Raw genomic sequence first — 72,089 nt, 5'->3', positions numbered from 1 at the left:
CTCAGCTTGAGACTGTGTCCTCTTGTTGTGGTGCTGGTTGCCTGGGAAAAGAGACCAACCCCCACCTGGCTACAACCCCCCTTCAGGTAGTTGTAGACTACCCTTCAGGTAGTTGTAGGAACAGCTAAAGAAGGCCAGGAGCAGCAATGCTGACAGCTAAGAAACCTCTCCAAAGGCAGAAGATGGAGGCAGACAAGCCCCAGACACACAGCACCACTTCCACACCCCGTTCCTAATGAGAGTTAACTTGCTGTGGCATTGCAGCGCTTCTCAGCTTTTGACCCATCAGTCAGGGCCCACTTTCTGCACCATTTCACTGATTCCCAATGCAGTTTTGCAAGCTCACTCCCTGGGAAATCTTTCTGTTTTCACAGGTTGAGTTAACTACAGAGGGACAGAGATGAGATTAAAATTCCCACGAAGCAAATGTTTTTGAAAGATACAGCTGTTCAGAAGAACAACCCATTGTGCAGCTTCTTATCAAGCTATTACAAGAAGTAGGTCACTGCAGCTCCAACTATTCAAATGTCACTCCTTACCTCCAAGAATCAATCACTGCTAGGTCTGGGCTAATAAAAGGCAACTCTCCAGCAAAGGGCAAAAAACCAGAGAGAAGCAATTTCCTAAAACATCAGTGGCTCCTCATGAAAGCAGTCCTGACTTTGCAGTATCTCCTGACAGATAATTGTTATAAGAAGTAGAAAGAATGTCACTGGGAGTGTATCTTTCTTCAAATAACAGTTCTGAGTTTCTCATACAATATTTTTTTTGATGTTTAGAGAGTTTGTTGCCTTGAGTCAGATATCCCTAAGATACTTTCCTTTTTGCTTCTACAATACCCTCACTATTACTCCTAAGCATGGATTAAGTTCGTGCTCTCATACTGATGCTTTTTTTCCCTCCAACACTTCGCTTACCACCATCTTACAAAGCAACCAACATTCCTGTCTACTCCTGTGTGGAGAGAGAGGTTACTCCCTGATTTGCAAAGGACAACTGACTATTGCAGACTGGTTTGGGTTGGAAGGCACCTGAAACCTTTTCTACTTCCAACCTCCTACTATGGGCAGGAACACCTCCTGCTAGACCAGGATATTAACAGGGCTCTGCACTGTACTCTTTCACAGAATCACAGAATCACCAAGGTTGGAAGAGACCTCAAAGATCATCAAGTCCAACCTGTCACCACAGACCTCATGACTAAACCATGGCACCAAGTGCCACATCCAATGCCCTCTTAAACACCTCTAGGGACAGTGACTCCATGACCTCCCCGGGCATCACATTCCAATGGCTAACAACTCTCTTAGGGAAGAACTTTCTCCTCACCTCCAGCCTAAACTTCTCCTGGCACAGCTTGAGACTGTGTCCTCTTGTTCTGGTGCTGGTTGCCTTGGAGAGGAGACCAACCCCCAGCTGGCTACAACCTCCCTTCAGGTAGTTGTAGAGAGCAAGAAGGTCTCCCCTGAGCCTCCTCTTCTCCAGGCTAAACAATCCCAGCTCCCTTATTTGAGGGGCAACAAAGCTGGTGAAGGATCTGGTGTAAAGATCTTACAAGAAGTGTCTGAGGAAACTGGAATTGCTTAATCTGGAGAAAAAGAGGTTGAGGGAAGACCTCAAAGAAGTTTGGAGTGAGGTGGGAGTCAGTCTCTTCTCCCTAGTATCAGGTGATAGAATAAGAAGAAACTGTGCCAAGGGAGGGGTAGATTGGATATCAGGAAGCATTTCTTTCCTGCAAGAATGGCCAGGAATGGGAACAGGCTGCCCAGAGAGGTGGTGGAGATGCCATTCCTGGAGGTGTTCAAGAAACATGTGGCCATGTCACTTTGGGACATGGTTTAATGGTCATAGTGGTGTTTTGGTTGGACTCAATGATCACAAAATGACAGAATCACTAAGGTTGGAAGAGACCTCAAAGATCATCAAGTCCAACCTGTCACCACAGACCTCATGACTAAACCATGGCACCAAGTGCCATGTCCAATCCCCTCTTTGCTTCCTGCTGTTATCAGAGGACACCAATAACATGAGAAAAATGCTGAGTGCAATGAGCTCCTGTGTGTGTTACCCTCTGCCATTCTAGGGCAGACTAACAGAAGTCATGCAACCAGAGATCATTATCCAAAGTCCACAAGGCTACCTCTTCATATTAGAAGCAGCTCAGGGTTTAGGAGTTCCTTGCTCTTTGCAGTCCAATGATGAGCCTAGTGAGCTTCTTTGTCACAACCATATCTGGTATCATAGAAGAAATTGCTGTGAGTTGACTCTTTGTCAGGGAGCCTGTGGTAACACTTTACCAGCTGAAAATCCATTGCCATTCTGCTGGAAGGATCTCCTTACTCCTGGAGGTGCTCCACAACACACTACAGACTTGCAGGTTAGAGAGGCTAAACACATTTATTTCTTCATTTCAGGGCCAATTAGAGTAAGAGGGGAGAACAAGAAAGGTGCAGGAATGTTCTTCCTGATTTTTCATGTCAGCAATACTTGGCAGTGAATCATCTCCCACTCTGATCAAAGATAAGAAATGGGTGATTCCCATATCCTCTAACATGACTATATGTAGCCCTTCCTACACTGCCTGTCTGCATGGCAGGGGTGAATAGCTACACATAACATCAGTGCTCCCAGTACCTGCTCCTGCTGCCTTTCAGCCACTAAACCAAAATCATAATGAGAAATAGAATAGAATAGAATAGAATAGAATAGAATAGAATAGAATAGAATAGAATAGAATAGGAATAGACCAGGTTAGAAGAGACCTTCAAGATCATCGTGTCCAACCTATCATCCAACACCACCCAACCAAATAAACCATGCAACCAAGCACCCTATCAAGTCTCCTCCTGAACACCTCCAGTGATGGTGACTCCACCACCTCCCCGGGCAGCCCATTCCAATGGGCAATCACTCTCTCTGTGTAAAACTTCCTCCTAACCTCCAGCCTAAATCTCCTCTGGTGCAGCCTGAGACTGTGTCCTCTTGTTCTGGTGCTGGTTGCCTGGGAGAAGAGACCAACCTCTGCCTGTCTACAACCTCCCATCAGGTAGTTGTAGAGAGCAATAAGGTCACCCCTGAGTCTCCTCCTCTCCAGTCTGAGCAACCCCAGCTCCCTCAGTCTCTCCTCATAGGGCTTGTGTTCCAAGCCCCTCATCAACTTTGTTGCCCTTCTCTGGACACGCTCCAGCAAGTCAACATCCTTCCTAAACTGAGGGGCCCAGAACTGGACACAGCAGTTATGTTTCACTAGAAAAACTGAAATGTGTATGTTACCAGAAGAAAGCCTGACCAGCCAACTCTCTCAACTGCAGAAAAGATGATGAGGGGTAACAGACAAATGGGAACACAGGAAGTTCCAGATCAACATGTGGGAAAATGCTTTGCTGTGAGGGTGCCCAGAGAGGTTGTGAATTTTTCATCTCTGGAGACTTTCCAAACCCACCTGGCAATGACATGCCCTAAGTGCTTTGGCAAAGTGGTTGGACTGTATGACCTCTGGACATCCCTTCCTTTCCCTACCATTATAGGACTCTGTTTCAGCCCAGCTGGAAGGATGCACAGAATTTTTTGTTGGGTTGGTTGGTTGGGTTTTAAATAAAAGCATACCCAAAGGACACTTGGCTGATCCTGGATTTCATTTCTACATCTTAACAAACACTTAGTCAAGGACACCTTGCAAAAATCAACAGAGGAAATAACAAATCAGAATGCTGTTGATTCTTTTTTCTCCATAGTTACCTTTCCTACTGCCCTTAGCAACTTCTAAAGCAGAGGGGGAGGGAAAAAAACCCAACAGAAGAACAACCACAATAAACACCAATGAGTTATAGCAGAAGTTAGAGTGAAGAACTCCACTCTGGCAATGCTGAGGATGGTGTTGAAAGGTAAACACTTGAGAAAGAAAAAGGTTTCAGAGAGCTTCTGAGTTAAAAAACACCCTGAAAGTTCAAAAGGAAAGTAACCACACATGGAGCAAAACAAGAGAGGGAAAGGAGGCATACAGCTCACACCATAAAATTCACATCTCTCTAAAGTACACCCATTTCAGTGTTCAATTCACATCTCTCTAAAATACACCCATTTCAATGTTCCTTTCAGCAATTCAAAAGGAAACTGCCTGTGAGGCAGCTCTGAGAAGCTGGACTGGTTTTACCAAGTTGAATCAATATCTATACATGTCATTAAATATTCTGGTGTACATTATCACAGAATCACAGAATGATTTGGGTTAGAAGGGACCTTATATATCATCTAGTTCCACCCCATCACCACATGTACAGTAACACCTTCCACTAGACCAGGTCATATTGAGCCTGGTCTTGAACTCTTCCATGGAGGGGGCATCCACAACCTCCCTGTTCCAGTGTTTCACCACCTTCAGTGTAAAGAATTTCTCCCCAGTCTGACTCTACCCTCTTCCAGCTTCAATACATTCCATCTCATCCTATCACCACAAGCCCTCATAAAAAGTCCCTTCCCAGCTTTCTCAGAGGCCCCTTCAGGTGCTGGAAGGCTGCTTCACTGCCTTGGAATCATAACAGAGCATTTCTCACAGGGGGAAGCTGTTTCCTTTCAACCCGACTGCAGCAAAGCTCAGCTGCTTTGTCTGCAGGCAGATAAAGACAAGTGATCTCTATACCCACCTTAAAAGAGATTATTGGCAGTCCCAACACACTTACACACAAATTAACCAGTCAATCATAGAAACAGCAGCAAGTAGGATCTAAGTCTCTCTGCAGGTTTTCTCCACTGCAAAAAATCATAATGGAATGACAACAGCAACCAGCCTGTGCACCACCAGAGCAAACCCTGCACAAATCATATGAACAAATAGCTAAGGAAGGCCATAAGTGGGATGCCTTCAAAGAACAGCAGTATCTTGCTTGATTTTATTAACCATAGAGGGCCTTCATATTTGGTTCACACCTACATAAATCAGAGTGTATCAGCGACAACTCCAGGCCAAAACAGAACAGACCATAAAAAACTACTGAAATACATACATTTCAGTTTCTAATTGAGGTCAGTGCAAAAATATTAGCAGAAGGCTTTGCTGTTACTTAACACTTCTTGCTTCCTCATTGCCAGTCTTGCTTCTCTTCAGCATGACAGCAGCTGACCATGCTTAATATGTTGAGTGTCAAGATTTACTGGCTTAAGACTTACCCAGAGGAACAGTGAGTTTGACATTTACTAAAATAAGAGCTTGTTTTCTAGACTTAGTCACTGTGTGCATTCATGTGCCTTCAGAAAAGGGCTTGGAAGTGCTGGTGAATGAGGATCATGACACGAGACGGCAATGAGTGCTGGCAGGTCAAAAAGCCAGACACGTTCTGGGCTGCATCAAGAGATGAGTAGCCAGCAGGTCAAGGGAAGTGATTCTCCTGCTCTACTCTGCTCTTGTGAGACCCCACCTGGAGTACTGCAACAAGCTCTGGAGCCCACAACACATGGACATGGACCTGTTGGACAGGGTCCAGAGGAGAGCCACAAAGATGACCAGAGGGCTGGAACACCTCTCCTACAAGGACAGCATCTTCTCCAGGCTAAGCAACCCCAGCTCCCTCAGCCTCTCCTCACAGGGCTGTGCTCTAAACCCCTCCCCAGCTTTGTTTCCCTTTCCTGGACACCTTCCAGCAACTCAACATCTTTCCTAAACTGAGGGGCCCAGAACTGGACACAGGACTCAAGGTGTGGCCTAACCAGTGCTGAGCACAGGGGCAGAATGACTTCCCTTTTAAAGACTAGAAGAGAGCTAATGAAGTAACAAATAACAGAAAAGTTATAAAAGCTTTTCAAAAGAGACATTTTGGCCAAGAGCCCCAATCCAATCCTGAAATCATTGGTACATCAAACAGCCAGTCCAGCTTCTGATGTCTGCGCAGAGCTATTGTCTACATTTAGCTCATATTCAGGGCTAAACTCAACAGTTGCTCTATCACCCAGTCACCTGGCCCCAGCCAGGAAGGCAGACAGGGAAAAAGAGATGATGCCAGTGGTTGGAAATGAAAACAGATTTAGCAAAACAGCAAAATGAATGGAAATATTAATGCTACTAGAAAGCTGTACTCAGCCCAGTGGTCACAGAAGATGGGAAAGCAATCTGCAGCAGAAGCCTGCCTGAGCAAATCCCTCCAGGCATATTGACCCCTGAGAGGAGGAAGAACACCTACCTCCAGTAAACTTCCCCCTTTACAACGAGCATGATGTTTATGGGATGGGACATACATGCTTAGCCAGCTCAGGCCAGCTGCCCTGGCTTTTACCTCACCCAGCTTGAGCTCCTGGCTGACTGGAGACTGCTAGCAGCCTGCATATCATGGATGGGCTATGATTCTATCCCAGCAAAATCAGGACAGCTGCTCTATGCTGCAGAAGAGAAGGCTCCGAGGTGACCCAATTGTGGCCTTCCAGTATCTGAAGGGGACCTACAGGAAGGCTGGGGAGGGACTTCTCAGGATCTCAGGTAGTGATAGGACTAGGGGGAATGGAATGAAGCTGGAGGTGGGGAGATTCAGGCTAGATGTGAGGAGGAGGTTCTTCACCAGGAGAGTGGTGAAACCCTGGAATGGGTTGTCCAGGGAGGTGGTTGAGGCCCCGTCCCTGGAGGTGTTTAGGACCAAGCTGGACGAGGCTCTGGCCAGGCTGATCTAGTGTGGGGTGTCCCTGCCCATGGCAGGGGGGTTGGAACTAGATGATCCTTGTGGTCCCTTCCAGCCCTGAATGATACTATGATACTATGCTGTTTTTTCCACCTCCATCGTCTCCCTGAAGACTATGAGAAAGCTCCAAGTGGCATTGAAATAAACCCTGGGAATAACCCGGGGAGGAACCAATTTGCCCCACTTGGAATGTTTCCTAAATCATAACAATACTCCTGCCTATGTCTCCTCCAGGTGAAGAGATGGGCTTAACAGGGTAAGGTGTGTTTGTAGAGCCTAAGAGATAAAGAGAAAGAAATATTGCCTGGGGAACAAAGTGTGAAATGTGGTTTGATTCCAAGCTCCATTCCTCAAATATCAGCTGAATTTACCCAAAGCATTGGTGTGCACAGCTCCAATTGGACATGCCATTTACCTCTTCCTAAAACAAGAACCCAGGAAGTGTTGTCACCTCTTCATAGGTGTATTAAATTTGAGTGGATTTACACCTTACTTTGAAGTCTTGCTCAGTTTCTTTCCTGCCTGGGTCACAGACCTGAGGACATTTCAGTGCTCTGTACTTACCTACAGAACTATGACTTCTGTGCAAAAAAAATTACATTTAAATACATATAATGGGCACTCCTAATAGGAGAGATTTTATTAGCAGAGAAACTATTCTTCTAGTAATTCACTTAACACCTGTGAGACCTCCATTATGGGTCTGGCCACGGTTCCTTCATCCCAAGGACAAAGTGTCTTCTTAATTCACTGTTGCGTTTAAATCTCGGTTTCTCGGGTGCCAGGAATGCCTGCCCATTGCATGTAATTTATGGGTTCAATCCATCCCCCCTTCCCTCTCACCTCCAAAAAGGACGGTGTAACCTTCATGCACATTCACCCAGCTTTTACCTAACTTGTTTCTACACCAGTTATGACCTCTCTGCGTCCCTAAATACCTCTATACTTCTTGCAAACAAACTAGAATGTTACTGGTCAATCAACGCTGTCAGTCGTCTCCCTGCAAGAAATACTTGGCCAGCCTAGCTCAAGTTTTCACTTCCCAAGTAAAAGTCACTCAGAATGAATTTCCATGTCACCAGAACAAGAGGACCCAGTCTCAAGCTGCACCAAGGGAGGTTTAGGCTGGAGGTTAGGAAGAAGTTCTTCACAGGAAGAGAGATTGGCCATTGGAATGTGCTGCCCAGGGGGGTGGTGGAGTCAGCATCACTGGAGGTGTTTAGGAAGAGACTGGATGGGGTGCTTGGTGCCATGGTTTAGTTGATTAGATGGTGTTGGATGATAGGTTGGACTTGATGATCTCAAAGGTCTTTTCCAACCTGGTCAATTCAATTCAATTCAATTCAATTCAATTCAATTCAATTCAATTCAATTCAATTCAATTCAATTCACCTCTATTCACCTCTATTCACCTTCTACTCTACTCTATTCTATTCTATTCTATTCTATTCTATTCTATTCTATTCTATTCTATTCTATTCTATTCTATCTGCAAATGAATAAGCCTGGATTTCAACGTAATTTTCACTTGTGAATCTGCATGGTGTTTTATCAAGGAGGAACAGGTACTGATCTAATTTAGAATAATAGAAAGGCTTGAGATGAAAGGGACCTCAGAGGTTATCTAGTTCCAACAATGCTGCCATGGGCAAGGACATCTCCCATTAGAACAGGTTGCTCAAAGCCTCATCCAGCCTGGTCTGAAACACTTCCACACCAGAGGCATGCACAACTACTCTGGGAAACCTGTTTGAGTGTTTCTGTTCCTGTCTCACCACCTTCATAGTAAGGAACTTCTTCCTAATGGCCAATCTAAATCTACCCTGCTCTAACTTCAAACCATTGCCCCTTGTCCTATCACCACAGGCCCTTATCAAAAGTCCCTCTTCAGAGCTCCTGTAGCCTCCTTCAGGTACTAGAAGACTGATGTAAGGCACCCCAGAGCTTTCTCTTCTCCAGGCTGAACATATACAACTCCCTCTGCCTGTTCTCATAGGAGAGCTGCTCCAAGCCTTCTGATCAACTTTGTTGACTTCCTCTGGCCCCTCTCCAACAGATCCAGTCTTTCAGCTCCAGTGCCTACAGTGTCTTACCTTAATGAAGGATGAAGAGAAATATTCAATGTGTAGCTTGCTCAGTAATGACTCCTGCAGATTAATGCAGTAACTCTGTCCATTGGCTTAACTGTTCTAAAATCACCCTTTGGTACCGAATTATTTTCACTCAGGAAAAGTTGCACAAAGAATATCTTTATCTGGTTCTTCACAAAAACAACCCATAGAATTGTATCAGCTGGAAAGGATCTCTAAGATCATAGAGTCCAACTGTCAACCCAGCACCACCATGGCCATTAAACCATGTCCCAAAGTACCATGCCTACACATGTTTTAACACCTGGAAGGATGGAGACTCCATCACCTCCCTGGGCAGCCTGTTCCAATGCCTGACCACCCTTTCAGTAAATAATTTTTTTCCCTAATATCCAACTTAAACCTCCCCTGGCACAACTTCAGGCCATAAGTTTAACTATTGTAAGAAAAAACCACACTGCATATTACACTGTTGGGTAATAACTGCAGTTCTTGTAAACTTGTAGAAACAAATCTAAATACATAGTTCTTCTTTTTGGAAAACTCTCCAGGGTAGCACATTGGATGTGGCAATAGGAGTAATTAGAGACTCAAAAACATTGTCAGCATGGAGAACGAATGTGTTGCATGATCAGGCAGAGAAAAACTTAAAAGGATAACAATTCCCTTCAAATTTCCTACCTGAAGGGAGGTTGTAGCCAGGAGGGTGTTGGTCTCTTCTCCCAGGCAACCAGCACCAGAACAAGAGGACACAGTCTCAAGCTGTGCCAGGGGAGGTTTAGGCTCAAGCTGAAGAGAAAGTTCTTCCCAGAGAGAGTTGTTAGCCATTGGAATGTGCTGCCCAGGGAGGTGGTGTAGTCACCATCCCTGGAGGTGTTCAAGAGGGGATTGGACGTGACACTTGGTGCCATGGTCTGTGGTGGCAGGTTGGACTTGATGATCTTTGAGGTCTTTTCCGACCTTGTTGATTCTACGATTCTTAGAATCATAGAATCATAGAATCACCAAGGTTGGAAAAGACCTCAGAGATCATCAAGTCCAAACTGTCACCCATGACTGCTAGACCATGGCACCAAGTGCCATGTCCAATCCCCTCTCGAACACCTCCAGGCATGGTGACTCCACCACCTCCCTGGGCAGCACATTCCAATGGCTAACAACTCTCTCTGGGAAGAACTTTCTCCTCACCTCCAGCCTAAACTTCCCCTGGTGCAGCTTGAGACTGTGCACTCAAACCTCAAAAAGTTTGGTCACTATGTCTTTAATTACTGTAAATTTCTCTCTCTAAAGGCAATTAACTGTCTTTGCAGAAATACAGAGATTGAAATGGGACCATTTTAACTTTGGAACACCTTTTTTTTCTTCCCCCCCCCCCCCCCCCCCCCCCCCCAGTGGTCTTAATCAAATTATGTGAGATTTGTGTTAGAAATGTTTCCCTTAGCCTGGCAGCCAAAAGCACACCAGTTTCTAATGGCTGGCAAGTGAAGCTGGGCACATCCACATTAGAAATAATCTGTTTTAAAGTACTGAAGGCAGCAATTAACTGTTGGAACAATTTACTGTGGATGGTAATGGCTATCTCCATCACTGGAAAATTTCAGTTTAAGCTGCTGGTTATGAAATAGTAATTACATTAATGGAATTTTTGTGGTAGCCTTTATGAGTAAATTAAAATAGATTATCTGAATTTATTTATTCCCCAGACTGGTCTATAAATCTCCAAAGCTTATTGGTCTCCCTTTAAAGGCCACTGAATCTATATTATACTAATTTATCTTGCATACTAGAAGTCCTTAACAAACTGACTGTATAAAGCACACAGTTACAGAATGGTAGGGGTTGGAAGGGACCTCTGGTGATCACTGAGTCCAGCCCTCTTGTCAAAGCAAGATCACCTAGGGCAGGCCACAGAGGAACACAGAGGTTTGGAAAGTCTCCAGAGGAGACCTCACAAGCATTCTGGGCAGCCTGTTCCAGGGCTCTGGTACTCTTACAGCAAGGAAGTTTTTCCTCAGGCTGAGATGGAACTTCCTGTGTTCCAGTTTGTATCCTTTGCCCCTTGTCCTATCATAGGGCACCACTGAAAGGAGTCTGGTTACATCCTCCTGACACCTGACCTTTGAATATTACTAAGCATAGATGAGATGTCCCTCTCAGTCTGCTCTTCTCCAGGCTAAAAAGACCTGACTCTCAGTCTTTCTTCTTAAGAGAGATGTTCTAGTCCCCTGATCATCTTTGGAGCTCTTTGCTGTACCCTATCATAGTATCATTCAGGGTTGGAAGGGACCACAAGGATCATCTAGTTCCAACCCCCCTGCCATGGGCAGGGACACCCCACACTTGATCAGGCTGGACAGAGCCTCATCCAGCCTGGTCTTAAACACCTCCAGGGACGGGGCCTCGACCACCTCCCTGGACAACCCATTCCAGGGTTTCACCACTCTCATTGGGTAGAACCTCCTCCTCACATCTAGCCTGAATCTCCCCAGCAGTTCCCTGTTCTTCTTGAACTGGGAAACAAAGAACAGGACACAGTATTCCATCTGTGGCCTCACCAGATGTGGTAGCTTTAGACTGTACCTAGAAATTGTTTCCACAGATCCTGAGCAAAAGGTGGTAGAGTGTAAATAAATTACTATGGGATGTAAAAAGGAAACTAATGATAAGGTCCAAATGATCCCATTGGTCTGAAAACCAACATAAAGTTATTTGTGTAACTCCTTCTCCCTACTCAGTTGCTTCTCTCTAGCTGGTGCTTCTGCTAGCTTGCTGACCTTGGCTGCATCTCTTTGTTGTGGCTAAGTTGCTAATAGGCTACCCTCTGCTCTTCTCTCACTTTTATCTTGTGCACAGTGGGGAGAGGGAGCAGGGAGGGAGAAGCTGTTGGCAGCCCCCTGGTGATGTCCAGTATTTGTGTTGTTTATATATTGTAAATATATGTAAATATTGTATATTTTGTACATATATACACTTGAAGGTGTCCAGAGAAGGGCAATGAGGCTGGGCAGAGGCTTTGAGCACAGGCTTTTTGAGGAGAGGCTGAGGGAGCTGGGGTTATTTAGCCTGGAGAAGAGGAGGCTCAGGAGAGACCTTATTGTTGTCCACAACTACCTGAAGGGAGGTTGTAGCCAGGTGGGGGTTGGTCTCTTCTCCCAGGCAACCAGCACCAGAACAAGAGGACACAGTCTCAAGCTGAGCCAGGGGAAGTTTAGGCTGGAGGTGAGGAGAAAGTTCTCCACAGAGAGAGTTGTTAGCCATTGGAATGTGCTGCCCAGGGAGGTGGTGGAGTCACCATCCCAGGAGGTGTTCAAAAAGGGATTGGACATGGCACTTGAGGCCACAGTTTAGTTAGTCATGTGGTGTTGGATGATGGGTTAGACTTGATGATCTCTGAGGTCTTTTCCAACCTGATTGATTCTATGGTTCTATATTCATTGCATTCCATATTTCCAGTTTGTAGTTCACTTGCAAATACAGCTTCATTTGCTTCCAGCTGAGCTAGTCTGGCAATTTTATTGTGGGAAGGATGTTTTCAACCCATCACACCAGGACAGGGAAAAGCAGGAAGAGAACCTCCCTAGACCTGCTTGCCACAGCCTTCTTTAGGCAGTCCAGGATGCTGTTGGCATTCTTGCCAGCATATTGCTGGCTCATGGCCATACTGCTGTCCACCCTGACTCCCAATTTTCCTGTTTGTAAAATGAGGTCACTGAAAGCAGGTAAAAATGGTAACCTTTTGACAGGACGAGGCAAACAGCTCAGACAAAGCACCCATTCTGAAATGGTTCAAATGATTTTATTAAACAATCATGTTTTACATGTCATCAGACTGAACCCCTGAAGTGCAAAAATGTTTCTGAGGTATTATGACTGGAGGAAAACAGGCACAGTATTGGTTGTTAGGGATACCACATTACAGCACACTTTGGGAACAAGAGGCCTTTATACAGCATTTGCAGGATCAGAGAGAAGTGAGAACAAGTCTGCATTTGTCTTTATTCTTCAGAGCCACAAAAAAACCCAACCCTGTTGATCACCCAACTGCATCACATCAATGAAAACACAGACACTGTTAACACAGGATGATGATAAATATCAATGAGGTGTTTCTAGGCCAGCATGTACAGTGCACAAACAATGCAATTTAACTGCTGTATGTGTGACCAAATATCCCAACTGGCTATTGAGTCCAGCTTAATATACCTTGTGTCTCCGGTAGCCTCACTAGTACCAGCAATTGGGTTTATCCTACACAGCAATGCCACTGCCCTGTGCTCCTCTTGAGGGCACCTGGTAGGTCATTCATAGAATCATGGAATCACTCAGGGTTAGAAGGGACCACAAGGATCATCTAGTTCCAACACCCTCTGCCATAGGCAGGGACACCTCACACTAGATCAGGCTGGCCAGAGCCTCATCCAGCCTGGTCTTAAACACCTCCTTGCTCACATCCAGTTTGAATCTCCCCACCTCCAGCTTCATTCCATTCCCCCTAGTCCTATCACTACCTGACACCCTGAGCAGTCCCTCCCCAGCCTTCCTGCAGGTCCCCTTCAGATACTGAAAGGCCACAATGAGGTCACCTCAGAGCCTTCTCTTCTCCAGACTGAACAGCCCCAACTCTTTCAGTCTGTCCTCATAGGAGAGGTGCTCCAGCCCTCTGCTCATCCTTGTGGCCCTTCTCTGGACACATTCCAGCACACCTATATCCCTCTTGTAATAGGGGCTCCAGAACTGGAGGCAGTAGTCCAGGTGGGGTCTCACCAGAGCTGAGTAGAGGGGGAGAATCACCTCCCTTGACCTGCTGGCCACACTTTTCTTGCTGCAGCCCAGGATCTGATTGGCCTTCAGATGTGTCTGATGTTTATCATGTTTAGAGCCAACAGTATGGTCCTGTTTGTGGACTGCTATCCTTCTAGTTGCCCTCTTCCCCTCATCCATGTAGTGGAGAAATCTAATCCATGCAGCACATCTACTAAAGAGATAAGTATTGATTTGCAGCTCTTCATGTGGGGGAAGTGATCATGCCCCTGTAAAAGGCACTGGTGGGGCTGCACCTCGAGTACTGGGTTCAGTTTTGGGTCCCTCACTACAAGAAGGACATTGGAGTGTGTCCAGAGAAGGGCAACAAAGCTGGTGAAGGGTCTGGAGAACAGGTCTGGTGAGGAGCAGCTGAGGGAACTGGGGTTGTTTAGTCTAAAGAGGAGGCTGAGGGGAGACTTCATTGCTCTCTAGAGTAACTCCCTGAAAGAAGGTTGGAGTGATGTGGACTTCTCCCTAGTATCAGGTGATAGAATGAGAGGAAGTGGCCTGAAATTGTGCCAGGGGAGGTTTAGGTTGAAGATGAGGAAAAATCTCTTTCCTACAAGATTGGTCAGTCACTGGAATAGGTTAACCAGGTGGTGGAGTCATCATCCCTGGAGGTGTTCAAGAAACTCATAGGCATGGCACTTGGGGACATGGTTTAACAGCCATGCTGGTGTTAGGCTGGTGGTTGGACGTGATGATCTTAGAAGTCTTTTGCAACTGAAACAATTCTATGTAGCAAGGAAAGCCTTATCAGAGACCTGCAAAACTCACATGGTAAATCTGGCTCTTACAAATTAGGATATTAAGGACAGTTTGACTCAACTGCCAAATCATGCTACAAACACAGTTTTGTGAGGAAAATTTGGGCATTACTTCTTTGTATTATCTTGCCTGTTCAAGGAGTCAGTGGGGGAAAAGAACACTTATCCCCTTGGATCAGTTCCCAGGGTTGGAATTTGACTGAAGAATTTGCAGTTGTGGCAATTCTGTGCAGAATGAACTTCTTGCTGAATGTTAGACAGACTGAAAACTCTCACTGATTCTCAATTATTCTGCTGGAATGTCTTTTTTTTTCTTCCACCTCAAGAACTTCAGCTTTGCTCCCTGGGACCAACTGCAGTTTGCTCTAAACTCTGACTCAAAGACACTTTGGCAAATCGTGTCCTTCGCGTTATCTCACCAAAATGAGATGGAATATACAGCCAAGAAAGCATTTTGAAAGGAATAAGTGAAAGTCCTGTACTCTAAGGCTCTCTGGGGTTATTTGTGGTGAAGATAGATGAAACAAAGTTCCTCCTGAGACAATTCCTTTATCACATTTCTAAAAGGTACCATGACAAAACAGAAATGAGGCTTATCTTAGCAGGTGTTTATGAATGTCTGAACGTTCCTTAACGTGTCGGGCTGTGTGTAAGAATGGCCTACTTGGAGAGGTTCTTACCTTCAGCATCATAGAATCATAGAATCTTCAGCTTTGAGGCCTTATTGGGAAGCTGGAGACACAAGCTCTACTGTCAGCACACCCATGGGCTTAATGTCATAGAGTCTGATCACAAACACAATTGAGATTCCCATCATTTTCTAGGATTGTTACCAATATCACTGCTCTTCACCTACACAAAACATCTAGCAAACCTACAGATATAGAATAGCTGGAAGAGAAGCTGGATACAGCTGGAGGGTTGCCTTGGGTTTTTTTTTAATGGAACCATATCTCATGGGCAAGAAAGGCAACTCCAGAGGAAAAGTGCAAGTTAACCATCGCTTTCAGTTGAAAACTGGGTTTCGGATGCCACTCAGGACTGAGCTGTTGGGCCACTTCCTGTGCAGAAGAGTTAGAGACCACACAAAAAACAAAATGCTTGTGATTCCTAGGACAACGATGCCTGAAATGAGTGCACTGGTGACCGGGTTCAGCTGGAAAGGAGGTCCATTGGGGTGAGCTGCAAGGAGAAGAGAAATGCGCAGTTATGATCTGGCTCCAAGCCCTCAGTGGGGTCAAACCCTTCCTTCTTTCCATCACAACACCCTAGATACAGAATAAGTACATTGAAGAAGTGTGAGAGACCAAATCTTATCTCTCCTGATGTGACTCAACAAAGATAAAATCACCTTTGCAGCTGGCCTGACAACAATGGGCCACTGCCATTGACAAGATCATCCTCACCCATCAGCTACCCTGGAAAGGGAGGATGGTGAGACAATGGATTCACCACCTGGCCCCTGATGTGCATTGGGTGTGTGAGCAGGTAAATGGAGAAGGAGGAGGCAGAGGGCCCCCCTCCCTCCCCCCTCCTCCCCCAGCTCCTCCAGACCCCTGTCCAAACACAAAGGAATACACAGAAAGATTTCCTGGGGAACAATACCTGGACACTTGTCTAAGGACGATTTCCTGGGGGACAATACTTGGACACATATCTAAGGGCCAAAAACTGTATAAAAGACTTGAGCAACTACTGGCTTGGGAGAAGGAAAACACAGATGAAAAACACAGAAGGACAATGCCTCTCAGAAGGGAAACAGGAGAGAAGGAAAAACCCAGGGCAAGGCTGCTCTGGAGAAAAATGGAGAGAACACCAGGAGAGAAAAAAATGACAGAGACATCACCATGGAGCCTGGAAGAAGCAGACCGAGAGGAACCCTTTCTCAATGTGCTAAGTTCCACCTGCTGCAACCCATGGAGCTGAAGAGGCTGCCCAGAGGACAACATCTCTTCTACAGCCAGAGCTGCAGCAACCTTCCTCTACAGACCCAACATCTCCTGCAGCACCTTTCCTCCACAGACTCAAACTGTCTTGGGGGGTGAGGGGTGTGGTAAAATAATTCCTTTCCTCTTCTCTCTCTCTCTTCTCTTTCTCCCTCTCTATTTTCTCTCTCTCCTCTTCTGATCCATCCACTTCATTTGTGCAATAAATAGTCTAGCTGTTGATATATTGGCCTCGTTTGTGCCTTTAATGTCATAACATGGGAATATTCAAAAGAACTGAGGCTCTTTCCCTCTCTGGACCGAGACAAGAAGCTAAAACTGTGCTTTAGAATGAGCACATGTCTCCTTGGATAAAGCTTATCTGAGTGTGCTCTGAAAAGTTCTTTTAATATTCACCAAGCTGGGGGATAAAGACAGTAAGGATACTTCTGGGGCATAATCTCTCATTTGCTTCTCACCATCCTTGACCTGTGCTATGTAAGACAAGACTTAAATAAATATATAAATAAGCAAATAAGTAAAGAAATGCATAAATAAATAAACAAATAAAAATAAATTAAGTAAACAAATAAACAAACAAAAAAGAAGTCCAAAAACTACCAAGGCAGTGGTATGAGGATTTGTGGCCTAATCAAGTTGTTTTATGGCTCTATTCCCTGATACAATTTTTCATATCTCTGTATAAAGTGTAGATAAAATCCTTAGCAGGTGTCAGGCTCCAGATTTCTGAGCTACTCCAAGCTTGTCTTCACACCTTCACCTAGGGCAGGCCACACAGGAACATGTCCAGGAGGGTTTGAAGAGTCTCCAGAGAAGGAGACTCTACAACCTCTCTTGGCAGCCTGTTCCAGTGCTCTGGCACCCTCACAGGAAAGAGCTTTCTCCTCGTGCTGAGATGGAACTCTCTGTCTTCCAGTTTGTATTCACTGCCCCCAGTCCTATCGCAGGACACCACCAAAGTGAGACTAGCACCTTCTTCTTGGCACCCACCTCTCAGATATTTGTAGACATTAATAACAGTAACTTTCTATTAAATGAATTACATTTCAATTAAACTGAGTATTCCAGTTGCTTTGCATTGCTTTCTTGCTGGCATGTCAGCACTGACTGATTCAAATGACAAAGAAAGCACAAAGAAAAATTATATATATATATATATATATATAAATGATTCATCTCCTCAGTTCTTTCACTCATAAAGCCTTTTTTGATGTTTCTTGGGATCCTGATGAACTTACCAAGCTGTGAGTTGTTGGTTGGTGTCTCATCTGCAGAAAACAAAGAGAGAGATGCATTATATTTCACAAGTATCTCTTCCAACCTCCTTGCAACACAAAAGCCAGTAGGCCTAGCTTTATCTTTAAAACAGATCAGATACACTTGCAATGCTGTCCAGTAGCTTTTAGCATCTCTGGTAAAATTAGCAGCCCCAAAAAATTAAGTGCATGGCTTAGCTTCATTCATATAAAGCTACCTAGGATTTTGTGGCCAAAAATAAATAACCACAAAACCCAAACCCCACCACAATGCAGGGATGTCTCCTCTTCTATTCTATTCTATTCTATTCTATTCTATTCTATTCTATTCTATTCTATTCTATTCTATTCTATTCTATTCTATTCTATTCCATTCCATTCCATTCCATTCCATTCCATTCCAATCTATTCCATTCTATTCCATTCTATTCTATTCTATTCTATTCTATTCTATTCTATTCTATTCTATTCTATTCTATTCTATTCTATTCCATTCCATTCCATTCCAATCTATTCCATTCCATTCTATTCTATTCTATCCCATTCCATTCCATTCCATTCCATTCCATTCCATTCCATTCCATTCCATTCCATTCCATTCCATTCTAACTGAAAAGGTCTCCAGTTCTGTTCTGTCTTTCAATCGAAATCAGCCATAATATGTTATGCAAATCATTTCACTGTTAATTGTATTGCAAGGAGATCTATGCAGGGGGGAAAAAACATAACCTGAGTTTTTCAACTTCAAAAAAATACCTCAGTGACCAGACATGGCTACAAGAATCAAAAATGCCCTTTTCCCCATGCTTGTTTTTCTCTTCCCAGGTGCACAGCGGTATTGCACTCAGGGAAACACCTGCATTTTGTCCTCAGTTTTTTGCTTGTCCCTTTCAAAACTACATTTCTTGCCAATATTTTTGCTTCTTTTTTTCCTTTGGTGCAACTTGGAAGCACAGCTCACAGAGTCATTTGTTTTTGAGCAGCTGTCTTCTAAACCTAAGTGAGACATCTATCAAAAGCTTCACAGTTTCACCTTCACGAGCAGCTAGCTGCTTGTTTCTAAACACAGAGACTGAAACATTTTCTTCTGGGCATGGCTCCTGTAATTGCTTAGTTTGGATTAATAAACAAGAATAAAGTTCCTCTGAAAAGGATAAAATATCAGAATGATAGCATGCACTGGGTTGGAAGGGACCTCTAAATGTCATCTAGTCCAAACCTCCTGCAGTAGGCAGGGACATCCCCAGCTAGATCAGGCTGCTCAGAGCCCCATCAAGTTTAACCTTGAACGTCTCCAGGGATCTGACCTCCACAACTTCTCTGGGCAACCTGTTCCAGTGTCTTACCACCCTCCTAGTAAACAACTTCCTCCTGAGGTCCAATCTAAATCAGTACTGCTCTCAAATGCCTTAGTGTCAGACTGCTGAGATCCATTGCTTAACTGCAACTACATACAAGTGTCTGTTAACAGAATGTATTCAACTTTTCCACATATTTTTCTTTCTCTTATTTTGTCCACAGTAATCAGATATAGAATCAACCAGGTTGGAAAAGACCTCAGAGATCACCAAGTCCAACCTATTATCTAATACCTAACACCTCAAGACAACTGAACCATGTCTTCAAGTGCCACATCCAATCCTTTCTTCAACACCACCAGGTCATCATCATCCTCAAATTCTTGCTCAAGCTGCTATATGTGAGGAGGTTTAGGGAAAGGCTAAAGCCTATAGCACCAGAGATGCATCATGGAATGAATCAGGCTGGAAAGGACACTGCAAGGTCATCTTGTCCCAACTCCCTGCAGTCAGACATGACATCAACCAGAGCAGGCTGCCCCCATCAAATTTGACCTTGAATTTCTCCATCATCCAACACCATCTAATTAGCTAAACCATGGCACCAAACACCCCATAAAGTCTCCTCCTAAACACCTCCAGTGATGGCAACTCCACCACCTCCAATCAGACCACTGAGTTTGGGCTTTTATAATGGCCTTATATACGTGACAGCATCCCACAGTGATCTTGCTGGCGTAGAGAGGAAGGATGTGAGAGCCAGACATAAATATCAGCTCAAAATTTCTATCAAAAACTCCAACAGTAAGGAAAAAAGAAAGATACACATCAAACTCCTGGAGAATCCACCCTTTCTCTAAGTCACTGCAAAATCATGTTGTGCTGCCAAACATTTCCCTAGGCTTCTGAAATTCCTGAAGCCCACAGAAGAGGTTTGCTGCTTCCTACCGCTCCTGGTAATGATGGGGCCGGCAGAGATCACAGCGTTGCCAGAGGTGCTCTGAGGGCTCCAAGTTGTCCTCCCACCAACATCTCTTCTTTCTCTGTTACTGCAAATCTGCATGGTTAATAAAACAATCACAGCTGCAGAGTGGAATTAAATTATTGCTCTTCCATGCTTCCTGCTTTAATGCAAGCTATTTTATAAGCAATGCTACGACATAGATTTTATTTCTTAGCATACATTAAATTACTTTGCCATAAAACCAGTTGCAATATTCCCAAGAAGTGTCTCTTATAAATGCCTGGCTTCCTCTTGTATTTTGCCTCACTTCATTTACAGCACTGCGCTGCTGTTGTGTACAAGATCCGTCTTATAGGATATTAAATTTTCAGTAGTTAATTTCCCAAAGCTTTGTTTACAGACAGTTTTCCCCAAGAAATGCGTTTTGCTTGACTAGGGATAGACAACATGCTACAATCCCTTTTCTAGCAAGCTTTGTGAGCTAAAGTTTGCACAACTTCCAGAGAGTTCTACGGAGCTCTGACCCACATTCACGGAATCATAGAATCGTTTTGGTGAGAAAAGACCTCCAAGAGCACTGGGTCCAACCATCAGCCTAACACCACTGTGGCCATTCAACCCTGTGCCAAAGTGCCCTGTCCACATGCTTTGTAAAACAGTTTTCCTCACTCTTGTAATCCAGAGGTCATCTTTAACATAGATTCGTGGATTCATGGAATGGTTTGGGTTGGTAGGACCTCGAAAATCATCTAGTTCCAACTTCAGGAACAAAAGAGCAGTTTCCAAACTCTAAGGCAAGTGAATTCGCTATCAGAAATTCTTTCAGGTTTTCATTCTAAGCATTACAGCACTTAATATAACTTTTAAGTGATCCATTAATTAACATGGAATGGTTTGGGTTGAAAGGGACCCTAAAGATCAGCTAGTTCCAACTCCCCTCCCATAGGCAGGGACATCTTCCAATAGACCAGGTTGCACAAAGCCCTATCCAACCTGGCCTTGAACAGCTCCAGGGAGAGGGCACCCATAACCACCCTGGGCAACTTGTTTCAGTGTCTCACCAGTCTCACTGTAAAGAATTGTTCCTAACAACCAGTCTAAATCTCCCCTTTTCTAGCTTAAATCCACTCTCCCTCCTCCTTTGACTACAAGCTCTTGTAAAAAGTCCCTCCACAACATTCTTGCAGCCCACTTCAAGTAGTGGAAGGCTGCTATAAATTCTCCCTGGAGCCTTTTAAGCTGAACTGCCCCAATTCCCCGAGCCTGTCCACATAGGGGAGGTGCTCCAGCCCTCTGGTCATCTTTGTGGCTCTGCTCTGAACCTGCTATAACAGTTCAATGCCCTCCTTGTGTTGGGGACCCCAGAACTGGATGCAGTACTCTAGGTGGGGTCTCAAGAGAGCAGTGAATTCTATCCTAAGATACTCTAAGCAATTTTATTCTGAGGTTTTTCTATTCATCCACTGTGATCGTGGGTACCTTTTTTCTTAGCTGTTAGACTAAGAATATCCACTCTGACACACACAAAACATTCTTACTTTACAAGTCACCTTCATTCTGTGCCATCCAATCTTCCACAGTATTTGTCTGCAGAGTAACTCAAGTGTTGCCTATTTTAGATACAGACAGCAGCATCTTCTGTACGCTGAAACTTACTGGCACAAGAAAGGGACAGTCATCTGCCCTGCACAGCTTTGTCACACAGTGAAGGAAGACTGTAGACATCTTCTGGTTCTTGTGCTTCACAAAGCGAAACACCTCGAAGGAGAAACGGCCCATTTGGCTCTTGCCATTTTCAATGATAGTTGTCTGTGGGTCCTTGTCACAGCTGGTTTTGTGGAGAGAAGATTAAAAATAGGATGAGAAGCTGGATTAGCATTTTGAAGCTCCTAGCTGAGAATAAGATAACCTCAGCAGCAAGATCAGTGCTTCGGCTCCTCGGAATAGGACACAGTGCCTTCCTGTGTCACATGGGCAGCAACAACCTGTGTGCTGGGCTGCACAGGCATTCATAGGGCCCTACCTGACTCTATAGTAGAAGGCTTGACTTTGACAAGAGGTCAGATATTCAGATATGGCATTTACCTTTTTTGTTTACTCACATTTATCACAGTATCACTAAGGTTGGAAGAGACCTCAAAGATCATCAAGTCCAACCTGTCACCACAGACCTCAAGACTAGACCATGGCACCAAGTGCCACGTCCAATCCCCTCTTGAACACCTCCAGGGATGGTGACTCCACCACCTCCCTGGGCAGCACATTCCAATGACTAATGACTCTCTTGCTGAAGAACTTTCTCTTCACCTCAAGCCTAAATTTCCCCTGGCACAGCTTGAGACTGTGTTCCCTTGTTCTGGTGCTGGTTGCCTGAGAGAAGAGACCAACCCCTTCCTGGCTACAACCACCTTTCAGGCAGTTGTAGAGAGCATTTGTAATGGAGTCAACAATAATTCCTCATAGTTCAATGTGTGGTTCAAACTCTTTTCCAGGAGGTGGATCTTCTGTGGTCAGAGCCTGGATTCATAGAATGGCTTGAGTTGGAAGGGACCTTAAAGATCATCTAGTTCCAACCCCTCTGCCATGGGCAGGGACACCTTCCACTTGACCCATTTGCTGAAAGCCTCATCTAACTTGGTCTTCAACACTCCCAGAGAGGAGGCATCCACAAATTCTCTGGGCAACCTCTTCCGGTGTCTTACTGACCTCATAAGAATGAACTTCTTCCTGATGTGCAATCTAACTCTGCCCTGCTCCAATTTAAAAACCACTGCCCCTATAAAATCATTCGGTTTTGTTTTGCAAAATAACAGCTACAACCATGGTACCATTTCATTCCAGGGCCCAAAGAAACGAAGAGGCCTGAAGCAAAAAGTAATCAGGTCTGCTAACTGGTGTAGACAGGTAACTCCACGTGAGGACAGTATCTCTCCAGCAAGTGTCACAGGTAGGATTTAATCTGAGATACTGCCAAGATGTTTTTCAAAGTTCTAACTCAAATAAATGTTATGGCTGGGAGTAAAAGCAGCAGCATCTATTTGTCTGTCATCATTTGCTTAACTGCTTTCCTGAACTGGAGTCTACAATGTTTTATATCACTGTCATTCACCAGAAGAGTACCTTTGTTAAAATAAAGGCCAGCGTAGCCATTCAGTTAGTGTGTTTATGGTGTCTCTCCTAGAACCATTTCAAAGATATGCTTCTCTGCCTTCCTAATACTGATGCTTTTGCACTTGCTTCTGTGATTATGTTCACAAACAAGATAAGTCCTGACACATTATTTGTAAGCCTAGCCTTTGCTCCTCCCTGCTAATATCATCATAATTGTTATGGCTCAAAAAGACCTTTAACATCAGGTCCAACCATCAACCTAAGACAACCACAGCCATTAAACCAGGTCCTGAAGTGCTATGTCCACACATTGCTTGAATACCTCCAGGGATGGTGACTCTGACACCTCCCTGGGAAATCTGTTCCAATGCCTGACCACTCTTGCAAGAATTTTTCCTTACATCCAGTCTAAACCTTCCCTGCCACAATTTCATATAATTTCCTCTCTTCCTATCACCTGGTACCAGGGAGAAGAGACAGAACCCCACCTCACTTCAGTCTTCTTTCAGGGAGTTGTAGACCGCAATGGTATCTCCCCTCAGCCTCCTCTTCTCCAGACTAAACAACCCCAGTTCCCTCAGCTGCTCTTCATCAAATTGGTTCTCTAGATCCTTCACCAGCTTAGACATTCCAGACAGTTCAGAACACCACTGTTTTTTCAAAGGAAGGACCCACAGAACATTGGCTTTTCACAGGACCTACCTGAAAAAGAGATCGTATCGAAGTTCATCACTAGGATTACCAGATGGCGTGGTGTAACAGTAGTCCATCAAAACATTCCACCTGCACAGAGAGCAAAGTGATAGATGAGGGGAACTGGCAACATAATAATTGGGTTGGAGAATGAGTGAAACAAGATTAAAGGACAGTGCAAGCAAGCATGCAGACTAGTAATGCAGGCTGCAGGCTGTGACACTGAAGCTGTGCTACTGCATTTGACAGGCCACGTACAAGGTGTTCGGCATTCCCTGTGTATCATCTGTTTCTTCCCACCACTTAAACTCAACAGCACAACACAGCAGTCAACCATGCCAGTTCACCACCACACCAGCATGTGTTGAACACCTCCTCTCAAAAGTCACAGCCACATAGAACTAGAAATCAAATCCAGGCTACTTTGCAAAGCCCTGCAGTGTCTCACTTGATCTCACAGAGGCCCAGCCTTAAATAACAGAACTATAGGATGGAAAGCATAATGTGGGAAAACTTTTGCAATGAGGACAGGAGCAAGATATGTATTTGCCATCAAGGAATGGAATGGAATGGAATGGAATGGAATGGAATGGAATGGAATGGAATGGAATGGAATGGAATGGAATGGAAATTAATGGACTGGAATGGGATGGAATGGAATGGAAATTAATGGAATGGAATGGAATGGAATGGAATGGAATGGAATGGAATGGAATGGAATGGAATGGAATGGAAATTAATAGAATAGAATAGAATAGAATAGAATAGAATAGAATAGAATAGAATAGAATAGAATAGAGCAGAGCAGGTTGGAAGAGACCTTTGAGATCATCAAGTCCAACCTATCATCCAACACCATCTAATCAACTAAACCATGGCAACAAGGATCTGATACCCTTCAGCTAAGAGCAGTCATCATCAAACACCAACCATTATTTTGACAGACAAAATGTTTTGAAGAAAGAGAGCTGCTTCTAAACCAGGAGAAACTTGCAAAGCCAAGAGCTGAAGAGCAAGCAGGAAAAGAAAGAGCATCCATTAGAGTACCTGCCGTCAAGGTTGGTTGCTCTTACAGCGGCGTATATTTTGGTTTTCAAAGGTAAACCTGTACTTGGAATAAGGAGTTGCTGGCTGTAGGTTGAATCCTGCAAAAGAAACATTGCTTCAGTGTACCAGGAATGCCACCCATCTGCATCCACAGACTGAATGTCCATTCTTCTGGCCTTTCTGTGTAAGAGAGTAATTTACTTTGTCCTCCATAAGGGGAGAAGCAAAATGCAGTGCTGGGATATTTGCCTACAAGTTTGTCTTTAAAGATAATGACACTTGACTGGCCTTATCCTATGAAACTCTTTTGTGGATGCTGTTTTATAGAATCACAGAATTGTCTTGGCTGGAAAAGACCTCACCAAGTCCAACCATTGACCCAAAACTATGGCCACTAAACCATTTCCCAAAGTGCCATGGCCACATGCTTGTTAACACCTCTAGGGATGGTGACTCCACCACCTCCCTTTGCAGCCTGTTTCATTGCCTGACTACTCTTGCAGGAAATATTTTTTTCCTAATATTCAACCTAAACCTCCCTTGACACAATTTCAGGACATTTCCCCTCATTCTATCACCTGCATCATTCACTGATGCTTTACTAAGTCTCCTGGAGCCTACAGGCAAATGTAGCAGCTACTGTGCTTTTCCACAGGAGCGTGTTAACTGGGCTACCACAGCTCACCCTTTCCCAGGAAAGGTTGTTAAGGTTTGTGACAGTTTAGACTTAATTTAGTGGAGATAAAAATGCCACAAGGTTTTATACATTTTAAGCTGTAGTCTGGGAGAGCACATGTGAGGGTATGGACACAGTGGAGTGGTTATGTCCAGAGAAGTTGTGGATGCCTCATTCCTGGGAGTGTTAAAGACCAGGCTGGATGAGGCTTTGAGCGATCTAGTCTAGTGGGAGGTGACCCTGCCCATATGGCAGGGACGGTTGGAGCTAGATGGTCTTTAGGGTCCCCTCCAACTCAATCCATTCAGTCATCTTTAAGGTCCCTTCCAACTCAATCCATTCAGTCATCTTTAAGGTCCCTTCCAACTCAATCCAGTCATCTTTAAGGTCCCTTCCAACTCAAGCCACTCAGTCATCTTTAAGGTCCCTTCCAACTCAAGCCATTCAGTCATTTTTAAGGTCCCTTCCAACTCAAGCCATTTTGTCATCTTTAAGGTCCCCTCCAACTCAAGACATTCTGTCAGCTTTAAGGTCCCTTCCAACTCAAGCCATTCTGTCATCTTTAAGGTCCCTTCCAACTCAATCCAGTCATCTTTAAGGTCCCTTCCAACCCAATCCATTCAGTCATCTTTAAGGTCCCTTCCAACTCAATCCAGTCATCTTTAAGGTCCCTTCCAACTCAATTCATTCTGTCATCTTTAAGGTCCCTTCCAACTCAAGCCATTCTGTCATCTTTAAGGTCCCTTCCAACTCAATCCAGTCATCTTTAAGGTCCCTTCCAACTCAAGCCATTCAGTCATATTTAAGGTCCCTTCCAACTCAATCCAGTCATCTTTAAGGTCCCCTCCAACTCAATCCATTCAGTCATCTTTAAGGTCCCTTCCAACTCAAGACATTCTGCCAGCTTTAAGGTTCCTCCAACTCAAGCCATTCAGTCATCTTTAAGGTCCCCTCCAACTCAAGCCATTTTGTCATCTTTAAGGTCCTCTCCAACTCAAGCCATTCTGTCATCTTTAAGGTCCCTTCCAACTCAATCCATTCAGTCATCTTTAAGGTCCCTTCCAACTCAAGGCATTTTGTCATCTTTAAGGTCCCCTCCAACTCAAGCCATTTTGTCATCTTTAAGGTCCCTTCCAACTCAAGCCATTCTGTCATCTTTAAGGCCCCCTCCAACTCAAGCCATTCTACCATACATTGTGTAATACAAAGTGTAGTTTCTATCAAGGTTAGCTTGTTAAAGACTACAAGTAACAATTTTTTTCATTTAAATTCTAGTAGTTAAAGCTGCTTCAAGGAAGCTGCATATAACAAATTCCCCATATGCTATGACAGAGATGCACCTGGATTATTGGTTTCTGGTTCAAATGCTGAATCATTAATGTCCCTTTAGCCACAAAGCCATGACGCAGATCTGAGCGACAAATATTAATGCAGCACAGCAAAATGCACTTTGTGGTAGCATCACCTATGTCAAACAGGTTGTGAATCCAGAGAGCACAGTGATTCAGCATGCTGGGACCTCTTCTAAGAGGTCAAAAGAATCAATACATAAAAGAAATTCTCTGAAACAGAATTTTGACCAGGTAGAGTGGGGCAGGCAAAACCAAGAGTCACAGCTGACAGCAACAAGAATGATTGATCTCTTCTCCCACACAACCAGCACCAGAACAAGAGGACACAGTCTCAAGCTGCACCAGGGGAAGTTTAAGCTCAAGGTGAGGAGAAAGTTCTTCACAGAGAGAGTTGTTAGCCATTGGAATGTGCTGCCCAGGGAGGTGGTGGAGTCACCACCCCTGGAGGTGTTCAAGAGGGGATTGGATGTGGCACTTGGTGCCATGGTCTAGTAGTCCTGAGGTGTTGGGTGACAGGTTGGACTTGATGATCTTTGAGGTCTTTTCCAATTGATTCTATGATTTTATGATTCTAAGTCCAGCTGGAGAACTGTAACTAGGGTAGAAAGGTCTCTGGGCAACCTGATCTAATGGAGGGAGTCCCTGATCACTGCAAGGGGGTTGGACTAGATGACCTTTGGAGGCCCCTTCCAAATCAAACCACTTTATGATTCTATGTGGTATTTGAGGGAAAAATGTGCTCAGTACAAGCATCAATAGCATTGATACCTGTTTGCAACATTGGACCCTGACAGACAGCAAATGTAGTTGACAGTGCTTGTCCTGAACACTGAGAAATTTGGCTACCCTCCTTCTGCCCCATCTTTCTGGTCCCAGGTTTATATTAAGGAAATGAGAGGAGAGGATAGGATAGGATAGGATAGGATAGGATAGGATAGGATAGGATAGGATAGGATAGGATAGGATAGGATAGGATAGGATAGGATAGGATAGGATAGGATAGGATAGACCAGGTTGGAAGAGAACTTTGAGATCATCGTGTCCAAGCTATTATGCAACACCACCTAACCAACTAACCCATGGCACCAAGCACCCTATCAAGTCTCCTCCTAAACACCTCCAATGATGGTGACTCCACCGCCTCCCCAGGCAGCCCATTCCAATGGGCAATCACTCTCTCTGTGTAGAATATCTTCCTGACATCCAGCCTAAACCTCCCCTGGCACAGCTTGAGACTGTGTCCTCTCATTCTGGTGCTGGCTGCCGGGGAGAAGAGACCAACCTCCCTTCAGGTAGTTGTAGAGAGAGAAGCATAATCTTAATTTTAACAGATTAGAGGCTGTTATTTGGAGCTGTGCTCTGCCAAACAAACATGATTTTCTTTTTTTTCCCTTTCCTAAACCATGCTGTTGGAAAAATGTCCTGCTACAATATTTATAGCTCATTATGTTCAGAGCATAAAAGCACTGACTTTTAAATCAGATGCATGAATTATAACTCTGCATCGTGATGGCATGAATAATAATGCAAAGGGTGGGGGGGGGTGGGAAGAGGGGGGAAAAAAAGGATTCATAATTTACAATAATGATGCCTGATAGATTGAAAATCTGATTTTTAAATCAGGTATTTAAAATGTATGAAGAAAAGGTTTAATCAACATGAAAACATAATTTCCTGGATTAATGTTAAGTAGGGGTCTGTGCATTTGTCATGTTTTTACTGTCACCAGCCATATTTAGGTAATAAAAGGTTTTACAATAATGCACATTCCACTTAAATCACCTAAAACATATGGGAGAAGTGGTGGTTGAAAGCTGTGAAAATTATTTAACCCTTAAAAAATCTTGAAAGCCCCTAAAAGGAGGAACCGAGTACAGCGGGCTACAGATTTGGAACAAATCTTACATCCCTTGCTACAATTACAGTTGATCAAAAGACTCTGATGAGGCTTGAATGTAAAAATACACCAGAAAAAAGTGATAGTTTCATGCTGAGGGAACAGGTTTGGAATATTTTTATACGATTTTGCAGAGGACTAGCAGTGTTATGTACTTATACACACACATATCGTATCACAGCATCACAGTATCGCCACGGCTGGAAGAGACCTCGAGGATCATCGAGTCCAACCTGTCACCACAGACCCATGACTAGAGCATGGCACCAAGTGCCACATCCAATATATATCTATACACAGTATATATATATATATATAGATTAATATCATAGAATCATAGAATCAATAAGATTGGAAAAGACTTCAGAGATCATCAAGTCCAACCTGTCACCCAACACCTCATGACTAACTAAACCATGGCACCAAGTGCCACATCCAATCCCCTCTTGAACACCTCCAGGGGTGGTGACTCCACCACCTCCCTGGGCAGCACATTCCAATTGCTAACAACTCTCTTTCTGTGAAGAAATTTCTCCTCACCTCCAGCCTAAACATCCCCTGGAACAGCTTGAGACTGTGTCCTCTTGTTCTGGTGCTGGTTGCCTGGGAGATTAGACCAACCCCCACCTGGCTACAACCTCAGGTAATTGTAGAGAGCAATAAGGTCTTCCCTGAGCCTCCTCTTCTCCAGGCTAAACAATCCCAGCTCCCTCAGCCTCTCCTCATAGGGCTTGTGCTCAAGGCCTCTCCCCAGCCTCGTTGCCCTTCTCTGGACACATTCAAGAGTCTCAATGTCCTTCTTGCCCAGAACTGGACACACTACACACACACACATAAGTACAATAAAAGCAAGCACAAGCATGTACTCTGAAGTATGCTAATTCCTACTACAACTGATTTGTCACATGGCTTTACAACCTGAAAGCCAGAGCTGCAAATCAAGGAACTAGATAAGCACAGAACAAAAAGACTGTGTATCACAGAATCACAGAATCATAGAATGGTTTGGGCTGGAAGGGAGCTTAAAGATCATCTAGCTCCAACCCCACTGCCATTGGCAGGGACACCTCCCACTAGACCAGGCTGCTAAAGGCCCTGAGCAGCCTTGCCTTGAAAACCTCCAGGGAGGTGGCATCCATCATCTCCCTGGGCAACCTATTCTAGTGTCTCACCACCCTTGCTGTAAAGAATTTCTTCCTCATATCCAGTCTAAATCTACCCTCCTCAAGCTTCAATTCATCCTCCCTTGTCCTATCATTACGAGCACATGTAAAAAATCCCTCCCCAGCCTTCCTGTAGCCTCCTTCAGGTTCTGGAAGGCCACTATAAGCTCTCCCCAGAGCCTTCTCTTCTACAGTGTGAACAAATCCAACTTTTGCAGCCTGTCCCCATAGGGGAGGTGCTCCAGCCCTCCCAAGACCAGCCATACAAATACAAGACAACAGTTAACTGCAGACAAAAAAGACATGGGAATTCAGAAACAAAAATGCTCAGGTGAAAGGAGTCTCAGAGGTGTCTTCCAGCCTCAACAGTTCTACAATTCTATGAAAGGCCTGGTTAACAGAAGGAGTAGGAATGGAATTGTATAGGGGTTAACAAAGAATTGTATGAGGTTTAACAAGGAATTTCTTTAGGCTTTAACAAGGAATTGTAGGCTTTAACAAAGGCTAGTGCTCAGTGCTGCGTCTGAGTCACAACCACCACATGGAACACTGCAGGATTGGGGCAGAGTGCCTGGAAAGCTGCCCAGCAGAAAAAGGACCTGGAGCTGCTTGTTGATAGCCAGCTGAAGATGAGCCAACAGTGTACTCGGGTGGCCAAGAAGGCCACCAGCATCCTGGCCTGGATCAGAAATAGCGTGGCCAACAGGAGTAGGGAAGCAATTGTGTTGCTGTACTTGGCACTGGTGTGGCCACATCTCGAGCACTGTCTTCAGTTTTGGGCTCCTCACTATAAGCAGGATATTAAGGTGCTGGAGCATGTTCAGATAAGAGTGTGAAAACTGGTGAAGGGTCTGGAGAACAGGTCTTACGGGGAACAGCTAAGGTTGTGTAGTCTGGAGAAGAGGCTCAGAGGAGATCACATTGCTCTCTACAACTCCCTGGAAGAAGGATGGTGAGGTGAAAGTTGGACTCTTTTCCCTAGCACCAAGCAACAGAGAGGAAATGGCCTCAAATTGTGCCAGGGGAGGTTTAGGTTGGATATTAGGAAAAAACTATTTCCTGCAAGAGTGCTCAGGAATTGGAGCAGGCTGCCCAGGAAGGGTGGTGGAGTCACCATCCCTGGAGGTGTTCAAGAAATGTGTGGATCATAGAACCATAGAATCAACAAGGTTGGAAAAGACCTCAGAGATCATCAAGTCCAACCTGTCACCCAACACATCATGACTACTAAACCATGGCTTCAAGTGCCACATCCAATCCCCTCTTGAACACCTCCAGGGATGGTGACTCTACCACCTCCCTGGGCAGCACATTCCAATGGCTAACGACTCTTTCTGTGAAGTCCTCCTCACCTTGAGCCTAAACTTCCCCCGGCACTTCAAGACATGGTTGAATGGCCATGGGGGTGTTAGCTTTTTGGTTGGACTCTATGATCTTAGAGTTTTTTTCCAACAAAAAAAAAAACTTCATAATTCTGTGATTCTAATAGCAAATAACTCAGAGGAGTTTATACTTTGCTCTTCTAACGCAGCTTGTACTCACACACCGCAGAGATTAGTTGATTCCAGGTTATACTGGCGGGTTTTATACTCACGTTGTAAAGCAACAAATTCAAAGTGCTGATAAATGTCCCATTGTTCTCTCTTACAGAAATAGCAGCTGATGACCTACAACAGAACCAGAAACCAAAAATCATCATGAAGTAGAGGTAGCTTATTTTTGTGTTTACATACTTCAGTGCTCTTTATCATTAGGAAGAAAAAAAACACAACCCCACAACCTCAATGAGTCATAGCACATGGACTTAATTTATGCATCTGAGAGATAAACTTCAGGAAATGGAATTTATAGTGGAAACAGTGACAACCTTAACTATGCAGAAAGTAATGGATACTGTGGGGGGAAAAAAAAAACAAACAACCCACAAATCAGGAAAATAATTAGCAGAGAGGCAAAGTGACACACACACACACACAAAAAAAGAAGCAACCTCCTCTTGATGCAGAAGGTTTACTCATGGAAATATTTTCTTTTGCACTCTGCATTCACATGCTTGCAAACTATTCCATAAAGCACTTCCATTTTATTTCTGCTGACACTTTGTCGTCAGAGCACCTGAATTTTAAGGGAAGTTTTACATTATCTGAGGCTCTCTTCGAAAACTGTGCTCTCTCTCACACAATGATTCTACAAAATGTCTTTTCTATCACCTCTTTCCTTTTTTCATTTTCCAGTGGTTTTTTCCCTTCCTTGGACTCGTGCAGAGCTAAAAATTACAATGTTGAGAAAGCTGCCACAGCTGAACATGAGCCTGCAGTGTGCCCAGGCAGCCAAGTGAGCCAATGGCTTCATGGCCTGTATGAGGAACAGTGTGGCCAGCAGGAGCAGGGAGGTGATTAACCCCCTGTATGCTGCACTGGTTAGGTCACACCTTGAGTACTGTGTCCAGTTCTGGGCCCCTCAGTTTAGGAAGGAGGTTGACTTGCTGGAATGACTCCAGAAAAGGGCAACAAAGTTGGTGAGGGGTTTGGAACACAAGCCCTGTGAGGAGAGGCTGAGGGAGCTTGGGTTGCTTAGCCTGGAGAAGAGGAGACTCAGGGGTGACCTTATTGCTCTCTACAACTACCTGAAAGGAGGTTGTAGACAGGTGGAGGTTGGTCTCTTCTCCCAGGCAGCCAGGACCAGAACAAGAGGACACAGTCTCAGGCTGCACCAGGAGAGGTTTAGGCTGGATGTTAGGAAGGAGTTCTACACAGAGAGAGTGATTGCCCATTGGAATGGGCTGCCCGAGTAGGTGGTGGAGTCACCATCACTGGAGGTGTTCAGGAGGAGACTTAATGGGGTGCTTGGTGCCATGGGTTAGTTGATTAGGTGGGTTGGATTAGTTGATGGGTTGGATGTGATGATCTTGAAGGTCTCTTCCAACCTGGTCTGGTCTGGTCTGGTCTGGTCTGGTCTATTCTATTCAGGTGCCTATGCATAACTATATATACACACAGAGATATATATGGGCTTGCACAAAATGGGAATAAACATACAGAAATGAAAAGCACACTTACGAAGCAAGCTGTGTGTTGTTCACCAAGTACTCCAGTGGATAGCTACAGCTAAATTTGTACAGAAGCCCAGGCAAATAGCTGATAATTGTTGGAGGGTCTGGTGTGTCAATATATCCTGAGACATTACCTATCTGTACCACTGAGGTATTTCCATAAGCATTGATACCTCGAGCTGAGGATACCTGTGGAGGAAGATGGGAAATGACTGTTATCATAAAGTTAAATGTGGATCAAAAAGGAAATACCTAAGGGCATTGATGCTTTATCCCATAATTTACCCAGAGATATCTTCAGGAAACCCTTCAAAAATTAATTTAGTTTAATAACATGTTCCTTGTGTCCTTTTCTTCACCTCCCCAAAATCATAGGCACACAACTCACATGGGATATCCCTGTTCTTAAAACACGGAGAGTGTTGCTAGCCATTGGAATTAAATTGTCCTGTATCTATTCCTTGCCTAAAAACATAGCCTAGAACACTTACACACCTCTGTTTAGCTTCCTCACCACCCCATCTCCAAAAGAATCAAAAGTTGCATCTACAGACAGGCCTCAGTTGTACCCAAGTTCTGCCTGAACTGTTGTGTTTATTTTTACTGCAAATGAGTTTGAAGGTCTTTGCTGTGAAACACAGCCAAGAAATGCATAGGATTGTACTTCTCCAATGTGGGGAACAAGATAAGAAATGCTCCCTGCTCCTTTATCCTCTTTGTTTGTGGCCCAGCATGCATAAGGAGAGGGAGGATGAGTGGAATTTTTGGTTCTATTTTTATCTGCTGCTGCTTTGTCTTTGCATCCTGGGCAGCCTTATTGGGGCTTCACAGGGAGTTCTAACCATTTGGACTTACTGGGTTGTGGGCTTTTTTAAACATCATTTTAATGGTTTGACAATCAAATAGCAAGTTTACAATGTGGTAAACAGGAGATCCTGGGTGACAGCCGCCTAAACATGAGCCAGAATTGTGCCCAGGTGGCTAAGACCAATGGCATCCTGCCCTGCATCAAGAATAGTGTGGCCAGCAGGAGCAGGGAAGTCATTGTGCCCCTGTACTCTGCACTGGTTAGGCTGCACTGTGTCCAGTTCTGGGCCCCTCAGTTTAAGAAGGACATTGAGACACTTGAACATGTCCAGAGAAGGGCAACGAGGCTGGGGAGAGGCCTTGAGCACAGCCCTGTGAGGACAGGCTGATGGAGCTGGGGTTGTTTAGCCTGGAGAAAAGGAGGCTCAGGGGAGACCTTATTGCTCTCTACAACTACCTGCAGGGAGGTTGTAGCCAAGAGGGAGTTGGTCTCTTCTTTCAAGCAACCAGCACCAGAACAAGAGGACACAGTCTCAAGCTGTGCCAGGGAAAGTTTAGGCTGGAGGTGAGGAGAAAGTTCTTCCCAGAGAGAGTTGTTAGCCATTGGAATGTGCTGCCCAGGGAGGTGGTGGAGTCACCATCCCTGGAGGTGTTCAAGAGGGAATTGGACGTGGCACTTGGTGCCATGGTTTAGTCATGAGGTCTCTGGTGACAGGTTGGACTTGATGATCTTTGAGGTCTCTTCCAACCTTGGTGATTCTGTGATTCTGTGATGGAAGAGGAAGAAGTGACCTCCTGGCAAATTATCCTGACTGCAAGTCATGGAGATGCTACAGCTTTTCAGGGAGAAAAATAGGAAAAGAGAACCTCAGACTTGCTGAACTCTTTGGGGGTGGTTTGTTGTTGTTGTTGTTGGATTTTTAAAGGAAAGCTCAGCCTGAGGCAAAAAGGTCACAGAGCATATCAAATATTTCAGCCCAGTTCTGCAAAATTCTTAGCAACAAATCAAGGGGGCTATAAAAGCTGACAGGTATCATCAAGTGCAACTATGAATTCCAGGTAGAATATGAGCCTTCAAAGTAATAAATTTTTGGACTTGCAAGTTATTCATAGATCCTTGATACAATTCCTCACTGTTTGTACAGTGTGATATACACACAAACTGTACTGCTCTCCTCTCCCTGGGTTTAGAAGGCTTGAGACCTGAATTCCCACACTCCACCCATCCAGAGTGAGACAGCTTTACTGAGGAAAATGAAATTATACAGGCGCAAAACAGACTTGGCTGCCCAGCTCTCTGAGATCAGAAGTCAGCTCCTGGTACAGATTCTCATTCCAAAACCTTACCCTCAGCTGAATCTTAGATTTAGTCATTAGCTGAGCAAAGAGGTGCACTAAATAGTAGAAAGAAATTCTTTGTAGTGAGGGTGGTGAGACACTGGAACAGGCTGCCCAGGGAGGTTGTGGATGCCCCCTCCCTAGATGTGTTCGAGGCCAGGCTGGATGAGGCCTTGAGCTATCTGGCCATGTGGAAGGTGACCAATGCCAGGGGAGTTGGAACTAGGTGATATTCAAAGTCCCTTCCAACCTAAACCAATCTATGAAACATAAAATGGAGACACTGAAGTCACAACACCAGGCAAAAGAGTAAAACACCATAGCACAGAGTGGCCATGCTCTAAGAGATCAGAGCTGAACATACAAATCTGAACTTCAGTCTCACATTTTGACTTTTTAGTCATGAATTGACTGTAGGTTATACAAACATTTTCTTTTTTTCATGTCAAACGTTCAAAATTTGCTGGAAAACTTCATTCTGTTGCCAAGCAGTTTCGTACTGAGCTGAGATCTTGCAAGAAGGTGAAACCCCTCATGGCAGAGGTGATGACTGTGGGATGGGCCCTCTGGCCATACTGTCTCCTCTGTAATATTCACCCTGAAGTCGTTGCTTTATCACAGCACTTGCAAGATCAGTCAGCAAGTCTCATATCACAGAATTACAGGACCTGGAGGTGTTCAAGAGGCCTTCAGCACAGCCCTTTGAGGAGAGGCTGAGGGAGCTGGGGTTGCTTAGCCTGGAGAAGAGGAGGCTCAGGGGAGACCTTACTGCTCTCTACAACTACCAGAAGGGAGGTTGTAGCCAGGAGAGGGTTGGTTTCTTCTCTCAGGCAACCAGCACCAGAACAAGAGGACACAGTCTCAAGTTGTGCCAGGGGAAGTTTAGGCTGGAGGTGAGGAGAAAGCTCTTCCCAGAGAGAGTTGTTAGCCATTGGAATGTGCTGCCCAGGGAGGTGGTAGAGTCACCATCCCTGGAGGTGTTCAAGAGGGGACTGGACATGGCACTTGGTGCCATGGTTTAGTAGTCCTGAGGTGTTGGGTGACAGGTTGGATTTGATGATCTTTGAGGTCTTTTCCAACCTTATTAAAAAAATAAAAGAAAACAACACCAACAAAAACCCCCAACTCATATTACTACATTACCACTAAGGTGTTTCCACAGGATTCCAAAGTACTCAAATTGATGATGAAAATGACCACTGCTGGAAAGGTGTTGTTATTGATGAAGCCCCTGCAGTGGGCGTCCCCATGTTTCCCATTCAGCGCCAGGTCTGTCTCAGAGTAACCGGAGAAAAGGACTGTGCAAAAATTTATCTTCATGGTGATTGTCTGCACTCCACAGAAAACATTGATGTCTCGTTCAGCTGCAGGAAGAATGAAAGGGGGAAACATTGTAAGAAGCTGTGTTTTAACTAATCACCACACAATTATTGTAGCAGTTTGCCTGATGTGACTCCTGATCGAATCAATTTTTTAGACCCCAGTCATGGCAAAATATTGGAATATAAAGGTCAGAATTGCATTAGTTTGAAGAACAGATTTGACTCTACAGTTTGATGAGAAGAAGAAAGAGAACAGCAAAAAAAACACACCACCAAAATTAATATAAACTTTTTAAAACCCCACAGAATTTAATCCAGTAACATTCTGTAACTCAGTTCTGGGACCCTCGGTTTAGGAAACATGTTGAGTTGCTGGAACGGGTACAGAGAAGGGCAACAAAGCTGGGGAGGGGTTGGAGCACAGCCCTGTGAGGAGAGGCTGAGGGAGCTGGGGTTGATTAGCCTGGAGAAGGCTCAGGGGAGACCTTATTGCTCTCTACAACTACCTGAAGGAAGGTTGTAGCCAGGAGGGGGTTGGTCTCTTCTCCCAGGCAGACAACCAGCACCAGAAGAAGAGGACACAGTCTCAAGCTGCACCAGGGGAGGTTTAGGCTGGATGTTAGGAAGAATTTCTTCACAGAAAGAGAGATTGGCCATTGGAATAGGCTGCCCAGGGAGGTGGTGGAGTCACCATCACTGGAGGTGTTTAGGAGGAGACTGGATGGGGTGCTTGGTGCCATGGTTTAGTTGATTAGATGGTGTTGGGTGATAGGTTGGACTCGATGATCTCAAAGGTCTCTTCCAACCTGGTCTGGTCTGGTCTGGTCTATTCTACTCTATTCTATTCTATTCTATTCTACTCTATTCTATTCTATTCTATTCTATTCTAGTCTATTCTATTCCATTCCATTCCATTCCATTCCATTCCATTCCATTCCATTCCATTCCATTCCATTCCATTCCATTCCATTCTACTCTACTCTACTCTACTCTACTCTACTCTACTCTACTCTACTCTATGCTGTTCTACTCTACTCTATTCTACTCTATTCTATTCTACTCTATTCTATTAGACAACAAAGCTGATTTTTCTCCAATCCCTTAACAAATGATTTAGCAGCACATGGAGAGATCTTAGCACTGCAATATAGACAACAGCAAATGGTTAAATATTTGGACTCTGTTTAAACAGCCCCTTCCTGGAACAGAAAGTATTTTGAGAAACTGAAGTGATTTTGAGCAACTTAGGAGGATGAGCTTTGCCTTCCAGCCCAGTTTGGCAACTAAATTGGGTGAGTTTTTCTGGGGTCCACTTTGTACGAGACTGCAATCTCAGCCTGTGCGGACTTTGAAGTACAATCAACAGCATATCAGAGCAATTTTTCATTGTACCTTCAAAGTTGTGGGGGTTTCTAAGAACCATCAACTCCAGCTTTAATGAAAAATCAGTTGGCTCTTGAAAGACAATGATCAATACCACCAAGCGGCCTGCAATCTTTCATTCTCTACATTATGACAACACAAAAGACCCAGAGAACTGCAATTGTTGCAGCTGTTGGGTTTTGTTTGTTGTGGCTTATTTTTTCAACAGCTGGGGGGTGGGGGTGGGGGGAGAAAATATATTTTTTGTGTGAATTTAACCTTTTATTTGAAAGTTCTGCAGATTTTATGGGTAGGCATCGTGTTAGGACATGGGCACAAGCAAGTTTGGTTTTGCTTTAGAGATCTAACAGAAGTTTTCTCTAGGTTCTTCTCTGCTTTCTTTTTATGCCTGGTGGTTCACAATGCATCCTGTTAAACACAGGCATTACTCCCTTCTGTAATAACTCATTTATTACATCTGCTTTAAGATTAAGTGCTATTAAAAATGGCAGAACAACTCCACTCAATACTATACCATTAAGCCTGATGGAATGAATTGTTTCACTGCGTTGTCACAACAGAGGGGAAATGAAACCTCCATTACCATGGAACCAGCTCTTCCCCTTCCCGTGGTACGGGAGCACAAGCAGTTTAATTTTGACAGCTTTAATGGTGGCTTTAAAAACAAAACAATCAAGTGCAGGAAATAACAGGCTACACTCAGTCCTGAGCTAATGTAGTGATAAGCATTACTCACTGGGAGTAAATTTGGGTAGGAAGGCACTGGAGGCAAGGCGGGACTTGAAGTGATTTGGCATGAAATTGTATACACACATAATTCCACTAATATAAGGTAGAAAGACCAAGAGGCAGCATGCCTTGGTTTTCACTACATGATGATTGTTATGATCCATTTAATGGTTATAACTAAGGTAGACAGAATAGTACAAAAAAAAAACCAAATGGCAAAGTGTGCTTTTCCACTTCCTTGGACCAATGCACAGTCAGATGGTAAGAAATTACAGGATGCAACATAAAATTAACTGAGCTGCTTTCTAACTCACTTCAAGCCTTTTAAAGAGCAGGATATCACTTCACCTGTTAAGGTACCACAGCAAACTTTTCACTTGGCATCAAGAGAAATTCTTCCCCTCTGCTGTGCTCTCATGAGACCCCTTCCAAAGTACTGCATCCCACTTCTGGTGCCCCCACACAAAAAGGACATGGAAATGTTGGAGTGGTTCCAGAGGAGGCTATGAAGATGATCACAGAGCTGGATCACCTCCCCTGTGGGGACAGGCTGGATGAGCCAGCAATGTACACTTGCAGCCCGGAAAGCAGATCTTAGAGGCCTTTTCTAACTGAATCAACTCTGTGACAAAATCCATCCTACCAGAATAGGCATGCAAAGACACCTACAGTTCAAAACCAGCTTCTCTTGCACAAGCCTCCTTTCTGACAGGGAATTAAAATGCACAGTGTACATGGAAAAGCACTGTGTGTTTCTCATTTGAAGACAGATAGGGAATGGAATGGAATGGAATGGAATGGAATGGAATGGAATGGAATGGAATGGAATAGAATAGAATAGAATAGAATAGAATAGAATAGAATAGAATAGAATAGAATAGAATAGAATAGAATAGAATAGAATAGACAAGGTTGGAAAAGGCCTTTGAGATCATCGAGTCCAACCTATCACCCAACACCATCTAATCAACTAAACCATGGCACCAAGTGCCTCATCCAGTCTCTTCCTAAACACCCCCAGTGATGATGACTCCACCACCTCCCTGGGCAGCACATTCCAATGGCCAATCTCTCTTTCCATGAAGAACTTCTTCCTAATATCCAGCCTAAACCTCCTCTGGCACAGCTTAAGACTGTGTCCTCTTGTTCTGGTGTTGTTTGATATGTCTTCATGCTCCAAAAAGCCTTATTCTAAAAGCCCAGCTTTCTTGTAATGCAGAATTAAAGCCTTTTTCTGCTTCTTCTCTTCTCTCTGAAGGACAGCAGGACTTTGTTACCTCCCTTCTAGAACATGTCTGGATTTTGAGATATAAAATCACAGAATTTTCACCCTAACAAATATGGGGTATTTCCTTCATCCTTGCTGACTGTTGCATCCCTACACCATAAAACAAATCTGCAAACTGCAGGAACAGCAGTCCCACCTGATTATTTATCATCCTGTTTATGCAGAACCACCCCTGTGCAAAAAGTCATCTAAGCCATGAATGACAAAAACACAAACAAATGAAAAATGGATGAGCTCCAAAGATCCTTCAGGAAGGCTTAATTTCTCATCTTTGCTGAGGAGGACTTCTGTTCTACACAACATTTAAAGGGAAAAAAAGCAGACAACTTCCAAATCCAATGGCCTCTCTGGTATCTGCACCTCACAGACCTCTCAGCAAGAAAGTTCATGCTTGCCCCATGTCTGGAATTTCAGATGACAACAATCAATGAAGAGTCCTTGTGTGGAACAAATACCAAATGGGAAGAGAGTATGTACCAGTTTCTGTGAACAGTACTTCAGCCCAGAGAGGGGTTTATGTAAACTCTTCTCCTCTTCTACCTCTCTCACCCCTCCGCTTACACTTAAACTCTGGAGGCAGTAAGACCAGCACCTTCAAAGCCACAACATGAGTCAGGCACAGGGGAAACAAGGATAGGAACAGTGAGTCTCTTATCCCTGCAGATGCTCTCTCACATGTTTTCTGGGGTTCTTGAACCCACAGATCAGAGCTCCAGCTGCCTCACCCAGCTCTACTAGCCCCAGCCCATTACAGGGCAGTCCCCTGTGCTTTCTAAACATGGTACCTGTCAAATTTGGGGACATAATCATAGAACGCATCAGGTTGGAAGGGACACTCAAAGGTCATCTAGTCCAATACTCCTGAAGTGAACAGGGACATCTCCAACTAAATGAGGTTTCTCAGGGTCTCATCAAGCTTGATCTTCAGTGTCTCCAGGGATGGGGCCACAACCACCTCTTTGGGCAACCCATTCCAGTATTTATCCATTCTCATTGCAAATACCTTCCTCTGTCTGCCCAACTTAAATCTACCCTGATCTATTTCCAAACCATTGCCCCTCATGCTGTCACCACAAGCCCTTCTAAACAGTCCTTTCCCAGCCTTCCTGTAGGTCCCCTTCAGGTCACTATAATGTCTCCACAGAGCCTTCTCTCCTCCAGGCTGAACAGATGCAACTTCTTCAGCCTGTCTTCGTAGAAGAGGTGAACAAATGCAGGATAAAATGGTTTTCTGATTATTACCTCTATCTCAAGTGCATGACTGACAAGCAGCATTATTTTTCTCCCTAGCTCTCAAAAGCCACACTAAGACTGTTGATTAAATTCCAGCTTTTGAGTCTTTACTACCTCAGAATGCAGAGAGCAAAAAGCAGGACTCTAGTCTCAGCTCCTACATGCAGCACAAGGTGATCTCTGTACTTGTAACCTAAAGAGATTTTCTCCTAAGTCAGATATATATAGACTAGACTAGACTAGAATAAACCAGGTTGGAAGAGACCTTCAAGACCACTGCATCCAACCCATCATCCAACACCACCTAATCAACTAAACCATTCAACCAAGCACCCCATCAAGTCTCCTCCTAAACACCTCCAGTGATGGTGACTCCACCACCTCCCTGGGCAGCCCATTCCAATGGGCAATCACTCTCTCTGTGAAGAACTTCTTCCTAACATCCGGTCTGAACCTCCCCTGGTGCAGCCTGAGACTGTGTCCTCTTGTTCTGGTGCTGGTTGCCTGGGAGAAGAAACCAGCCCCAGCCTGTCTACAACCTCCCTTCAGGTAGTTGTAGAGAGCAATGAGGTCGCCCCTGAGTCTCCTCCTCTCCAGGCTAATCAACTCCAGCTCCCTCAGCCTCTCTTCATAGGGCTTGTGTTCCAAATCCCTCCCTGATATTTGGCAGGAATGGAATCTGATATGCTCCCCCTTTTTTTTTATGAGGCAGAACTGCAAGAGGCCCCTAAACATCCACAATAAGAGCTGGAGTCAATTCATGGGTATCACATTGCAAATATAAAACCTTGGCACAGGCCTCATGAAAAAAATAAATGACCAGAGGAAAAATTTTAAAAGCAGAGAAAGAAGCATCTAAATTTCCCTTCAGCAGTTGCAATCCTCTCAAGAAGCCTGAAACAGAAAAACAATTGCATGAAAAACTACAAAAGGTGGATCCGAGGCAGGTGGGCACAATTCACCCACACTGGTTTTAGGTCTGCCTGTAAAACCTTTACCTGAGAAAGGGAATATAGGAATAATTTGTGCAATACCCAGTTAAACAGTGACTTTGTCAGAGGTGGAGACAGCATAGTATAGTATCATAGTATCAGTCAGGGTTGGAAGGGACCACAGGGATCATCTAGTTCCAACCCCCCTGCCATGGGCAGGGACACCCCACACTAGATCAGTTCACAGTGTCACTAAGTTCACAATTCAGTTTACATTATCACTAAGGTTGGAAGAGACCTCAAGGATCATCGAGTCGAACCTGTCACCACAGACCTCATGACTAGACCATGGCACCAAGTGCCACGTCCAATCTTAAACACTTCCAGGGACGGTGACTCCACCACCTCCCTGGGCAGCACATTCCAATGACGAACAACTCGCTCGGTGAAGAACTTTCTCCTCACCTCAAGTCTAAACCTCCCCTGGTGCAGCTTGAGATTGTGTGCCCTTGTTCTGATGCTGGTTGCCTAGGAGAAGAGACCCAGACTGGCCAGAGCCTCATCCAGCCTGCTCTTAAATATCTGCAAGGATGAGGCCTCAACCACCTCCCTGGATAACCTATCATCCGACACCTCATGACCAACTAAACCATGGCTTCAAGTGCCATGTCCAATCCCCTCTTGAATCCCTCCAGGGATAGTTGAGGGGGTTCCCTGGAAAACCTATTCCAGGGCTTCACTACTCTCATGGTGAAGAACCTCCTCCTCACATCTAGCCTGAATCTCCCCACCTCCAGCTTCACTCCATTCCCCCTAGTCCTATCACTACCTGAGATCCTGAGAAGTCCTTCCCCAGCCTTCCTGCAGGCCCCCTTCAGATACTGGAAGGCCACAATTAGGTCACCTCGGAGCCTCCTCTTCTCCAGACTGAACAGCCCCAACTCTTTCAGCCTGTCAGGATGTTTGATCTTTGCATGCCTTATTGCTCTGCTTTTCATAGTCACATCAATTGAGTGGGGAAAAAAAATAAATAAAATAAAATTCAAGCCCACTGTTGTGTTTTGGATTTTTTTCTCCCTGTCAACAAAGCACCTAGCAGTGCGGTGGAAACACAGGAGACAATAAACAGGCTGTCAGCTTTCTGCTGACTTAAGTTTAATAAAAGAGAGGATCCTTCCAGAAAAAAAAATAAAATAATAATGAAAATCAAAACTATTATTATTATTTTTCAGAAAGCAACAACACTGAAAGATATTACAGCATAATACTACACAAAGAGTTCATCACTACACTGTTCAATTCAATTGCTACCTCAAACACCAGATGTATTCACAGCCTTTATTATTATGATTATTATTCTGTTCAAGAAACAGCTGAGGAAGGAAGGATAAGCAAGGCAGCAGAGACTAAAAGCATTTTTTAGCTGAATAAGCCCTGATGCACATGTCACTAAGACTGAAGTTTCATTTCTATTTCTCCTTGTATTAACAGCTCCAGAGATCTGGTTTCTTGAGCGTGTCCAGAGAAGGACAATGAGGCTGGGGAGAGGCCTCAAGCACAGCCCTGTGAGGAGAGGCTGAGGGAGTTGGGGTTGTTTAGCCTGGAGAAGAGGAGGTTCAGAGGAGACCTCATTGCTGTCTACAACTTCCTGAAGGGAGGTTGTAGCCAGGTGGGGGTTGGTCTCTTTTCCCAGGCAACCAGCACTGGAACAGGAAGACACAGTCTCAAGCTGTGCCAGGGGAAGTTTAGTCTCGAGGTGAGGAGAAAGTTCTTCACAGAGAGAGTTGTTAGCTGGCCATGGGAATGTGCTGCCCAGGGAGGTGGTGGAGTCACCATCCCTGGAGGTGTTCAAGAAGGGACTGGACTTGGCACTTGGTGCCATGGTTTAGTCATGAGGTCTGTGGTGACAGGTTAGACTTGATGATCTTTGAGGTCTCTTCCAACCTTGGTGATTCTGTGATTCTGTGATTCCCATTTTCTCACACAGGTATGGGTGTACATTGTATATGTGCCATTGATTCACCTAAGCCAAGCACTTAATGCTAAAGTCAGGCACTAAAATTTGTAGTCAACTTCATTTTATTCAAAAATAGATATTTAGTCATTTCACTGAAAGGACAGGAATTACCCAAATAAAATAGGAAAGAAAACCCAGAGAGTGGCTTCAGAATCTTAAATCATAGAGTGATAGAATACTTTGGATTGGAAGGGACCTTAAAGATCATCTGGTTTCAACTGCTCTGCAGTTGACAGGCAGGGACATCTTCCACTAGACCAGGTTTCTCAAGGCCCTGTCCAACCTTTTCTTGAACACCTCCAGAGAGAGGGGCATCCACAACCTCCCTGGGCAACCTGTTTCAGTGTCTTACCACCTTCACTGTCAAGAATTTCTTTCCAAAATCCATTCTAAACCTAGCCTGCTCAAGCTCAAATCAATTCCCTCTCATTCTGTCACTAGGAGTCCTTGTAAAAAGTCTCTCCCCCGATTTCCTTCAGCACCCTGCAGGTACTGCAAGGCTGCTATATGGTCTCCCTGGAGCTTTCTCTTCTCCAGGCTGAACAGACACTGCTCTTGCAGCCTGTCCCATAGGAAAAGTGCTTAGTTTCTATAGAGATCATTTACAATAACACGACCTCTGGTGAGTTCCTTGGACAAGACAGAACCCTATCAAAAGCAGGTCAAACCACACTGATGTGAGGGGATTTGTATTTGTTGCTACCAGACTGAACTTGACCCACTGTGCAATTAAGGAGAAAGTAAAGTGCAAGAGTGGAGGAGTTTCATTGTCACTGAGATAGTTAATACTCAATGTGGAGTTCTAACCCCCAGGCTTCAGGCACTTTTAAAGCTCTGTATTTAAAAACAAGCCCTGCTTTGAACCAAGACAATAAAGAAGCCATTAGAAAGAAGAAGAAAAAGAAAGGAAAAGGGGGGGAAAAAGTCTATTAAACACTTACCAGGAAACCTGCTATGGAGGTTAGCATCACAGTTGTAGCCATTGAACTGAGCAGTCACTGAGAACACTTTAATCGTCAGCAGGAGCAGTAACCATACCTGTTCCATTGCAAAACCTAGCAAAACATTAGGTGGTTATTACACACATCTGTTCATTGCATTAAAGATGCTCAGTGCAGACATTTAACCACTCAGGAGGTGATGGTCTCCAGCAAAGGAACCAGGGAGAAAGCTCAGAAGCTTATGGGAAAGAGGCCACAGGCAGCAGAGACCATTTCTCTACTTCTGAGTAATGTGTAATTTCTATTAACTTCTACAGCTTGCAACCATAACTTGTGGCAATGAAGAGATACTCAAGGAGAACACAAAATATGATAGATTAAGATTGCTTAATTAGTTAGACTCCACTGACTTTTTTTTTGACAATTCAGTGTAAAAAAACTTTGGGGGGAAAAAAAACCATCTCTGAATTTCATTTTAGCCGAGTCCTTGCAAAGCACACAGACAAGTGTCTTGCTAAACAATTCTCAGGGTCAAGGTCCTAGCATAAAAATCCATCCATATCTGTTTGCCAAAAAAAAATCTGTTCTTTGAAACATGCATCCAGCTGCCTTCAGCATATGTACAGAGTTGGCAGGGAGGCTTACATCTACTTGAAATGTATCTGACAACCAGATCACGGGATCGGAACACCTAGACTTCTACAGTAGTAAGTAATTATTCCTCTTGGGTGGAAAACTCCGAGGTGGATTACTGGTGGTATTTAGCACAACCCCAAAAAAAATTATCTGATTCACCTCTTGTAAAAAAAATATCCCAAAATATTGAGATGTCATGCTCCTTGAAAAGATCTCTGCTGATAAGGACCTCAAATCACAGAATAGGAGAAACATTTTCATTGGAAAAAGAGCTTTAAGGTCATTGAGTCCAACTGGTATCTAACTCTGAAAGTCTAGTGCAAAACCATGTGCCTCAGCACTGCATCTCTGAATCTTTTAAGCACTTCCAGGGATGGATATTCAGCTGCCTCCCTGAGGCATCCTGTTCCAGGGTTTGAGAAACCTTTCAGTGAAGAAGTTTCTTATAATGTCCCAGACCTTGCAGCCTGAAAACTATAAACGGAGAAAACAAGTAAGTATTTTGAATCATGGAATGGTTTGGGTCAAAGAGACCTTTCCAGGCCATGTAGTCCACTCCCCTGCAGTCAGCAGGGACACCCTCAGCTGAAGCAGGTTGTTCAGAGCCCCCAGCAACCTGACCTGGAATGGTTCCAGGGATACAGTCATGATCTACATGCACCTAGAGAGGAATTGAGCAATTCTAGATTTAGGAGGTTTGGGGTTTCTAAGACTATAGCTAGAGAGATGCTGACCACCTTTGTCCAGGTGGACATCAAAGAACATTTGCATATTCTATAGATGCAGTACACACCTAAATAGGGTGCTTGGTTGCATGGTTTAGGTGATTAGGTGGTGTTGGATGATAGGTTGGACACGATGATCTTGAAGGTCTCTTCCAACCTGGTCTGGTCTGGTCTGGTCTCTTCTGTTCTATTCTATTCTATTCTATGCTATTCTATGCTATTCTATGCTATTCTATGCTATTCTATGCTATTCTATGCAACCATACCTGCAATGGCAAGTGGTTGTCATGTACTGCTGAGAAGAGCTGGCAACAGCACATCAAGAGAATGTGTGAGACAAGCCCTCACTCTTAACTGAATCTCTCATGGCTACACAGCAGTCCAAGGTGAACTCTGCCCAAATTCATAGAATGGTTTGGGTTAGAAGGGAACTTAAAGATCATCTAATTCCAAGCCCCCTGACACGGGCGCTGACAACATTCACTAGACCATGTTACCCAAAGCCTCATCCAGCCTGTCCTTGAACAGTTCCAGGGAGGGGCTTGAGACTGTGTCCTCTTGTTCTGTTGCTGGTTGCCTGGGAGAAGAGACCAAGCCCTTCCTGGCTACAACCTCCCTTCAGGTAGTTGTAAACAGCAATAAGGTCTCCTCTGAGCCTCCTCTTCTATGAGAATGGGTTGTCCAGGGAGGTGGTCGAGGCCCCGTCCAGGGAGGTGTTTAAGCCCAGGCTGGATGAGGCTCTGGCCAGGCTGATCTAGTGTGGGGTGTCCCTGCCCATGGCAGGGGGGTTGGAACTAGATGATCCTTGTGGTCCCTTCCAACCCTGAATGATACTATGATACTATGACTTCACCACTTCCTTGGGCAGCACATTCCAATGGCCAATTACTTTTTCTGTGAAGAACTTTCTCCTCACCTCCAGCCTAAACTTTTATTTCAGGTGGCTACAAAACTCTAAATGAAAGCATTCCTTGACCCTCTACTCCTTTTCCATTAGATTCCTGTTGAGGCTGACCGCACTTGCAGCAAATGCTGATGAAAAATCGTGAGATCCTAAGAAAGAAAAGCAAATGTCTAGCCAGGTTCCTCTGAAACCTCTGCATTGTCATGATCTCATGCTCTCCATTATTCTCAAATGGAGAAGCAAGGAGGTGTTTTGCTTGTTTAGAATGAGAACTCATACTTTGTTTTGAAAGAAGTATTTATGCTCCTGGGGAAGACAGCCATCTCTCCACTGTGCTGGAGCTTTTCCTCTGCTTGTGCAACAGTTACATCAATAAAGTGGCTATTACCAGCCTGTTGTATGGGAGCTTGTTTCTGATGTCCATTATAGTGGCCTAAATCAGGGGCAGTTTACCAACATTTAAATCTGACTTCCATTTTCTAACCATTTTTTGCTATCAGAAAAACACAATTGGAAAGGGATTTAAGGACAGATGACATTGGCACAGTTGTAGCTGCTAAGAGTAAAAGCAGAATTTAGAATAAATCCTGAAATTTTAATTATTCAACTTAACTTCTGCTGCTGTGTTTCAGAGGAAGGTGAGGTGATTGTTCAGAGACAAAGCTGAATTAAGACATTAAGTATTTATAACCTCAGCCCTCTTTCTATATTCAGAATCAGGCAGATCTTAAGACAACCAATAATGCCCTACTTGCTTTCTGGCTATTGTCTCAGCTGCATTTGCATCAACATGCAGATCCACATCTCCAGCTGAGCTGACTACTGCTGATTTCAGTTAGGTTAGGAACAGGCCTTATTTTTCATTTCTCAAGGGAATTGCAGGTCTGGAAAGCACCTTGAGAGACCAACACAGCCTAGCAAGAATCAAAGCATCAATTCCTGATATATTAAAAAGAAGGCACTACGAAAGTCCTATCCAGTGCAACCTGTTCTAGGAGAACCTACTCAGGCAGGGGGGTGGGACTAGGTGATCTCCAGAATCAAACAATTATAGAGCTGTTGAGGTTGGAAGAAGCCTTTGAGATCATGAAGTCCAAATGCTTGCCTAGAGCTCACAATCCTGTCGCTACTGCTAAGCCACTACCACTAAACCATGTCCCTCAGCACCACATCCACACATCTTTTGAATACCTCCAGCCTCTTCAATGAATGATAACCCTTTCTGCCCATTTTTCCTAATATCCATCCCCCACCATTCTGTGGTTCTTTGGAGTCCACAAATTCAAGTGGGAGGTATTTATCCTTTTTTCTTCAGCCTTTTTTGAGCACTAAACCTTTGGTGCTCTCCCAACAAAGTGTTTCTTTGGTCTAGCAGCAAATGTATTGAACAGTTAGACATTGCAATAATCTCCCAGGAGAAACAGTGGATTCCCCTACACTGGACAGTTTGAAGACTCAGCTTGACAGGGTGCTAGGCCATCTAAACCAGCACCAGAACAAGAGGACAGAGTCTCAAACTGCACCAGGGGAAGTTTAGGCTGGAGGTGAGGAGAAAGTTCTTCACTGAGAGAGTTGTTAGCCATTGGAATGGGCTGCCCAGGGAGGTGGTGGAGTCACCATCCCTGGAGGTGTTCAAAAAGGGATTGGATGTGGCATTTGAAGCCATGGTTTAATAGTCATGAGGTCTATGGTGACAGGTTGGAGTTGATGACCTTTGAGGTCTTTTCCAACCTTGTTGATTCTAAGATTCTATGATGTCATTTCAACTCTGCCTAGAAAGGTTTGACCAGATGATCCTTGGGGTCCCAAGGATCCAACCTGGCATTCTGAAATTCTGTGTTATTTGGCTGTTATGGAAACTTTCATGATTCCAAAGATGCCAACACATTCTGCAAGGGAAATGTGATCCTTCCTCTGAAACTCTTAACTGACAATAGTTCTTTAGATCTCTACATTTTTTTCAGCTGAGCATCTTCAAGGATCTCTGTGTTTATGTGATTTACCAGGTTATGCTTATGGCAATCACAGTGTAGTGAAATGCTGAAATCACCTCAAAAATTCCTCTCAGTCACTGAAGCAATTCTACTTCTCTTCCAAACAAGGCCTGGTATTTCATATTTAGCATTAACCTTTCCCTTGCCTTGAGGGGGGAGGTAAAGACCCACGTGCAGGATTTCCAGTAATATGAAGTTTGCATGAAGACTATCTCAAATATTACTAGAACAGAAGACCTTTAAAGGCCAGGTATAGGCAAAGGATCAGTCTGGGATTTAAAGACCTACCAAACATAATTAATTTCAGGGACTGGTTCATGTAGATTTCTAAAACAATGAATTCAAATTTAAAAGTAGCCCAACATATCCAAGTCTCAGCACAATAAAATTCACCTTCCAGAATGCTGAAGCAGTCAGGGTTTGAATCTCTGCTGAATCGGAGCTGTCTGCATGTTCAGCACCCAACTTCAGGTCTGACTGTTGTGTGCTGCTTACCACTGAAGACTGCAGAGGTTAAGAGTTGCAACGTTCAGTCCTCAATTTAATCGCTGGTGACTCCACCACCTCCCTGGGCAGCCCATTCCAATGGCCAGTCACTCTTTCTGTGAAGAACAGCTTCCTAACATCCAGCCTAAACCTCCCCCGGTGCAACTTGAGACTGTGTCCTCTTGTTATGGTGCTGGGAGAAGAGACCAACCCCCACCTGGCTACAACCTCCCTTCAGGTAAGCTGGGGAGGTTGTAGATGGGCCCATGCCAACACCATGAAGTTCAACAAGGCCAAATGCAAGGTCCCCCACCTGGTACAGGGTAATCCCAAGCACAAACATAGGCTGGGAGACAGGTGGCTTGACAGCCATCCCAAAGAGAAGGGCTTTGGAGTGTCAGCTGATGAAAAACTCAACATGAGCTGGCAATGTGCACTTGCAGCCCAGAAGGCAACCATGTCCTGGGCTGCATCAGAAGAAGTGTGACCAGCAGGCCAAGGGAGGTGATTCTCCCTGCTCTACTCTGCTCTCATGAGATCACGGCTGGAGTGCTGCACCCAGTTCTGGGGACCCCATAGTAGGAGGGACATGGAACTGCTGGATGCAGGACAGAGGAGGTCCATGAAGATGATCAGAGGGCTGGAGTACCTTCCCTATATGAGGACAGGTTGTGAAAGTCAGGGCTGTTCAGCCTGTATAAGAGCAGGCCCTGGGGAGACCTTTTCATGGCCTTCCAGTACGTAAAGGGGGCCACAAGAAAGCTGGGGAGTGGCTTTTTGCAAGAGCTTTTAGTTCTAGGATGAGGGAGAATGGATTTAAGCTTGAGGAGGTGGAGATTAGGAAAATTAGGAGGAAATTGTTTACAGTGAGGGTGTTGGGACACTGTTTGTCTGGGTTGGTCATAGCTGCCCTTTTCCTGGAGGTATTCAGGGCCAGGTCTGATGAGGCCTTGAATAAGCTGGTCTAGTGGAAGGTGTTCCTGCTCATGGTGGGGGGCGTGGAACTAGATGATCTTCAAGGTCCTTTCCAACCCAAACCATTCTATCAATCTATGAATCTGCTGACAGAATAGTTCCTTACTGTTTTGGTGTACATCCATCTCACTGCCACACTTGCTTCTGCATCTGCACTCAAGTGGGGAATAACTGTGAAGGACATGACCTGTACCTCTCAAGTTCTTCAGTGGAACTTTCTCTTTCAGCTTGTACATTGCATTGACATTAATTTCACATTTTCACTACTGCCTCTCATTTCATCTTCACCCTGACTTTTCTGATGCAGATAAAATTCCTGGGACTGGGATCTTAACTGTGTTTGGAAGACAAGCCTACAAAACAGTGATAGCTGCTATTTATTTTTTATTTCAAAGGGATTATTACAGAAAAAAATGCTGCCTAAGATGTGAAGAACTTTAAGTCACATTTCAACTGTAAAATTTCCATCTGCTTGTGGATAATTCTTAGTGCTGAGGCTTTGAAACACAGCATTTATTTTCTCCCAGAGCTCTCTGATTTCAGACTCCATAGTGCCATTTCATGCATCTGGATGAGGGCATTGAGTCCCTCATCAGTAAATATGCAGATGACACCAAGCTGGGGGCAGGAGTTGATCTGCTGGAGGGTAGAGGGGCTTTGCAGAGGGACCTTCACAGGCTGGGCAGGTGGGCAGAATCCAAGGACATGAGATTTAACACATCCAAGTGCCAGGTTCTGCGCATTGGCCACAGCAACCCCATGCAGTGCTACAGGCTGGGGTCAGAGTGGCTGGAGAGCGGCCAGGCGGAGAGGGTCCCAGGGGTTACTGGTTGATAGTAGGCTGAACATGAGCCAAGAGCAACCAGCACCAGAACAAGAGGACACAGTCTCAAGTTGTGGCAGGGGAAGTTTAGGCTTGAGGTGAGGAGAAAGTTCTTCCCAGAAAGGGGAATTGGCCACTGGAATATGCTGCCCAGGGAGGTGGTGGAGTCCCCACCCCTGGAGGTGTTCAAGAGGGGATTGGCTGTGGCACTTGGTGCCCTGGTTTAGTTAGTGATGAGGTGTTGAATGACAGGTTGGACTTGATGATCTTTGAGGTCTTTTCCAACCTTGTTGATTCTACGATTCTCTGATTTTCCTTCATGCACTAGTGGTTTGGATTGGAAGGGACTCTAAAGATGAACTTGTTAAATATTAAATACTAATATAATGAAATACTAATATTCTTCATATACACCACCTTCCCTCACCCCATTCCATATTTAATTTTTACTGTGGTCGTGCTTAGTCCTGGAACACTTGCATTTTATCTGAAGTATTGCCAAAACACCTGGTCTGGTGTCCCACAAAGATTACTTCAATAGGACATACAGACCTTTCTTTATTCATTTTCACAGAATATATTGCCAATATTCTTCCAGGCATTAATTTCATCAAGCTAAGGAAATGCTAGCATTTTGCACATCGTGCCTAGCCTACAATGCAATGAAAGTACCTAAATATGTATCTAATAAACTAGAATTGTATAGCTGATACCTGAAAATACATTTCTGGCTCCATGGTTCACTGACACCTCAATAAAAGCACAAATGGGCTTAAAGTTCCAGGTCTAAAAATGCACAAAATTACATCCCCTGAGCCTCACAGGAAAGAAGTAGTTTTATTCTGTGCCTCCAACCTGCATGAATTAACCACTGTTTCCAGCGGGATATTCATGCAGATACGGAGTGCAGAACGATGTCAGCGAGAGCAGATTCGAGAGGGAAACAGGTCCAAGCTAAGTGGTTTATAGTCAAAACTTTGAATTAAAGAATTTTGGACAAATTCTCCTCTCACTTTCATACTTTTCACATTGTCTACTTCATCAGGAAAAAAAAAAAAGGAAAGAGAGAAAGAAAAAATGGCATCAACAAGAGACCTGAGAGAAAAGAAAGGAAATTCAGTGTAAGGTTTGGAGACTACTGCAGCGCTCTGAAAGATCGTTTGAGCCCAAATGTGGAAGTTCCTGACAAAAGAATAAGAACAAAACTAACAACAACAAAATTAAACAAAACTAACAACAAAATTAAACAAAACCCCACAAAACCAAAACCAAACACCCAAGCCCAAAACAAACAAAACAAACCCCCTACAACCCCCTTTTAATCATTAAAATCCATCAAATTTGGCTTTTTTTGCTTAGCTTAGCATCTCTTTGATCTCATGTGTTAGAAGGTGTATTCCAGAATAAGAGGACACGGTCTCAGGCTGCACTAAGGGAGGTTTAGGCTGGAGGTTAGGAGGAAGTTTTACACAGAGAGAGTGATTGTCCATTGGGATGGGCTGCCTGAGGGGGTGGTGGAGTCACCATCACTGGAGATGTTCAGGAGGAGAATTGATGGGGTGCTTGGTTGCATGGTTTAGTTGACTAGGTGGTGTTGGATGGTAGGTTGGACACGATGATCTTGAAGGTCTCTTCCAACCTGGTCTGGTCTATTCTATTCCATTCCATTCCATTCTATTCTATTCTATTCTATTCTATTCTATTCTATTCTATTCTAATTCTATTCTATTCTATTCTTTAGTGTGACTTGGGGTATCCAAAATGAAATGCCAAGAATATAAACCTACTGAAATCAGGTAGATTTCTTCTTGAAACCACTGCACATCTGACTCACAGCATAAAACTGACGTGAGTTGGTCTTGTAAGTGACAACTGTGGATTTATTAAGAAAATTAACTTTTACTAATAAAAATAACTTAAAAGTCACTGCACATTTGATTCACATTGCAAAACTACTGTGAGTCAGTTTTCCACTAAACAAAACTGATGTGAGTTGGTCTTGTAAGTAACAATTGTGGATTTATAAATATAAGTAATTGTAGGTTTCTGACTTCAGATCCAAACTGTTATAACTAAATATTATATTTTTAGGGGTTTTGTTTATTTAACAGTTAAAACTGCTCTATTAAAAAAAAATACAACCACAAAACCCCACAAACAAACAAAAAAGTACCATCAGGTACTATACATTACTTAGGTCCCTTCCAACCCAAACTATTCTATGATTCTGTGACCCAGAGGCACCTCTAGCGAACACTGCAACGGTGGTTTTAAAACGCTGAGCAAAGAACAGACTCATCTCTCTCTCTTGCAGCTGGTTCACATTGTGCTCCTCTTTCAGTGGAGGCATTGGAGTTTGATGATCACTGAGACTAAAGGAAGCCCAGGATTGTCTTGCACTAAACCGCAAAACCAACAGTTTCGTGCAGTCCCCTGTACAGGGAGCGCACAAAGAGTCCAGTTCCAGTCCCTAAATTCTGGAATGGAGAGGTTGTTCTGAGGCTGAAATAACATTCTCAACACACTCCCACTCAGTCTACAGATCTCTTTCTCAGACCACTGACCATTATGGAGATTCCACCAGCTAGCAAATTTACAGAAACTATCACTTGATATAGGCCACTGAAGACTCATCACATCGTAATGGCCTCCAGTAGCCTCTAACCATGTTCTGGATTCAAACACACTGAATCTAGTGATGAAATGCTCTTAAAACTATTGCCTGCCTCCAGAGGCCTGCAGTCACATGGGCAGATAAAGATCTAGATGAGTATCATTCTACTTAATTACTCTTTTTTACGCTTTTGAAGAGAGCAATATAAATATAAATCTTCAGTAAATAATGTTTGATGTCACCAGCAAGGAGATTATACAGCAGCCATCTGTTTGCAGCTTGAAACATCACCAGTAAAATAAGACTTCTCTGACAAAAATCAGCAACAGCTTATGCCACCATAATGACTTCAATTTCCTTACTTTTAGGAACAGAAATTAAGCAGTAAAGTTGTAGAATAATGCTGCAGCACAGCTCGGCCTGACGGAATCCTTCAAAGTTAAACGAGCTTGCAGGAAATGATGCTGCTAATATCTTGGTCTAAGAAAGGATGTAACATTCACAGATCTCATAAATGCTGTGAAATCAGAGGACATTTGCACTGTTCTTAAATTTATATTCTAAAAAGACCCCCCCCCAAAAAAAAAAAAAACCTAATCTATTGTGAAATAGAAAATATTAACTTATGGATATTCTCTTAAGTCACAGCCATTATGGAATTAAAGCAGGGTCTGAAGTGATTTTCAAGCCCATCTCTAAAGCAAGCTTAAGGTGTGCTGCTCAAGACCTATCTGAAAGAAGACCAAATATCATGGACTGGTAGGAAATCTTGTTTGCTCAAGATGGCCAACACGACAAAGCTTTCCCTCACAGGGCACAAAGCAATCATAGTAACTATGTCAATTTGGACTGTATCAGCTTAGCAGCTTAACCGAAGATTCGATTTCAAATCCCTGCAATTTTCATTCAAGAATATATTTCTGTTCTTATTACTTTAAAAATAACAAAGGTGGGGCAATTATCATGTCCAGGCACCTTTGTGACCAGAGACAAGGTGATTTCCAATCAGCTAGCCCATGTCATTCGATGGACGCGGAGCCAGAGGAGAAGCCTCGCTTATCACAACTTTCTTCCATCAATGCAAGGATTGTGGGAACGGCTTGACTGACACTACAAGCTGGCTATCATTGTCTCCTCCAAGTAATTGCATGGTTTCCCTCCTGAAAGCAACATGAGTGCGTTGGAGATCTGTTGATAGCCTCAACACCACAACGTTTCTGTAACCTTCCTGCCCTCTCATGAGCCTGGCCTGGGTTGCTATAGGTAAAAGCTAAGTTGGGGGTGGGGGGTGGGGAAATGCATTAATAATCACCTCTTCTCACAGATGGATCTTCATGCTTTCACTACCCATTCCTTGCAGCGCTCTTCCCTGACCAGCTCCCACTGAGACATCCCAGGGAAGTGAAATTTGTCCCACAGGTGAAAAAAAGTCAGAATTTTCCTTGAAAAAGCAGCAAACAATTTGCCATTCCCCACTATTTTAGTTAAGTCCTAGCTGGCTGACACGGTGGGCACTTACCCAAATCCCCTGTAGCTGTTGAGTCAGCTGTACTCCATCTATCCTGTGCTCCTGCATGTGATCAAGTGTTTGACTCCTCTGCCCTGCAGAACTTTTTCAGAAAACACTCTCAGCCTGTGGATGGGGGGGAAGAGAGACACTCATTATGAAAAAATTCTTTCTAAAATAGGTCGAGATTTGAGATGGGAAAATTTGACAGGTCTCAGAATACTTTACAAGTCTGTTCATCATCAGACTGAAACCTGAGCGTGATCTTTATGGTGGCTCTTTTCAGCTCTCTGCCCTTTTTTGTTGTTGTTGCTGTTGGTCTTTTTTTTTTTCTCCTCTGCAGCCTTTTGATCTGCTTCTCTCCACTTGTATGAAGATCTCCAGAGGGCCATGTGGGGCAAAACAATCAACCTGGAGAAATTACTCTGTCATCGGCTTGTTGAGGGAAAAACCTTGTCTGCGTAAAAAGAGGGGGCAGGAGGGAGGAGAGAAATGGAAACACTGAGATAGGATCAGTAACCAAACTGCAGGGTTATCAATGTCCCGTTGTGTGTTGTGAGAAGTGTCTGGTAGGGTTTGGGGTTGGGCTTTTTTTTTTTCCCAATTCTGGGCTAAATTCTTCGTGCTAAGCAGCACAAAGGCAAAGAGAGCAACATTTCACGCTGCGATGAAAACGTGATATAGGGGGTGTCATCCTGAATACAGGTGACAACAGATTGATAATTACCAACAGGACATCAATGCACACAAAGCCAAGCACACACAAAGGCAAAGATCAAGCTGCTAGAAACCAAACCTGCTTCGTAATATCTACTCCCCTAGCTCTGGGATTTGGAAGGGGGAGGGTGAGGGGGGAGGTGTTTAACTCTCTTTTGTCGCGTTGGTTTTTCCTCTTCCTCCTCTCACTCCCTCCTTTCAGTTTCTATTGCAGCCATCTCTGCCTGGAAGCTTTTGTTACACCTTTGCTCAGGGAAGGGTAGTTTAGAATCTTTGGCAGCACAGAGATAGCTTTGAGCTGCCTGGACTTGTTGGGGTTTAGGACAGGAAAGCCCTGCTTCTGCCATGACTTCACTTGGGCCAGCTTCTCTTCAACATCAAAATTGTTGAGGGGGGAATCTTATTAATGCTTACAAATATCTAAAGAGTGGGTGTCAGGAAGGTGGGGCCCCATTCTTCTCAGCAGTGCCCAGTGGCAGGACAAGAGGTAGTGGGCATAAATTTGAATATAGAAAATTCCATCTAAGCATGAGGAGGAATTTCTTTGTTTTCAAGATGGCAGAGCACTGCAACAGGCTGCCCAGAGAGCTGGTGGAATCTCCAACCCTGGAGACTTTCAAGGCCCACTTGGAATGTACCTGTGTAGTCTGCTTTAGCTGATTCTGCCTTGGCAGGGGGATTGGACTCTTATCTTCAGAAGCCCCTTCTAACCCCTACAATTCTGTGATTCTGTGAAAGTGCAGTTCTGCATGAAGTGAACATTCATGGTAGCACAGTCAGGCCCCCAAGAGCAGCCATGTCAGAAGCAGCAGTGATAAGATGCACTGACCATCCTCCTCTTCCTGATCTTACCATGTCAGGGCACTGACAAAAGAACAATTCCTCTTTTAACACTGAACCATCCCAGAGAAGCACAGGCTTTGGTGAAGGAGCTCCTAGAGGAACCACAGAAGGCTCACAGGTTTGTATGCCCCTTTCTTGCTCCCAGTTTCTCCAGAGGCAGAGATGCTCTTTGACATTTCCTGAGCTATCTTCTGCTAGTCTCCTCTACACATGGGAGATCAGTGGACTCATCACCCAGCAGCACTGTGCACAGCTCCAGAAGAGCTGAGGACCAGTTTCGAACCATTGCTCCTTGTCTTATCACTACAAGCCCTTGTGAACAGTCCCTCCCAAGCCTTCCTGTAGGTCACCTTCAGATCCTGAAGTGTAGTTATAGGAATCCTTGGAGACTTCTCTTCTGCAGGCCAAACAGCCTCAAGTCTCCCAGCCTGTCCTCATAGAAAAAGTGATCCAGCTCTCTGATCATCTTCATGGCCCTCCTCTGGACCTTATCACATGAAAAACATAATGCAGTCATGACTAGGGCAGCCCTGAACTAATAAAAAGATAAATTAAGAGATATGTAGCAATGGCACATTCCAGTCTTAACTTGATATTAAGTGTTTAGCCACCTTTGATACCTTATCACCCAAATCCACAATGAAATAACTCAGTGCCATAGCAGCTTCAAAAATAAAAGTATTTAAAGTACAGCCTCCCCTTGGGCAGATATCCAAAATGAGAATCTCAATTTGATTGTATTATTTAAGGCATTTATAATACCAAAAGTCAGCTCTTCTTGCCTTTTGGTCTTTAGGTGAGATTGTTAAAAGACATGAAATCAGCTTCACCAGCTTCATTGCTCTTCATGTACCCTATGAGAATTGTTGCTGACATACCCCTCACTCACCACGTGCTTCTTGGGCAAAGAGCAATTAGAGATGTTCCCAACCTCAAACAGCTTTCACAACCTGGGGGAACAGCAGTTCCCTCCTCAATCTACTACAATTCCATAGGCCAGGGGAGAAACAGCCCCAAGATGTTCTAACTGTGATTAGCAACTCTTATTTATGGAGAATTATCAATCAACCAATCTCTGTGCTTAGTAGAAAGGGGAACTGCACTGCTATCAATTGCTCACTTCCAGACCAAAATAGATCACAGAATCATCCAGCCTGGAAAGGACCTCCAAGATCATTAAGTCCAGCCCGCTCCACCAAGTCTGTCATTACACAAGCACCAGATATGTGTGGGTTTTGCACATGTCCAGGGATGGCTGTTCAACCACCTCCCAGGACAACCTGTTCCAGAGCTTGACAACCCTTTCCATGAAATATTCTTCCTAGTGTCCTAACCTCCCCTGGTGCAGCTTGAGGCCATTCCCTCTCATTCTATCATTTGTTACTTGTGAGAAGAGACCAGTGCCTACCTCTCTACAACCTCCTTTCAGGTAGCTGTAGAGAGCAATAAGGTTAACTTATCCTCCTTTTTTGTGGACCAAACAGCCCCAGTTTCCTCAGCCACTCCACAGAGGACTTGCTCCCCAGGCCCTTCACCAGCTTACTGGCCCTTCTCTGTACCTGCTCCAGTGCCTCAAGGTCCTTCCTATACTGCAATGCCCAAAACTGAGCACAGTTCTCAAAGTGTGGCCTCACCAATGCTGAGTACAGAGGGATAATTACCTCTGAATCTATGCACCACACTGGACATAGGAGTGATCTGAAGGACATAGGAGTGGTCTGAAGGACACACCACACAGACAAGGTTGTTTCAAATTCCCTCTCAGTAATAGAGAACTCAGTAATTGCACTGCTGCAGAATGTGCTATTTATCTACTCTTCACATTTCAACTAAAAAGAAATCCCCAATTTCATTAGCATGGAAAAAATAAACCCAACTATTTCACCATTCATTCTCAAAGGAGCATGCCCCCAGTTATTGATTCTCTAATCTCACACAGATTATTCATAAATAAATTATTTTCCCTCTGTATAACATTCAATAGCTCTCAGTATGCAAGCATTGCAAGCTCTCAGTATGATTTCAAACAGTTCTTCTGGCCAGAACAAATATAAGACCATACTGTTGTGAATAGATCATATAAGGAGCTTTCCAAATGCACCTCATTATTGCTGAAAGACCATCTTGCTCGTTTCCAAATCCAAAATGCATGTTTCCATCCCACAAATCCTACTCTGCCTGCCTCACTGCTTTGTACATTATTTGAGATCATGCAAGCTCATTCTTCCAAAACACTAATTTTAGAGGAGTTTTGGACACAGCCTGATGACAAGTTTTGGCAATTAGCATGTGAGAAGCTTTCTCTTGTACAGAAAGACATGATGCATAAAGCAAAACTATTTTTCCTCCCCTCTCCTCCAGGGTTTGGAAAGCCTCTGCTCCCCCACAATGTGCTGCTGATATCTAAAATACCTGTAAGGAGGCAGAGAGGATAGAAAATGGTAACAGAAGAGAAAAAATTCCAACAAAAAGGCATGCCCAAAGTGTGTTAACTAGTCCACATACAAGCCAATTTCTCTAATTTGCTGCTTTGCCCATGATATAACTACAGGATTTGCCAGACTTGCATTTCTCTAAATAAAAAGAAATGTTTTAAAAACCCACACAAAAGAGAGAGAGAGAGAAGATTATCATTTATTACTAACCAGAAATATATATATATATATCATAGTATCAGTCAGGGTGGGAAGGGACCACAAGGCTCATCTACTTCCAACCCCCCTGCCATGGGCAAGGACACCCCACACTAGATCAGGCTGGTCACAGCCTCATCCAGCCTGCTCTTAAACACCTCCAGGGACAGGTCCTCAACCACCTCCCTGGACAACCTGTTCCAGGGCTTCACCACTCTCATGGTGATGAACTTCCTCCTCACATCCAGCCTGAATCTCCCCACCTCCAGCTTCATTCCATTGCCCCTAGTCCTATCACTACCTGAGATCCTGAGCAGTCCCTCCCCAGCCTTCTTGTAGCCCCCTTCAGATACTGGAAGGCCACAATGAGGTCACCTCAGAGCCTTCTCTTCTCCAGACTGAACAGCCCCAACTCCTTCAGTCTGTCCTCACAGGAGAGGTGCTCCAGCCCTCTACTCATCCTCCTGGCCCTGCTCTGGACGCGTTCCATATGTATATAATCTTTCAGCTTGTGTCACTATTGTCATCTAGTACAGAGCTCTGGAGATATCCTAGAGTTTCTTTTACCAAATATAAGTCAATATCAGAACTTTAAAATCAGTTTGTAATTCCATAAAGCTCAGACAGATTGCCAGGCTTTGGGTTATTTTTTTAAAGCAGTAAGACAAAAATAAGGCTATTTCAAAACAAAATACTCTTCAATTTTATAAGTCATAAGAAATTCCCATGCTTAGTTCAGAAGTGAAATGCTTTTCTCTCTGCCTTTTTTTTGGGGGGGAATGAGTTCTGAAAGTGCATGGTGATTGCAGCAGGGTCAGGGAAATGAGTTCGGCAGCTAAATGTCCTTCTAAGGGAACAATTCAACTAAAGAACATTTCCATTCTTTAGGAACAGAGGAAGTTTTACAGATGATTAGGTAAGTAGTTTATCTACCCTTGTGCCTTGTCTGGAATATACTTCAGCACAAAATGTTTCCAAAGAGTTCAGGAATAAAGAATAGCTGAGTGCAAAAGCCCAACTGACAAAGTGCAAACAAGCAAACCTCTATGACAAAATGACCTGACAGAAGCTGGATTGTATTTGGGCTATATACAGGCTTTTATTTTGGAGGCACCTCATAGATTTCCTCTCTGGACATTATCATCATGTATATATAGCTATTATATCCCCTCTTATATACCTCTATATACCTGCCTCTTTTCCAGCCCAGCCTATGTTAGTACTTTCAGCTATTACAACAACATTTTGGAAGCCTCCAAACACTCCCTGCCCCTCCAGATGCCTTCCCACTTGCTTTGTTTCTCATACTCATATTTTCTTGCTTTTGAAGTAATTTCTCAGTATTCAGTGCACATTAAGCTCCTTAGGATACATAATTCATGCAACTACCCAGGCTTCTTTTCTGTGAGATCAGATTTAATTCAGAGCCCAGCTAATGTAGATTAACAGCTCCTATCGTTCTTACTATACCTACTCAATGTCTGCTGTAGCCACAAGGAAAGAAAGAAAGAAAAATATTAAAAAATCAATATGGCATGAAAAATTGCTCCCTACTTATAATCAAATAGACTCACACAAGCACATGGCTTCAAAATTGTCATGGCTATTTACATCATTGGCACCTTGAGAGAGCGTGCCCCAGTTTTAAACAACCGAACCGTATTCAGCCTCAGAACCCACCGGTTCACTTTCAGTCTCGCCAAAGCACCTGTCATTTAAATCTCTCTAATGCAAACTGTTAGCAGAAGGGGGAGCACAAGTGAGAGAAAACGATCATGAAATTATATTTGCACTAAAAGAACGTCACACAGAAGCCCCAAATCCAGTTTAGGCAGTTTTACCAAAGGCAAAACCATGACCTGAACAGATTGTAAATCATCTTAGCATCAGTTTCATCTGGGCACGGACCTGAGGAGCGGGATACATAAATCTCTGTTAGTCATACTAGCAACACAACAAAATACATCAAAGCACCAACATGTTTCAGTATTAGCAGAGGTAAACTTGAATAAGAAATGGCTGTGGTTAAAACAAAAATGTGGATTGGGTTTAAAAGCAAACCCCACACAACAAAGCAAACCCACACGCAAGGCTTCTTCAGCTTCTCTGGCTACACAGAAACCTGCCTGCTTTCTGGGGAAGAAAAAGGTATTCTCTCAGTGCATTAGAACAGCATTAAAAAAAACTCAGTTCATTTCTTGCTCTAAAATTCCTCCTGGTTTCAACATTTATGAAACAAAACATTGATTCTTTCTTTTTTTCACTTGAGACGTTCAAGGCCCCCGCTGGCAGAATCTCCGCTTAGGATCGCAGGTGAGCTTCGCCCATAAGTGTTCTGAACAAAAAGGGGTTCTGTGTTGCCTTTAACAGATCTCCTGTGAAAATAAAACTGGAATTAGGCTTCCTTTTGGATTGTAGAAAAGTATGTTTTCAGCCATATCTACAGAGAGTAAAGCTGCTGCCACTCGCCGCCGTGTCGTTAGTCGTAGGAAGTTACGCTGCTCGCATAAAAGATGTGAAGCTATTTTTAAGACCATCATTCGTAAATACACCTACATTTTATTAGCATTAGATGAATGCTATGAATCTAATCCTTCAGCCTATTAGATGAAGCCCCCACGCTTCCTATCTGAACCCATTCCCACCTCCTAACCAAACCCACGGTCCCTTTTGCTTTCCTTTAACAACTAGATTGCACTTAATTTTTCGGTGCTTTAAGCATTTCCCTTATACTGTGGCCTGCAGATTTTCAGATGAGAAAAAGAGGAGGGGTTTGACCTGAAAGGAACATTAATCTGGTCCTCTGGTGTTACAGCATAGCCTTTCCTTGTCTCCCTCTGCCATTAGCTTCTTCAGCTAAATGCAGATGTCACCAGCCTTTCTTTAGCAAAGGGAAATGAGTGTCCCATTAAGTACTTAGAGGAGTGGACAGATTCTCCTATTCAGCTGGTTCCCTACACACTTGCTGGTGCTGAACAGCAAATCTTGTATTTCTGAGAAAGGGCCATCACAGAGAGGTTATTTTCCTCTAAGTGGTTTCCTTATTTCACCTGTTCTCAAGTTTAGTGTTAAGTTGCTGAAAGATTACCTCATTCAGAAGATCAGGAGCCTGTTAGGCTCTAGAGTGTAGGGTGAGTGAGGCAATAATTATTTGTTTGAAAAATACAGGTAAGTTTAGCTTGTATTGCAAAGAAATATGCCTGAATTTGCCATTATTCCAGGGAAGTCTGAATTATTCCTGAAACCTTTCTTCCCTTTTCAGAGACTCAGGCCCTGCTCACAATGGTGAAAAAAAATGATGTGCAGAGGCTCCCAGCTGCTGCTCTCACTCCGTAAGAGTCTGAAGGGAACCGAAGCAAAGGGCTGACTGCCTGAGCAAGCACTGCTGCAGACACCTTGGGGCTTCTCCAAGGAGGAAAGTCAGCTCTGCCTAAGGTAGGATGAAGTTTAACATATTTTAATACACAAGTGAAGTTCCCCAAATCAACTGGGCTCTCCCCACTCCTTCCTTTGGTGCAGAGATGATTTTTTGTTTGGTTTGGAGCTTGTTTTACGTTGCCCTGGAAGCTTCCTTTGGGGATCTTTGTGGGGAGGAGTTGGGGATTTTTTTTTTAGAGGTGTTTTTCCTCAAGGAATAAAAGAAGTAAGGATGATTAGAACTACTGCCATAGAAGCAGAGCTTTCCATGTTTATTCAGGCCACAGACAGGTTTCTAAGACCACTTTCCGTGAGCTTTCTCTAGGTAAATGCAGCCACTGCCTTGGTGACCAGGACAGCTTCCTAGATTTTAATGTGAAATTAAAACTTCAAACCACCAAGAACTTAGCTGTCAGGGAACATTAATCAAGGAGAGAGAAGAAATGGCAGATATCATAAAGATTTTTTTCCATGGGAGAGCTTTGACACTTTCCTCCTACCTTGCACCTCCTATTGGAATATAAAACCAGCAAACTGCCCCTAGGAAGAAAAAAAACAACACACAACACGACCTCTATGAACTAGATTTCAGATTCATGTTCATTATTTTGCAGAAGGAATGTTCAGCAGGATCAATATGCCATCAAGACAAGAGAAGAGCATAAATTGTCCTGAGAGTTGGTCAGAATTCTCTTTACTGTCATCTGGGGAATTAAAAACCAGGCAGGAGGCATATTAAAGCTGTGCTTTTATAAGCTTAATCAGTAGGCTGGAAAATTAGTTTCAAACAGAGATAATGAGCTCCCAAATCATAATTTGCCAAGGTTGCATTGATTTTCACTGGTCTTCAGGTCTTTTATGAGCATCCACCATCAGACCACCTTTCTGCCCCAGGCCCCCATCACTAAGGAGAGGCATGTTGGCAGATCAGGCTTCACCTGTGGACTCACAGTCCCTGGAGGTAAACTTGTGGACAGGGCACTTCAGGACCTGGTTTAATGGTCATGATGGTGTTAGGTTGACAATTGGCTCAATGATTTTAGTGGTCTTTTCCAACTGAAATAATTCTATGAGTACAAGCAAGGAGGAGTTACCAGGCTAATGGCTGCATGAGGTAAAAAGGCCACGGATTTGGATCTGCTCAAGGTGGATATTTCATGGTCACTGAAGGAAAGCATTGTCATGTCTTGTTGAATAAACATTCTCCTTCCCCTCTTGTGCGTCTTCACAGAGACAGCAAAGGGCTCATCATAATAGTCACAACATTGGTCCTGCTGCCATCACTGTGGATTTACCAGCCCCACAGTCACTGTCCCCATTACCCTCCAGCCCAACAATTATTGGGGCATTTATTCAGTACATAAGAAAGCAGACTGAAGGTCCCTCCTCTGCTTATGGGAGCACATCTCCCCTTGCAGACAGCACCATTAAGTCAAAGGATGAAAGCTACTACTGGATTAGACAATAGTTTTTGTGTCCCCCCAACTCTTTGTTCACACAAAGACTCTTAAGTATCAGTTACAGCAGCTGAGAGAAAATTCAGTGTAGCATGTTTGAGATCAGGATTGAAAGCACTGTACTGAGATGCAGGATGAAGTTGGAAGCAAGCCTTCAGGCTAGAGGAGTATTAAACCTGAGTCTTCTACATCTAAGTCAAGCAGCTGGATCAACTAGCAGAGGATCTACTGAGGAAGCAGGCTTCAGACATAGCATCCCAGGTTTGTTACATATCACATGAGTGAAGGTATTAAAAAAACAAATACTTTGATTCAAGTTCACATTTGATTTCTGCTTTTATAATGCACAGAAGAGCCACAAATGCATCTACACCCTTGCTACAGGGAATCAGCCCTGGTTTCCTTTCCTCTCTCCCAGCATCATAGAATGGTAGGGGTTGGAAGGGACCCCTGGAGATCATTGAGTCCGACCCACGTGCAGGATCACCTAGGGTATGCCACACAGGAATGTGTTCAGGTTGATTTGGAAAGTCTCCAGACTTCATAACCTCTCTGGGCAGCCTGGTCAAGGGCTCTGTCAGCCTCACAGCAAAGAAGTCTCTCTTGTTGAGGTGTAAATTTGTGTGCTCCGGTTGGCATCCCTTGCCCCTCATCCTATCACAGGGCACCATTGAAAAGGCACTGGCTCCTTCTTCTCGATGCCCACCCTTCAGATATTTATAAAACAGCCCCAAGTCTTTCAGCCTTTCCTCTTCCAACAGATATTCCAGTCCCTTCATCATCCTCATAGCCCTCTGCTGGACTCTCTCCAGCAGTTTCCTGTCCCTCTTGAACTGGGGAGCCCAGAACTGGACACAATATTCCAGATGAGGCCTCACTAGAGCAGAGGAGCAGGAGAACCTCCTTTGACCTGCTGGTCACACTCCATTACCACTATACTGAAAGGACTGAGTGGATGTCTTCAGAAGGGAAAGGTTGGAATCTGAAGGAACAGTTCTGTCCCCTGACACCTCTATCTGTGATGATCTTTTCATTCCTTTCTGTATTTTATTTACAGTTTACTCTGACAGATACAAAATTGAATGTTAATCCCTTCTCAGCTCTTTCACCCTCTAGTTCTTTCCTGTTGTTTAGTTGCAGCCTGCTTTTGTGGGTGAGTTACACTGAGTATTAACTGATGTCCTGTTACCTCACTTCTTTACTGTGTAGTAAAGCTGTCTCTTATTAAGAGTTATCCTCATCCCATGACCTGGTTGTATTCCAAGTGACTTGTTTGCCAGGGCCAAATTCAATTAATAAAACATTGCTTACTTTCAGGAGCTATTTGTCTTCTGCTAGAAATTAGAGTAATTAACAAATAATATAGGTTGGAGCAGCTGAACAGATTTGGGGGTTGGGTTTTTGTTTCATTTCCTCTTGCACTCAAAAGTTTATTGCCACTTAAAGGTCTTTTCCTTTCTTCAAGCAAAAGGAACTGACTTATAAAGGTTGGGGCTCTGGTCTGGGCATATATCCTTCCTCTCATTCTGTCACAATGGATAATAAGGATGAGAAACCTTGTTGGCAAAATAAGACCAGATATGGAGGACTAGATGCCTTGGAGGAAAAAAATGGTCTCAAGGTTCACCAGGGGAGGTCCAGGTTAGATATTAGGGAAAATTTCTTCACTTGAAAGGGTCATTGGACACTGGAACAGGCTGCCCAGGGAAGTGGTCAAGTCGCTGAAGAGTGTTTAAAAGAGGTTTGGATGAGTTGCTTAGAGAGACAGTCTTTGAGTTGTGTACAGGTGAGATGTTAGGTCATGGTTGGACTTGATCATCTATGACAAATCCTATTACTCATTCTGTCCTTGTATTGTTTGAACATGTGGTTTTGATAGCACAGGCCATCACACAGAAAAAGAAACAACCTACTCCCAGCTCTGCATCAAGACAACTTGGAGATTCTGTAGCTTTCTTCTTTAGTTCCTTAGCTGACCATGCCCATCCCCAGATTTTAGCAGATATGTCTGAATTGGTATAACTGCCATTCTCAGAAACAGTCGTGCTCTTGACCACTCATTGTTGTTACAGTTTGAGTCTCTGTAAACCGCTCAAGACTGAAGACATAGAACCACAAAATGTTAGGGGTTGGAAGAGACCCCTAGAGATCATCAAGTCTAAGTCCCCTGCCAAAACAGGATCACCTAGGGCAAGAATGCATCCAGACAGGTTTGGAAAGTCTCCAGAGAAGGAGACTCCACAACCTGTCTGGGTAGCCTGTTCCAGTGCTCCAGCACCCTCACAAGAAGGAAGTTTTTCCTCACGTTGAGGTGGAACTGTGTTCCAGCTTATATGTGTTGCTCTTTGTCCTATTAGTGGGCACCACTGAAAAGAGACTTGACCCCTTCATGTTGACACCCACCTCTCAGATATTTATAGACATTAAGATGATCCCTTCTCAGCCTTCTCAAGACTAAACAGCTCCAGGTGTCTCAGTCTTTCTTCATAGGAGAGATGTTCCAGTCCTTTAAACATCCTTGTAGCCTCTGTTGGATTCTCTCCAGTAGATCCCTGTCTCTCTTGAACTGGAGAGCCCAAAACTGGATGCAGTATTCCAGGTGCGGTCTCATCAGGGCAGAGCAGAGTGGGAGAAGAAGCTCCCTAGATCTGCTGGTGGCACAGTATTCAAGATGTACATTTTTATCTTCTCCTCCATGCAAGATCAGTGCAAAAATGCTAAGGAGTTGAAGTTCTGAACCTCACAGTCATTTTCTTGAGCAAAGATGGAGGATATTACTTCTTGCAAATCTTCATTAGCCTGTGCATTATGGAAAGATGCTGTAGAACACATACCAAGCTCTTTAAGTGCAATAGCAAAGGCCAGTACACTAAATGAACATCTTACCCCAAAACCCCGTTGTGATTTAGAGCTGCTTCTTTTAAATAACCCATTTTAAAACGTGAGAAAGCTGTAGCCTTTCAAGAGTTACAGCCCCATTTGATCTAGTTCTTCCCTCAATTTTATGTCTACTGCATTATTTGAGTGTCTTAATCAAGATAGCCTCTCAGAAGCCATTTGCTTTTGAAAGAAAGAAGTGCTAAATGCAGTGGTAACCGATCCCAGCAATTTGCAGCCCACAGGAATGTACAGCAGCACAAAAAAACAGAAAGCAAAATCTAGCTGTACTGAGGACCCATTTACAGGGTTCCAGCTGAGAAAGTAATTCTGTGGTGTGAAAAGGAGATGTCTTTTCTCTGAAATAAAGACACACTGTTGTGAGAGGCAGGCATCCCCTTTATGTTGGACCCCCAGGATCCACGCCGACCAGGCTACACCACCAACCATAGTTAAGAGTTTTATTCTGTGAGGTGAAACAACCCAGCTTTGGCAAATTTCAAGCATGCAACCCTACCTGTGAGGAGCCCCTTAGGGTATCCTAATAATTTTGAAAGTCCTACCCAAAAATCAGGTAAGTATGTGGCATATTAGCATGGACAAAACAACGTTGTGGTTGCAGAGTTTGCAGAAGTCAGTGCTTTGGAGTGCAGAATAGCAGCGGCCAAAGCGATGCTGAGCTAGCTGCAGGCTCTCCTAGACTCATTAACAGCTGTAGGAGGGTAAGAATCCTACCCAAAACAGGGATATTTAGGTAAACCCTTGGATTGGTGAGGTGCTTGGACACTACAGTGAAGAGTAGTAGTATATTTCTTCTAAAGCCTAGCCAAACAAAATTGTACATGAATACTATATACTCACCTCAGAAGTAGCTTGAAACAGTCTTGACAGGCTGAAACACTGTCAGTGAGAAGCTATTTTGTCTGTCCTGACAAAACATATCTTGAACAGCAAGATTGTTTTAAAACACATTTGGCTGAAAGAAATATTGCCGTGCTAAGTGGTTTAGATAACTTTTGAGGCTATTTTTAGCTTCAGGGGAAGTTTAGGCTGGAGGTGAGGAGAAAGTTCTTCACAGAGAGAGTTGTTAGCCATTGGAATGTGTTGCCCAGATTGGTGATGGAGTCACCATCCCTGGAGGTGTTCAAGAGGGGATTGGACGTGGCACTTGGAGCCATGGTTTAGTCATGAGGTCTGTGGTGACAGGTTGGACTTGATGATCTTTGAGGTCTCTTCCAACCTTGGTCATTCTGTGATTCTCACGTTGTGGCTGAAGAGTTTTCTATATCTTGTGTCTGAAGGGACCTGATTCTATTCTCTCCACGTTTCAAAGCAGTGAAAACAAAGCCAGATTAAGAGGAGTCAAAGCATTAATCTGCTGGTAGTAGAGAATATCCTATGTAAACATTACCATAATGATCAAAAGGTCATCACGGTTTGTTTGTGAGGCTTTGATTTTTTTACTTAATATATCTGACAGATGTTTCAGAACCTGAATTCCATAGAAAATGTTGAGCTTTGTGTTTTTAAATCAGGATGCTGGAGAAGTAAGGAAATAATTTCCTACAATAAGAATGGGAGGGTTTGTTTTTTTCTCCTGTGAAATGAAGGAATCTGTTTTGCAGCCAGCTGGTTCCATTACATCTCTCTCTGAAATCAAGCCACTACTAGGTATTTATATCTAGTAACTTGTAGTGTAAAAAAGAATACATTGAAGGCTCCAGCTAAACTGGAATGCTGACAGAGTTAAAATTAGAACAAAGAAAGAATAGCAATGGGTCAGAAAACAGAAGGAGCAAGAACTTTAGCAATGTTCTTCCTGACAAAAACACACAAATGACAGCTTCAAGAGTGTCCTTGTAACAAAGGAGAGCTGCAGACCTACACTGAACTTATATACTGAAGACAGCTAGAAAGCTCCTTGCAGAGCTACAGAAACTGAAGATCATAGGTTTTGGAAATGTATCAGACATACATAAAATCTCTCTCAAGTAAAACTTGATCCCCTTGTACACATAAAAATATAGTACTCTGTCCTCAACAGCTCCTGTGTACAACCTCAGAGGCAGTCACACAAGAGAGAAAGAATCGCTGTTCTAAGGTCAAAATCTCATGGCAACAACATTACCAAGAGTAAAAAGAGAAAGAAAGAAGAAAAACAACAATCCAAGGAGGCAGATGAAAACTGTTCAAGTGAATGTGTAATCACTGGTGATGAAAATAGCCTCTGAACAAATGCATGTGATCTTGTGCCTGTTTTAAAGCACCATGTCCACAGACTACAACTACACTTGGAGTTTAAGCTAGTGAAAGCAACTCATTTAGACACTTCATGCAAGAAAACACTTCTTCCACATAGTCCCAGCAATTTTCAACTTCACTTCCAAGCAAAAGTAATTATTATTGTTTTTTCTATTATTACTGTTATTATTATGTGCAAAAGGCTTCTCTTTCTTGATGAAAGCATGCCACATGCAATCCAAATACATTTGGGGAAACAATTGTGCTTTGGAGAATTTACTGCCTAGTTTAATACCAGACACTATAAGCAGGGAGAAAAATAATACATGGAAGGAATCTGCAACATTATGCATAAGTTTAACCCCAAACAAACACAACACTTAGATTGATTTTTCTGCCTTAAATAACTACCAAGCTGTCAGATTCTTTCAGTTTTGTAGTTCTGTTTTCTGCCAGCTGAAGCTCCAGTTTAAAAGTTTTATCTAATTAAGGCTTCCTTTATAAAATCCATGCATTATTACATAGTGTTTCAGTTGTAATAATGCTGCATTTGAGGCAGAGACTACATAAACACCAAGGTGATAGCATCTATCCCCAAACTTCACAGAGACTCATAGAATGGTTTGTGTTGGAAAGGATCTTAAAGATCATCTAGCTCAAATCCCCCCTCCCATGTGCAGGGACACCTCCTACTAGACCAGGTTGCTCAAGGCCTCATCCAACGCAGCCTTGAACACTTCCAGGGACAGGGCATCCATAACTTCCATGGGCAACCTGTTTCAGTGTCTCCTCACCCTCACTGTAAAGAATTTCTTTCTAATATCCATAAAACTTGTTCACTATATTTGCAGTACACAAGAACAGAGGGGTACAGATAGAAGATAAAAAAAGAGAAAGAGATCCCACTAGGCAGTGTGAGTTGTTGTGATCTTTGGCTGTGGTTCCTTGGGCTCTTCTCTTGGGGAAATGGGGGAAATAAATCAATTTAAAGCCCTAACCCCTCACTCTCAGTCTTCTCATGCTCTTTCTGTCATGCTGGTGCATCTGGTCTGAGAATGGAAGAGAAATGCTTCAGACCACGAACAGTCCAGACATGATTTGTGCAAGCCTTAAGATAAAGAGTTAACAGGGAGAGGAACAGGGAAGTAGCTTTAGAGTAATTTTCTAGGGGGGTTGGACTCGATTTTGAGAGATCCCTTCCAACACCATTCTGTGATTCTGTGAAATGAAAAGGAAGAAGATATTTTTCACAGATTTAACCAGGACACATCACTGGTTGCAGGGAGAAAACAACACTCTCAGTACTGAGAGCGTGAGAAAGGAAGAAGCTACAAAAGCTTAAGTTGTGAAGGACCTTGGCAAAGAGCACAGACAGAAATCAGTGCAAAAGAAAGCAGCAGCAAGTCAAAGAAACAGGCAACACCATACCTGCAGCCTGGCATTGCTAGCTAAACCCATGCTTTTAGTGTGCTAGAAGAATACAAGCACACCATGAAGGCACTCAGCAACCCTACAGAAAATGATGCAGCTCCCATTTCTAGAATAAGATATCGAGCTTAAGAACAAGAACAGTCACATAGCTGTGTCCAGCTCTGGGACCCCTAACACAAGAGAGACATAGAACTTGCTGGAGTGGGTCCAGAGGAAGGCCACAAAGGTGATCAGAGGGCTGCAGTACCTCTCCTATGAAGATAGAATTAGAGCTGTTCAGTCTGGAAAAGAGAAGGCTCCAAGGAGACCTTATAGAATAATTTCAATATCTGAAGGGGACCTACAGGAAGGCTGAGGAAGGACTGTTCAGAATAACATGAATTCAATCATTAGTATTTCTACCACAATTAGAAACATTGGCATCTTTCCTCTCCAGGCTGTGATTCAGCCTTGGAACACCACAAATCTTACTTCCAACTTCAAACCAGTGTTAAAGGCCAGAGCAAAAGTTAGTGCAAAAAAAACAACCCCTCAGACTTTATTAGAAGTACAGCTCCAACAGTGCCATGTGCTATTTGAAGCAGCTTTCCCTTAAGAAAGGAAAAAGCTTAAGCATGGCATCTCTGCCTACAGTTGTTGGCTTTGCCTCTAGAAGCTGAGATTAACTCAGTAGCATTATAGAAGCATTTAATGTACAGCTTTATTTAAATGTACTGTGCAAACCACAGCCTCAGAGTTTACACAGCTGAAGAACCGATTACAAAACTGATTGATCTTTACAGTAATAAAAAGGGGATCAAATATTATCTGCTGGAACTAGGTGCACCTACTCAATCCACACATTTTTTTTCTTCCAGGTACCAATTATTAAAGACTTCAGCTCCCTGGAAGAGCCAAGAGCTCAGGAAGAAAGAAAGGAAGTAAATTTGTTTTCTCTTTGTACAGAGAGTGCTTAGAGATCAAAGAGACAAGGTAAAGGAATCTGATTCTTTATTTAGTCAAAAAAAAAAGTCCTTGTACTTCAATATGAAATACCAAGACA

The 72,089-nt window shown here is 43.8% G+C and overlaps 1 protein-coding gene across 1 annotated transcript; it reads right to left on the bottom strand.

The window, feature by feature from the left end:
* Positions 1-15,328: 15,328 nt before the first annotated feature.
* Positions 15,329-44,873, bottom strand: ZPLD1 (zona pellucida like domain containing 1). The gene is made up of 10 exons (XM_068160580.1): positions 44,768-44,873; positions 36,066-36,286; positions 32,785-32,966; positions 31,320-31,392; positions 24,638-24,735; positions 23,600-23,680; positions 21,443-21,614; positions 19,771-19,879; positions 17,507-17,536; positions 15,329-15,504 (listed from the first exon to the last, which is right to left on the bottom strand). The coding sequence occupies exons 1-10, from the start codon at positions 44,871-44,873 to the stop codon at positions 15,329-15,331; spliced, it is 1,248 nt and encodes a 415-aa protein (XP_068016681.1).
* Between the last annotated feature and the right edge of the window lie 27,216 nt (positions 44,874-72,089).

Source organism: Melanerpes formicivorus, unplaced genomic scaffold (genome assembly GCF_026170545.1).
Source record: "Melanerpes formicivorus ecotype bairdi unplaced genomic scaffold, bMelFor1.0.p_v2 SCAF_51, whole genome shotgun sequence".
NCBI classification, from domain to species: Eukaryota; Metazoa; Chordata; class Aves; order Piciformes; family Picidae; genus Melanerpes; species Melanerpes formicivorus.
The sequence above is the reverse complement of the archived record's forward strand: the minus strand, read 5'-3'. Positions and strand labels throughout refer to the sequence as shown.

Bases quoted from the DNA above. Each gene is read 5' to 3' on its own strand.
- ZPLD1 (XM_068160580.1), bottom strand. From the start codon at position 44,873: ATGGAACAGGTATGGTTACTGCTCCTGCTGACGATTAAAGTGTTCTCA. The intron at 32,967-36,065 runs GTAATGTAGTAA...CTTCCTCCACAG, and splicing joins CCTGTGGAAACACCTTAGTG to GTATCCTCAGCTCGAGGTAT. The intron at 17,537-19,770 runs GTAGGAAGCAGC...TGTTTTCTGCAG, and splicing joins CCCCATCATTACCAGGAGCG to ATGAGACACCAACCAACAAC.